We start from the raw sequence: 72089 nt of genomic DNA on the forward strand, positions 1-72089 counted from the left end.
AAGGGGCACCGTGGTCGTAGCCTCCTGCCAGGCTCAGGTGTCCTCTCCGTTGTGAGCTCCAGATTGCCTGGCAGGGTTAGGATCTGTCCTCAGTAGGGTTTTGGAGCAGCCTGGGGTTGGGAGGGAGGAAAAGTGGTTGTCCCGGAGGGCAGCCTCTTATCTGGCTGGCGTGTGTAGGACTAAGACCCAAGCATATGGCCTTGCCCATCTAGTCCAACACCCGTGTCCCGGGGTGTGAAGTCCCTGAGCCTTTTTGGGGAGCAGATGGCTGTGGTACCCCAGCATCTGAGATTCAGAGCTGTTTTGTAGATTTGCTGTGGAAAGAGGAGTGTGTGTGTGTGTGTGTGTGTCCCAGAGCATGAGGCTCTGAGAGGTCTCAGGGCTGTTGGGGTTTGCTTTGTGTTCTAGGGTTGAGGTCCTTGGTTGAGAGTCTGCACCTGTGGACATGAAGCCCTGGTGTGAGGTGCTGGAGCTGGTGTGGGAGGTCTGTCCCGTGGCATAAGATCTGCTCGGTGTTCTGTACCCGCAGGGCTGTAGGCTGCATCATGGGGGAGCTGTTGAATGGGTCCCCTCTCTTCCCGGGTGAGAACGACATTGAACAGCTTTGCTGCGTGCTTCGCATCTTGGGCACCCCCAGCCCTCAAGTCTGGCCGGTTTGTAGGGGCCCCTGGTGGGGAGGGTATGGGGCAGATTTGCTCCAGTCCACAACAGCAAGTAACTGCTCCCTGCCCTGCACCTTCTCTCTCATGACCCCAGCCTCCCTTGACCAACAAGGACCACTGTCCAGGCCCAGTGCCAGGGTTCCCCCCTCCTGTCCTGCCCACCTGGCATACACAGCATCTCAGCAAGCTGGGCCTGGGGCAGATGCCCGGGAGGGTCAGGGAGTGTGAGTGGATGATGGTGGGGCCGGGTGGATGAGAGAGCAGACAGCGAGGCACTGAGACCTGGTACTGCTGAGCAGTGAGGGCGGCGCGGGCTCTCAGGCGCTCCCTCTCTTTGGGTCTCAGGAGATCACGGAGCTGCCCGACTACAACAAGATCTCCTTCAAGGAGCAGGCACCTGTGCCCCTGGAGGAGGTGCTGCCGGATGCGTCTCCTCAGGCCTTGGACCTGCTGGGTCAGTTCCTGCTGTACCCGCCTCGCCAGCGCATCCCGGCCTCCCAGGTAGGCTGGAGGCCCTGGGCTGCTCCATCAGCTCCCTAATGACCTTTCTGCACTTGGTAGCCATGGTTCCCCAAGTCAGCACCCTTTAGAACCTATTGTACATGGGTATACCCAGGACAGGGGCCTCAGGCCAGTGTGCCTCTCATGAGCAGAGCCCGCTGGACACCCGCAGCAGGAGAGAGAGTGACCTGTTGGAGGGTGCATGCCTGTCCACAGGGAAGTGCACGTCTGGTGTGGGGGTCTCAGGCTGCCCTGAGCCTTGAGCCACGCGGCAGGCATAGCCGAGTCACTGAGGACTCTCCTCAGCAGCATTCACTCAGCTCTAGCGTGTGCCAGGCATCGTAACAGCAGCCCTGCATCTGGGGCTCCAGGCAGGCAGGAGTGTGGTGGTAGCCCCAGGTGCAGGGCGGGCCAAGGCAACCTGCCTGACAGGTGAGGTTTAAGCTTGAAAAGGGGTTTGCTGAAGCGGGAAATGGTGAGCAGCGGCCTAGAGGGTAAGGACCCCGAAAAGCTGGTTGTGACTAGAAGGCAGGGAAGGGTGGTGAGCACCGAGGAGCCCTTCCCAGAGGGTGTCAGGGCCTGGCTGTCAGGCAGACAGGTCCCTGCGGGCCTGCTGGCCTCTCATTGCCTCCGCTGCTGGCACCAGCAGCCCGTGCTTGTGCATACCCTGGGGGTCCCCACTTGTGGCAGCGCCTGTGGGCTTTGTTCGCCTCTCTGCTCAGTTGCCTCCCAGAATCTGCATCCGTCCTTGTCCCCTGTACTCTCTTCCACCTGGCAGAGGAGTGACCTTGACTGAGCAGAGCAAGTCACACCCCGTCCTCTGCCAGGCCCTGCTGTGGTTCCACCTCACTCACAGGGAAAGCCAGGGTCCCCCTCGTGACCCACAGGTGTTGCAGCCTCAGGCGCAGTCACCTCTAGACCTTGCCCACTCTTGTTCCCTGTGCTGATTCCTCTCCAGCCCCAGGATTGCTTCCATATCCTAGAACACACTAGGATGTTTCCCTGGGGTCCGTGGACATCTGTTCCTAGCCTGCAGCACTCTGATCAGGCCCTCCTGTGCCCCCTCTCCCCTGCCCTGGCTCACCTCGCAGGCCTTTGCTCACTCGCCTCATGGGAGGCCCTCACTGCTCAACAGCCTGCAGCCTCCCCAGCCCTTGTTCTCTGTTCCCATAGCACTGATCCTTTTCTGGTGTACCATGCATGTTACTTGATCTTATTTATTAACCCCCCCCCCCCCCCCCCCATCTATCCATGAGGCCGGGTTTTTGTCTGTCTTGCTCATTGCTGTGCCCAGGCTCTAGAATGGTGTTTAGACGTAGTAGTTAACTCAGAAAGGTTTGCTGCATCACCTGAATGCGTGGGTCAGCCCCTTGCCCTTGGCTTGAGGCTGTAGACAAGGCAATAATGGTTTTCTTCTGCTGTCCCTTCTTGCTTCCCCCAGGCCCTCCTGCATCAATACTTCTTCACAGCTCCCCTGCCTGCCCACCCATCTGAGCTGCCCATTCCCCAGCGCCCAGGAGGACCTGCCCCAAAGGCCCACCCAGGGCCTCCTCATGTCCACGAATTCCACGTGGACCAGCCTCTTGAGGAGTCACTGCTGAACCCAGAGCTGATCCGGCCCTTCATTCCAGAAGGGTAAGATGCTGGCCCAGGTCCTACTCACCTGCCTCCAAGGATCACGCAGGCTGTTTGTCCTCAGCTTCCTGCCAGACAGCCTTCCAAGGACTCTCGAAGCCACACTGGGCCACTCTCTTCATGTGCTGCTTCTTAGCCTTGTAAGGTTTGGTCTCAAAGAGGCACAGGCCATGCTCCCAGCCAAGGCGATGAGGATGTCCAGCTCAGCTGAGGAGACCCGTGGCCCCTGCTCTGTGGCCCTCACATCTGTGTGCTGCCGACTTCAGCAACACAAACAGCGAGCTGCACCTGCTGTCCAGGACCACCACACAGAGTGGTGACACCTGCCTGGGTGCAGGTCCCCAGGGCACTGCCTCCTGATCAAGAATCATCCAGGGAAAGAAAAGAGATGTCCTCATCCTGAAAACTCAAGTGGGACGAAGGTTGGGTTTGGCTTTGTTCTCAGGACATTAAACACCCTAGTTCAGTGTTTGGGATTTATTATGAAGGCCTTAAGTGGCTCTGGCTCTGTCTGTGTCTGCTCCTATCAAGGGAAATGGCATCGTTTAATGGCCCTTGTTTTCTGGGGGGTCACTGGGAAGTAACTGACCATAGTTACTTCTTCCCTGAGGGCTTCCTGTGGGCGGCACTTGTCTGAGTGTTTATTTGCACGTGAGGTGGACAGAAGTTCAAGCCCATGATGGGCAAGTGGGGGATGCAGCCACAGCCACCTGCATCTCCCTTGGGGTGAGGCTGAGCCAAATGCAGCTATGCAAATGAAGCAACTGGCATTCCTGGAATTTACTTACTCAGCAAATCCTAATACAATATGTGCTACCTCTGTTTTTTTCTTATTTCATAATTATTTATTTATTTTTTTTTTGGACAGGCAGAGTGGATAGTGAGAGAGAGAGACAGAGAGAAAGGTCTTCCTTTTTGCCGTTGGTTCACCCTCCAATGGCTGCTGTGGCCAGCGCATCACGCTGATCCGAAGCTAGGAGCCAGGTGCTTCTCCTGGTCTCCCATGCAGGTGCAGGGCCCAAGCACTTGGGCCATCCTCCACTGCCTTCCCGGGTCATAGCAGAGAGCTGGCCTGGAAGAGGGGCAACCGGGATAGAATCCGACGCCCTGACCGGGACTAGAACCTGGTGTGCTGGCGCCGCAAGGCAGAGGATTAGCCTGTTAAGCCACGGTGCCGGCCTCATAATTATTTGATAAGATGATTCTAAAAAAATAAATGGAGGGACTGGCACTGTAGTGTAGTAGGCTAAGCCTCCACCTGCAGTGCTGCCATCACATATGGATGCTGGTTCATGCCCTGGCTGTGTCTCTTCCAATCCAGCTCTGTTACAGCCTGGGAAAGCAGCAGAAGATGGCCCAAGTCCTTGGGCCCCTGCACCTGCATGGGAGACCCGGAAGAAGTTCCTGGCTCCTGGCCTCCAATGGGCACAGCTCTGGCCGTTGCAGCCATTTGAGGAGTGCACCAATGGATGGAAGACCTTTCTCTCTGTCTCTCCCTCTCCCTGTAACTCTACCTCTCAAAATAAATGAATAAAATCTTTTTTAAAAAATGGAAATGCAAAGAGCTAAGAGGAGGAAGCAGAGGAGGAGATGTGGGAAGGATTTACTAACCAGGTGTCAAAACTTAGTACAAGGTTATGTAATGACTAAGAAGGTGTGGATTAGTTCAGGGATAAAAGCAGACCAGAGAAATTTAATCTCAGCGAGTCTTTATTCTTAAAGTGTTTGTTTTATGCTTCACATCTGTCGACTCCTCTGTGAGCACTGGAGACGACTGACACTAGGGCAGCCACTGGCCTCAGCATTCAGCGGGAAGCTGTTGCTTTCAGGAGAGTCCAATGTCTTCACAGTCTGGCCTCTTCATCTCCCCGGCTATGTCTTCTGCAGACTGTAAGCTGTGGTGGGTAGAGATACCAGCCTGCTCAAGGCAGAGTCATGTCCAGAGTCAGTGCCAAGAATAGGAAAAGACCAGGGTGAGACCCAGGGTCAGTGCCGAGGTTAACAGACCCCAGGGAGGACAAGAGCCAGGCTTGGGTAAGAAGGACCCTGAGAGTCACCGTGAAGGTCAGGTGAGGATGGGGCTGAAGTGAGGAACAGAGGGCTAGGCTCAAGTTCAGGTGAGAGTGACAGCAAGACAGTGAGGGCCAATATAGGAGCCAGGGCCAGTTCTGTGGTCGAGGGAAAAGACCTGGGCCAGGTATTGGTATGGGTCAGGATTATGGGCAAGGCATGAGCAGAACCAAAGCTGAGCATAAAGGCTGATTGTAGGGAGATGGGTCATTGAGGGTTAGAACCAGGGCCAGGGCCAGGATGTGTTCAAGGCCACAGTGGAAGCCAGGGCCAGGGGAACGGCAGAGCGCGCTGAAGGCTGACTTACTGGTAGGAACAAGAAGGCTAAGAGGGCACATGTGGTAAGGTCAGGGCAAGACAGGGCAAGGCTGGGACCGCTGCTGTGGCACAGCGGGTTGAAACCCTGGCCTGAAGCGCCAGCATCCCATGTGGGTGCTGGTTTGAGACCTGGCTGCTCCACTTCTGATCCAGCTCTCTGCTGTGGTCTGGGAAAGTAGTAGAGGATGGCCCAAGTCCTTGGGCCCCTGCACCCATGTGGGGGACCCGGAGGAAGCTCCTGGCTCCTGGCTTCAGATTGGTGGCCAATTGGGGAGTGAAGCAGCGGATGGAAGATTCTCTCTCTGTCCTCTCTCTCTCTGTCCTCTCTCTCTTCTTCTCCCTCTCCTCTATGTAAGTCTGACTTTCAAATAAATAAATCTTTCAAAAAAAAAAAAAAAAAAAAAGACCGGGCAAGGCTGAAGAACAGGGTCAGGACGCATTCACTGGGGTGGGTGAGGTCCAGGGGAAAGGCTTCAAGCAAGATCTAGGTGAGGGCAGGTGCAAGTGCAGAGATGAACAGGGGTTGGGTTAGAGGGAGGGTCAGTGTCGGCATAGGGGGTGGGGAGCGGGGTGGGGCGGCAGAATAAGGCTGGGGTAGCGGTTTAAGCTGCGAGGCTGCGGCTCAGGCCAGGGGGCGGAAGCAGGCGCACGGCGGGGTGGGCGTGGCTTAGCCGAGCGGGGCGGAGCCGAGGCGCGTGCCGGCTAGGGCGCGGCGGCGAAACGGAAATGGAGCGGTGGCTGGGAACGGACGTACTGCGGCGCGTTTTCTCCTTCCTGGACGCCCGGGATCTGCTGTGTGCGGCGCAGGTGGACGAGGGGACGCGGTCTGCCCTGGGCGGGTCCAGGGCGTCCGCAGTTGCCCCGTCCGCCCGTGAGGTAGCGGCGTCGGTGACGCGCGGAGGCGCTCGTGGCCCGCAGGCGGTGAGCGCGCTGCCTCGGGAGTTCCAGAGAGTTCCTCGGACCAGACGGACTCCCCGCCTGAGGGTGGCCGAGGGATCCTGTACCTTCCCCTCTCACGCACTGTCCTGCCCCCCCCCCCCCACCTTGGCTTTCGCCGCTCTCCGGCGGTGGCGCCGGGGTGCGGTCTGAGGTGGTCCTCGGGGGTCGTCACAGCCCGCGCTCCTCCACGGCCTTGGCCGAGCTCCCAAGACACCTGCTGAGGGACTTGCCGCCCGGTCCGCACTCCAGCCTGTGTCCCAGGCGCTCAGCGTGGCTGTCCTAAGTGCCTGTATTAGGCAGGTGTTTTGTTTTGCCCTGTCGGGAGGAATTTTGTTTTGCGTCCCTCTGTCTAGCACAGTGTGTGTTTTACACGGGGCGCTGTGTGCTTGGACGCTTGGCGTCCCCTCAGTAAATATTTGCCGTGTAAATGGATTTCCCCAAAGAACTTAAAAATATTTTATTATACGCTCTTGCAAAAAGATGAATAAACAGCCCTCACATGAGTAATTTCTTTAAATGCATACAGTAAAGTACTAGATTTTCATTCCCATTTTTATTGATAAGGAATAGCACGGTGTTTTGCCTGAGGTCTGCCACGGGGTCGCACACAAAGCTGGAATGGGATCCCTGGCTGTTTTTTCTCAGCAGTGGGCTAGGGGCAAGTTAGGGAAGAATATATATATATATATTTTTTTTTTTGACAGGCAGAGTGGATAGAGAGAGAGACAGATCTTCCTTTTTGCCGTTGGTTCACCCTCCAATGGCCACTGCGGCCAGCTCATCTCGCTGATCCGAAGCCAGGAGCTTCTCCTGGTCTCCCATGCGGATGCAGGGCCCAAGGACTATGGGTCATCCTCCCACTGCCTTCCTGGGCCACAGCAGAGAGCTGGCCTGGAAGGGGGGCAAATGGGACAGAATCCGGCACCCTAACCGGGACTAGAACCCGGTGTGCCGGCGCCACAAGGCAGAGGATTAGCCTGTTAAGCCACAGCGCCGGCCATGTTAGGGAAGAATTTGAAAGGGAGATACCTCATACCCTTTGGTAGCACCAACTTTTCATGCTCATCGTTTCCTCCGAGGTTTCATGAGGTCAGTAACCCCTGTCTCTTAATTTCCTTGTGAAGGCAAGGGGCTAACAAAAGGATTCTCACAGGTGGTTAGCGTTTATTTTTCAAGGTATATTACATACTGTAATTCTCTATTAGAGAAACATGAGGGCATTTCACAAAGTTCCTGGAAAATTTGTATTATGAAAAACATTGCATGAATTTCAAACTTTTTCGCACCAAGATAAACTTTTTTGTATATTCTGATTTTTTTAAGAAAGGATTTATTTTATTTATTTGAAAGGTAGAGTTTCAGAGAATCTTCCACCCACTGGTTCACTCCCCAAATGGCCGCAACAGCCAGGGCTGTGCCAGGAGCCAGGAGCTTCTTCCAGGTTTCCCACATGGGTGCAGGTACCCAGGCACCTGGGCTGTCCTCCACTGCTTTCCCAGGCACATTATCAGGGAGCCGGATCGAAAGTGTTGTAACTGAGACTTGAACTGGCGTCCAAATGGGACACTGGCCTGCAGGCGGCAGCTCATCCCACTACGCCACAACACCGGCCCCTCAAAATAAACTTTTAATTCCTTTTTTTTCCCACTGACTTTTTAAAGTACCATCATGAGACAGTACTTGGGTTTTATTTAAAACATTTAAAAAATTATTATTTTTTTAAAGACTATTTATTTGGAAGGTAGAGTTACAGAGAGAGAGAGACAGAAGAAAGAGAGTTCCTCCATCTACTGGTTAACTCCCCAATTGGCCAGAACAACTGGGGCTGGACCAGTCCAAAGCCAGGAGCCAGGAGCTTTTTCAAGGTTTCTCATGTGGGTCAGAAGTCCAAGGACTTCACCCATCCTCTGCTGCTTTCCCAGGTGCATTGCAGGGAGCTGGATTGAAAGTGGAACAGTGGGGACTCGATCAATCATCACTAGCCCCTAAAAATTATTTTTAAAAAAAATTTAAAAATTATTTTAAAAAAATATCCAAAGGGCTGGTGTTGTGCCACAGCAGATTAAACAGCTGGCTGCAATACCAGTATCCCATGTGAGCTCCAGTTTGAGTCCCAGCTGCTGCATTTCTGTACAACTCCCTGCTGATGTGCCTGGGAAAGTAGCAGAAGATGGCCTGAGTATTTGGACCCATTGCCACCAATGCATGAGACCCAGATGGAGTTCCTGGTTCCTGGCTTGTTGTGGCCATTTGAGGAGTGAACCAGCAGATGGAAGATCGATCTGTCTGTAACTTCGTCTTTCAAATAGATCTTTAAATATATATGTATAGTATATGTGTGTGTGTGTATGGCCGCAACCGCCAGAGCTGGGCCAATTCAAAGCCAGGAGCCAGGAGCTTTGTCTGGGTCCCCCATGTGGGTTCAGGGGCCCAAGGACTTGGGCCATCTTCTAAACACACACACACACACACACATTCAAAAGGTAGAGTAGAGTGCAAGAGATCTTCCAGCTGCTGGTTCACTCCCTAAATGCCCATAACTCAGGGCTGGGCCAGGCCCAAGGCAGGGGCTAGGAACTCAGTCTGGGTCTCCCATGTGGGTGGCAGGGACCCATTTACTTGAGGCATCCTCTGCTGTCTCCCAGGCTACCTGCATTAGCAGGAAGCTAGGATCAGAAACAGAGCCAGGAATCAAACCCAGGTACTCTGATTTGGGATGCAGGTATCCCAAACACCATCTTAATGCCTGTGCCAAATGCCCACCCCTCAGTTGGCTTTTGAACCAAGAACTATAGAAAAGGGAAATGCATGGATCTTCTTACTTGGTTTTATTTTATAAAATATAAACTTTACATCCCTAGTTGTCCAAAAGACTTCTCAAGGGCTGAGAAACTCTGATGCAAGGCTTACCTCTCTGCTGTCATTTCCAGTGTTTCCTTCTCACTGCAGCCGGAGTGATCTTACTAAAACAGTTTGACCCTCCCCCTCCCTTGTTCAGAGTTCTCAAAGGGCTTGTCACTGCTTTGGTCATTTGCTTTTGGGAGTTAGTTTAAGCCCATCTCCAGCTCTTCTTTCCATTCTTCTCCAACCAGAAGCTTACGTTGTAATTATAGCAAATTGCTCACCCACCCTTTTTTTCTTTTTCTTTTTAAAAGGCAGATTTATTTATTTTATTTGAAAGGCCATTGTTAGAGAGAGAGAGAGAGTCTTCCATCCACTGGTTCACACCCCAAATGGCTGCAACGGCTGGAGTTGGGCCAATCCGAAGCCAGGAACCAGGAACTTCTTCCGGGTCTCCCATGCGGGTGCAGGGGCCCAAGGATTGGGCTGTCTTCTACTGCTTTCCCAGGCAATAGCAGAGAGCTGGATCAGAAGTGGAGCAGCAGGAGATTAGAACAGGCACCCATGTGGGATGCCGGCACTGCAGGCGGCAACTTTACCAGCTACACCACAGCACCAGCCCCTCGCCCACCTTTTTCATATGTAATTCTTTGCGAGTGTTCTCCCTCTCCCTGCAGTGCTTCAGCTGTTCTCTTAGACAAAACATCTCATCATTTGACATTTGATCAGTAATTTTTTCTAGACAAAACTTCATCCTGTGGCACTTGATCAATAATTTTTTTTTAATAGGAATTAAAAAAAAAGATTTATTTATTTATTTGAAAGTCAAAGTTACAGAGAGAGGAGAGGCAGAGAGAGGTCTTCCATCCGCTGGTTCACTCCCCAAATGGCAGCAACAGCCGGAGTTGTGCTGATCTGAAGCCAGGAGCCAGGAGCTTCTTCCAGGTCTCCCATGTGGGTGAAGGGGCCCAAGGACTTGGGCTATCTTCTACTGCTTTCCCAGGCCATTGCAGAGAGCTAGATTGGAAGTGGAGCAGCTGGGGCTCGAACTGGTGCCCATATGGGATGCCGGCACTGCAGGCAGCAGCTTTACCCGCTACACCACAGCACCAGCCCCTTGCCCACCTTTTCACAAGTAATTCCTTGCCTGAGTGTTCTCCCTCTCCCTGCAGAGCTTCAGCTGGCCCTTCATTCCCACTGAGTTGGTCATTCTTAGGTTTCTTACTCCTTGTTTGATTGTCCAGTGTGTGTCTAGTTTGCCATGGTGAGTTTTCCTGAGTTCAGTGGCCAGGTTGGGTTTAGTTCTTCATTCCCTCTGCTATACCTGTCTAGGTGCTAACAGCCTGTGGACTGAGCTCATGCTTTCTTCTCTCCTTCCTTGTTCTAGGTGTGGAATGAGGTTTCAAGGACCAAGGAACTGTGGAAGTGAGCAGAGGAGGAGCACAGACGGATCCACAAAGGAGAGATGGGTGCACCAGATAACTGGAAAGGTATCTTGAACACTCTGCATTTCTGGCTCTGTTAAGTATGAAAAGAAGTATTATCCTCTGCCTACCAGCAGGAAACTCCTCCCTGGTTAGAGATGTAAGACTTTACAGTATTGAAATATGAGACATTTTATTAATCAGTTGGGAGCTTGGATAGGAAAGGTTTCCAAACCCAAGGGCAGAACGGTGCAGGCTGATAGAAGATAAAGCAACAGAAATATGATGAAACTACTTTATTTTAATTCAGCCTTGATATAACAACGTAGCACATTAAGCATGTATGATATTAGAACTTACAAAAGTTGAAAATAAAATATTTTAATCACTAAGTTATTCAAATTTCTAACTCTTTCTCTTTTGGAAACTTTTTCAAAAAAATATTTATTTATTTGAAAGTCAGAGTTATAGAGACAGATCTTCCTTCTGCTGGTTTAACCCCTAAATGGCTACTATAGCCAGGGTTGGGCCAGGCTGAAGCCAGGAGCCAGGATCGTCATCCAGGTCTTCCATGTGGGTGATAGGAGCCCACACACTTGGGCCATCTTCTGCTGCTTTCCCAGGCCATTTTCCTGGGAGCAGCTGGGATTCAAACTGTCACCCACATGGGGTACTGATATCATAGGTATTGGCTTTACCTTCTATGCCACAGCACCAGCCCTGAGACCTAACTCTTTTGTATCAAGATATGACTATCTGAAACTGGAAAAAGAAGAAAAAGAAAAAAGAACTATAAGATCCCCATCTCTTGTTGAAAACAGTACAATCTTGCCTATCAACTAGGTGCTATATTTAATTTTTAATTTCAGTCACTCATGATGGAAAATACCTGTACCCATGTGAAAGTTTGTCACAACATAGATAATCCCTGTTTTTATTTTTAGGATGATTATGCTTTGAGAATTCTAGAGCACTGATCTTGCCATCTGTTTTTCAGTATCGTATAGCACTGTTCTGTTTGTTGCTTTTTATTCACTTTTTATTACTAATATTATTAATCAGAAAAACACTATTAATCTCTTTAGTCAGTTTTGAAGTAAAAGAACATTTATTGGAATTCAGTCTTTCCATAATTTGGGAAACATAGTCTACACCTAACATTCAATTCTGGAAATTGATTTTTCTGTAGATGTTAATAAGCATTTGTCTTGATACATTCTTTTCTCCAAAAAATTGTTTCAATAAGAAGAAGCAGAGTCATGAGTTGGTCTGTTTGGAGAAGCCCTTGTAGAGGAATATTTACATTTAAATGGATAGGATCTCAACCCCAGTCTTAATCTTATTTTTGCAGATGAGCTAGGAAGGAATTTTCTGTTATGGTGAAATGTGTATTTCTTTGAACAGTTAAAAATTTTTTTCTATAGTGCATGACCTAACCACATAATGTCACTGTTATCATGTTTTGTTCCTTGTGCAAATTGTTCAGCTGTCTGAAGGCTAAATCACAAATGGGTTTTCAGTAATTTTACTACTCCAGGTGTCCAGTGAACTTTTTTTTTTTTTTTAAGATTTATTTATTTATTTGAAAGTTAGAGAGAGAAGGAGAGGCAGAGAGAGAGTACGAGAGAGAGGTCTTCCATCCTCTGGTTCACTCCCCAATTGGCTGCAGTGGCTGGAGTTGGGCCAATCTGAAGCCAGGAACCAGGAGCTTCTTCCTGGTCTCCCATGCGAGTGCAGGGGCCCAAGGACTTGAGCCATCTTCTGCTGCTTTCCCAGGCAGTAACAGAGAGCTGGATCATAAATGGAGCAGCTGGGACTCGAACTGGTGCCTATATAGGATGCCGGCACTGCAGGTGGCAGCTTTACCCCCTACGCCACAGTGCTGGCCCTAATAACTTTCACCCCATGTGATTGTATCCTTGACCTGTGTCATTTATAAAAACACTGCATTTTTTTTGTTGTTGTTTCCTAACCATGACAACTGCATTCCAGTGGAATTATTACCTCTGGTCACATGAACATGTCATTTCCTGATGCCATGCCTGTCATAGATATCTAATTTGTCCATGAAAATTCATGGACAGGAAAATTCATGAAATTTCATGAAAATCCATGAAAATTCTCATGGACACAGCAAATAAACATGGCCAGCTGTGTCATGTACTTTTAATCTATTCTAAATAATTGTGATTAAAAATGCAACAAGTTACTTTAAGTACTTCATGACCTTTTAAATCCTGTCATTTCTTCCGCACACTAAGCATTGACTTTTTGGTTAGACATAACATTGCACCTAATTGCCCTTGTTTAAGGTACATAATTTTTGTTGTGTGCAATATGTTTTGTTATTAATTACTATCTGTGAGAAGTTTTGGTGCCTAGATATTTATTCACTTCATACTTCATTGTATTTCAGAGGCATTACACATATCTGCTTTATTCATATTCATACTTTAACCTTGTCAACATTCAACTTGATGGTTTTTTGTCAAATCGTTTGATTTTCTCATCTCTTTGGAATATTGGTCATAGTTTGTACAGTGGTCAGATGTGTAAAGGCTTTAAATATGTAGAAATACATTTCATTGCCACACACAAAAAAATGTGCCATCTCTCATTTTTCTTAAACCATACTATCTTTTTCTCCTCTAGCATTTATTTTTACACTGTTTAGATTGAAGTATAGATATAAGAAATAGTTCATGGAGCTGGCATTGTGGGTTAGCAGATTAAGCCACTGCCTGAGATTTTGACATCTCATGAGTGCTCGTTCGATTCCTGGCTGCTCCACTTCTGATCCAGCTCCCTGCTAATGTGCCTAGGAAAGCAACAGAAGATGGTCCAAGTACTTGGACCTTGATACCCAAGTAGGAGAACTGGATGGAGTTCCAGGCTCCTGGCTTTGGCCTGAGCCAGCCCTAGCTGTTGCAGCCATTTGGGGAGTGAACCAGTAGATGGAAGATCTCATTCTCTCTGTTTCTCTCTCTCTCTCTGTAATTCTGCCTTTCAAATAAATAAAAGTAAATCTTTTTTAAAAAAAAGAAAGAGCGCTGTGGCTCAGCGGGTTAACGCCCTGGCCTGAAGCGCCTGCATCCCATATGGGCACTGGTTCTAGTTCTGGCTGCCCCTCTTCCAATCCAGCTCTCTGCAATGGCCTGGGAAAACAGTGGAAGATGGCCCAAGTGCTTGGGCCCCTGCACCCGCATGGGAGATCCAGAAGAAGCTCCTGGCTCCTGGATTCGGATCAGCGCTGCCCCGGCCGTTTGCAGCCATCTGGGGAGTGAACCAGCGGATGGAAGACTTTTCTCTCTGTCTCTACCTCTCTCTATAACTCTGACTTTCAAATAAAATAAATCTTTAAAAAAAAAAAAAAAGAGTTGGGGCCTGCACTGTGGCATAGCCAGTAAAGCTGCTGCCTATAGCGCTGGCCTCCCATATGGGCTCAGGTCAAGACCCGCCAGCTCCACCTGATATAGCTCTCTGCTATGACCTGGGAAAGCAGTAGAAGATGGCCCAGGTGCTTGGGCCCCTGTACCTACTTGGGAGTCCTGGAGGAAGCTCCTGGCTCCTGGCTTCGGATCAGCCCAGCTCTGGCTGTTGCGGCCATCTAGGGAGTGAACTGGTAGATGGAGGACCTCTCTGACTCTGCCTCTCTGTAACTCTGCCTTTCAAATAAATAAATAAATCTTTAAAAAAAAGTTTGCTTTCTTTGGCATCAGCTGAAATCAGTTGTATGAAAGCAATGATATGAGGCAACTGACTATAAGCCTCCAAGTCTAGGTGATGGATGGGATGTGAAAACCATGGTGAACCATCCTGCTCCGATGGGTACAGCTCTATGGGGCTCTAGACATATTTTAACAGATGAGAGTTTGAATTCAGCATTGTTAGACCTCGTGCTTTTATCTGCCTTTTTAAATTAGATTATTTATTTACTTATTTGAAAGGCAGAGTGTCAGAGAAAGAGGGAGAGTCAGAGATACAGACTTTTTGTGTTGTACTTGTTCTCACCATGGGCTATGAATCAGTTATTTTCCATCTGATCTGATTTTTCTTCTCTTGAGCTACGACTGTTAGAGTGGAGTCAGAGGATGCTACATCAGCTCTGGCATATCATAAATGTTGAAAACGTCCATCTGTAAAGTCATCCTAACTCTTTACAGCCACATGTCCACTCAACTTCTTTAGCATTTTGAGCTACTTTTTTTCTTCTAGGATGTAGCAATCCTACCCTGAATTTTAGTTTTGCTTATCCTCTTAGCTACCAGCTGAGAGTGCCTTGAGAGAACAGCTACGTCTAATTAACTTTAGGGCCCATAGATAGGTTGGTGTTTAGTAAATTGTTTTTTTGTTTTTTTTTTTTTGACAGACAGTGAGAGAGAGAGAAAGGTCTTCCTTTTGCCATTGGTTCACCCCCCAAATGGCTGCTATGGCTGGCGTGCTGCAGCCGGTGTGCTGGGCCGATCCGAAGACAGGAGCCAGGTGCTTCCTCCTGGTCTCCCATGCGGGTGCAGGGCCCAAGCACTTGGGCCATCCTCCACTGCACTCCGGGCCACAGCAAAGAGCTGGCCTAGAAGAGGGGCAACCGGGACTAGAACCCAGGGTGCCGGTGCTGCAGGCGGAGGATTAGCCAAGTGAGCCACGGTGCTGGCCAGTAAATTGTTTACACTATGCATGAGCCAATATTTTATCCTCGACAACCATGTTGGGAAGGTGCTTTCAAAGAACTGACAGTAGTCACCAGAATTGAAGAACGTGAGCTCTTAGGAGTGGGGATTTAGCTCAGTGGTTAACAGGCTTCCCTCCCACACTGGAGTAACTGGGTAAGATTCCCAGCTGTGGCTCCTGACTCCAGCTTCCTACTAATGCAGATCCTGAGAAGGCTGAAATAATTAAATTCCTGCTACCCACTTGGGAAATCTGGATTGCATTCCTGTCTCCTGGCTTCAGCCCCAGCTGTCACAGGCCTTTGGGAAGTGAGCATTCTCTCTGCCTTTCAAATAAATAAAAATTTTAAAAGCAAATACAAATTCTCAGAAAAAAGTAGAGTAACAACCTCTGAAAATTTTCTCCTTGAAAATTGATCAAAATCAACTTTCTAATAAAAGATTTATCTCTTTACTTATTTGAAAGGAAGAGTTACAGAGAGAGGGAGAGGTGTTCTGTCTCCTGGTTCACTCCCCAAATGGCTGCAACAGTCAGGGCTGGGCCAGGCGAAACCAGGAGTCTGTAACTCTGTGTGTCCCATGTGAGTGGCAGGGGCCCAAACACCTGGGCCATCTTCTGCTGCTTTCTTAGGCATATTAGCAGGGAGCTGGATCAGACGTGCAACAGCCAAGACAAACTGGTACCCATGTGGGATGCTGGTGTTATAGACGGCAACTTAACCTTCTGAGCCACAATGCTGGCTGCAATTAACTGTTTCTGGACTCTAGAAATAACCAGAATCTTATAGCATTTTGGGAAGTACTTATTCAAGAAAAATGACTGATTCTCAGAATAGCTCTATTCCCATAATCCCCATCCAGCACTGTTAGCCTTGGATATCAATAGCTCATAATCACAGTGAAAATTGGAGCCTGGCAGTAACTGGAGGGTGAAAGAATGTGTTTAGAGATCCTTAAAAGCCTCACTCTCAGGGAATTATCCTTATTTGACCTGTCTGGAATTTCTTGGAAGACTCCATTTGCAAGATTCTCTTTATTTGACTTAAGTTCACTCAGTGTAAAAAAAAGAAAAAACAAAAAAACCAATTACTTTGGAAATTTGTCAAAACAAAGACTTCTGATTAAGTTTAGGGCTGCCTAATCTGATGGATAAGAGTTGGGCAGACAATAGAACAACCAAAAATTTTGAAAAACTGGGGAATGAGATCCCTTAAGGGCTTTTAAAGAGTAAATGCTGTCCCATCTATAGGGCTTGAGGGTTACATGCATGCCTAGGGTTGTGTGCAATCTCAGGGAAAATCTTTTTTTTTTTAAGATTTATTTTATTTATTTGAAAGACAGAGTTATGGAGAGAGGAGAGGCAGAGACAGAGAGAGAGGTCTTCCATCCGATGGTTCACTCCCCACGTGACTGCAACAGCTGGAGCTGCACCGATACGAAGCCAGGAACCAGGAGCTTCTTCCAGATCTCCCACGTGGGTGCAGGGGCCCAAGGACTTGGGCCATCTTCTACTGCTTTCCCAGGCCATAGCAGAGAGCTGGATGGGAAGAGGATCAGCCAGGACTAGAACCAGTGCCCAAATGGGATGCCGGCACTTTAGGCCAGGGCTTTAACTCGCTGTACCAGAGTGCCGGCCCCTCAGGGAATATCTAAGAAAGCCCCAGGTTCTTACATCCTGCTGTCGCTGAGGTTTTACATAAGCCGGCAGAGAAGGCTCAGGTGGAGGCCTCAACCACCCTGTACAACAGCTCCTTGACAAGGACTGGGAGACACGTTGGTTCCAGGTATTTAAGGAGCTCTGTCAGTCATTAGTAGGCACTAATCTTACTGAGCAGAGATTTCAGTGACAGTACATAAAACAGAGGGCACTTTTCAGATTTGGTACAGAAACAAAACAGAAAACAGTAAGAACAAGTGAGGGGTGATCTTATTTCCCAGAGTTGTCACATTCTATATTATTTAAAATGTTCTGTTTTCATCAAAAGTATGATACATGCAAAAAAAATTGAAGTGTGGTGAACACACAGAAAACACTGCAACCAATAGAATAGAACCTGCCCCAAGGAAGCCCAGGCACTGGACATATTAGAGTCTTTAAGGAAATATGACAATGTCTTAACCAATAGAGAATGTCAGTACAGAAAAAGAAATTATAAAAAAATGTATAGAAGCTTGAGCTGAAGATCATAAGAAATGAATTCAGTAGAGGGGCTTAATAGCAGGGAGAAGAAAGAATCTGTCAGTTTGGCAATAGCTAGGATTATCCAATCTGAGTAACAGATGAGTAAAATGAATAAAGAAATCTGAACAGGGGCCAGTGCTGTGGTGTAGTAGATTAAGCCTCCACCTGCGGTGCTGGCATCCCATATGGACACCCGTTTGTGTTCCTGCTGCTCCTCTTCCAATCCAGCTTTCTACTTATGGCCTAAGAAAGCACTGGAAGGTGGCCCAAGTGCTCCTGGCTCCTGGCTCCAGATCAGCTCAGCTCCAGCTGTTGCAGCCACTTGGGGAGTGAACCAACTCACAGAAGACCTTTCTTTCTGTCTCTCCCTCTGGCTGTAACTCTACAATTAAAAAAAAAAAAAAAGAAATCTGACAGTGCCTGGGGGACAGTGAGATACCACCAGACATGCCAACATTGCATAATAGAAGTCCCAGGTTTAGAGGTAAAGGGGAAAAAGAAGAAAGAATATTTGAAGAAATGGTAACTGAAAACTTTCCAAATTTGGTTAAAACAGTTCATTTATACAAGCTTCAATGGACTTCAGGCTAAAGTAAAATATATTTGAGTTCACACTAAGATATACTATATTCACCTGTCAGAAGCTCAAGACGGAGTATATTGAAAGCAGTAGAAGAAAGGCAACTCACAAACCAGGGGAGCCCCAAACAAATTAGTAACTCATTTCTCATCAAAAACCATGGCACCTGGAGGGCGATGAGATGACATTTTCAAGTTGCTGAAAGAAAGACTATCACTAAGAATTCTATATTCAGCAAAAACTATCCTTCAGTTTTTGTTGCTAGCAGACTTGCTCTGTGAGAAGTACGAAAGGAGTCTACAAGAAAGAACACTAGGTTGGGTGGGTATGTAGTGGTTAAGCTGCTGCGTGGGACACCCTTGTTCCATATTGGAATTCCATATTGATTCAGATCCTGGCTTCTCTACTTCCAATCCAGCTTCCTGTGAATGTGCCTGGGAAGGCAACAGATGATGGCCCAAGCACTTGAGTCTGTGCTATCCACATGAGAGAGCTGGATGGAGTTCCTGGCTTCAGCCTGGCCCATCTATGGCTGTTGGGGGCATTTGGAGAGTGAACCAGAGGACAAAAGTTCTCTCTGTCTGTATCTCCCTGTCTCTTTCACTCTGCCTTTCAAATAGGTAGGTAGGTAGGTAGGTAGGTAGATAGTTAGATGATAGATAGATAGATCGATCAATTAATCCAAGTGAATAAACAAAGATCACCAACAGAGATGGGTATTTGGCACAACAGTTAAGATGCTGCTTGGGTCAACTATATTGGAGTGATTCTGTCCAAATCCTGGCTCTGATTCTGATTCCAGCTTCCTGCCAGTGTGCATCTTGGAAGGCAAGATATTATGGGTCAAATAGTTGAGTCCTTGCCCCAATGTGGGAGCCCTGGATTGAGTTCTGGGTTGGTGGCTTCAGCCTGGCCTTGCCTTAGCTGTTGAGAGCATTTGGGAATGAAGTGGTAAATTGAAGATCTCTCTCTCTGTCTTGTGGTCTTCAAATAAAATAATAAATTCAAATAATTTTTAAAAGTCACCAATAAAGTTAGCTATATATGAACATATAAAAGTGTTAATATGCTTTTTGTTTCTTTTTTCTATCATTTAAAAGATAGCTGCATAAAGCAGTAAGTATAAGTTTCTATTGATTGATACACGATACAAAATGATGTAAGTTTTGACAGTAACACAAAGGAGACAGGGAGGAAATAGGGCTATGTACAAAGGTTTTATATACTATTGAAGTTAAGTTGGTATTAATCAAAACTAGATTTTTAAAAGATTTATTTATTTATTTAAAGTCAGAGTTGCACAGAGAGAGGAGAGGCAGAGAAAGAGAGAGAGAGAGAGAGAGAGAGAGAGAGAGAGAGAGAGAAAGAGGTCTTCCATCCGCTGGTTCACTCCCCAGGTGACCGCAACGGCCAAAGCTGTGCCGATCCAAAGCCAGGAGCCAGGAGCTTCCTCTGGGTCTCCCATTTGAGTAGGGTTCAAGGACTTGGGCCAACTTGTACTGCTTTCCTAGCAGAGAGCTGGATTGGAGGTAGAACTGCCAGGACCCGAACTGGTACTGATATGGGATGTAGGCGCTTCAGACCAGGGCGCTAACTCGTTGCACCACAGCGCCAGTCTCCAAAACTAGATTATTATAAACTAAGATTTAAGTTATAATCTCAAGGTGGGCATTTGTTGGTTCAGATGCCACTTAGGATGCCTGCATCCCCTGTTGGAGTGCCTGGGTTTGAGTTCCAGCTTTGCTCTTTATCCCAACTTCCTGGTAATGTGCACCCTGGAAAGCAGTAGATAGTGGCTCAAGTACTTGGACCCCTGCCACCAATGTAGAACATTGGAATTGCATTCCTACTTTCTGGCTGTGGCTGTTGCAGGAATCTGGAGAGCAAACCTGCAAAGGGGAGATCTCTGTCACTCTCTGCCTTTCAAATAAAGAAATAAATGAAAATTATTTTAAGAACTGTAGACAGAGACAGAGATTTTTCTTAAAAATTTTATAATTTCTGAAGTAATCACTAAAAAGTAACTGAAAAAATATGGTAGAAAAAATGCAAAAGGAATTAAAATAATATGCCAGAGAATATTTAACTCCACAAAGAAAGCAGTCAGGGGCTAGTGTTATGGTCCAGTGAGTTAAGCAGACATTTGTGATGCCAGGATTCCATATGGGAACGCCCATTCAAGTCCTGGCTGTTTCACTTCTGATCCAGCTTCCTGCTTATGTGCCTGGGAAGGCAAAAGAAGATGGCCCAAGTAGGAGACCTGGGTGGAGTTCAGGATTCTGGCTTTTGCCTGGCATTTGGAGAGTGAGTCAGCCAATAGAAGATTGATTTCTCTCTCTCTCAAATAAGGAAATAATGTTTTATTTATTTTAGAATGCAGTCATGGAGAAGGGAGGAAAGCCATAAGATCTAGAAAGTAAATAGCAAAATGACATACATATGGGGCTGGCGCTGTGACATAGCAGGTAAAGCCACTGCCTGTAGCGCCGGCATCCCATATGGTCAGTGGTTCAAGTCCTGGCTGCTCCACTTCTAATCCAGCTCCCTGCTAATGTACCTGGGAAAGCAGCAGAAGATGGCCCAAGTTCTTGGGCCTCTGTACCCATATGGGAGACCCGGAAGAAGTTCCAGGCTCCTGGCTTCAGATCAGCCCAGCTTTGGCCGTTGCAGTCAACTGGGGAGTGAACCAGCAGATGGAAGATCTCTCTCTTTCTGCCTCTACCTCTGCCTCTCTTTAACTCTGCCATTCAAATAAATAAATAAATCTTTAAAAAAAGTGACATACATATATCTTTATTATTGACAGCTACATTAAATTTATATGTATTATGTACTCTAATAAAAAGCTAGAGATTGGTAGAACAGATAAAATATATGATGTGTGTGGTCTACAAAAGACATAGTTTATATTAAAAGATGTAGATAGATTAAAAGTAAAAAAATGGGAACCGGTGCCCTGGCATAGCAGATAAAGCCACCAACTGCAGTGGCGACATCCCATATGGGTACCAGTTTAAGTTCCTGCTGCTCCACTTCCAATCCAGCTCTCTGCTATGGCCTGGAAAAGCAGTAGAAGATGGCCTAAGTCCTTGGGCCTCTGCACCTGTGTGGGAGATCCAGAAAAAGCTCTTGGCTCATGGTTTTGGATTGGTGCACCTCCAGCTATTGTGGCCATCTGGGGAGTAAACCAATGGATGGAAGACCTCTCTCTCTGCCTCTTTGTAACTCTGCCCTTCAAATAAATAAATAAGTCTTTTAAAAAAATAGAACAATGCAGGGCCGGCGCCGTGGCTTAACAGGCTAATCCTCTGCCTTGCGGCGCCAACACACCAGGTTCTAGTCCTGGTTGGGGTGCCGGATTCTATCCCGGTTGCCCCTCTTCCAGGCCAGCTCTCTGCTATGGCCCCGGAAGGCAGTGGAGGATGGCCCAAGTGCTTGGGCCCTGCACCCCATGGGAGACCAGGAGAAGCACCTGGCTCCTGGCTTCGGATCAGCACGATGAGCCAGCCGCAGCGGCCATTGGAGGGTGAACCAACGGCAAAAAGGAAGACCTTTCTCTCTGTCTCTCTCTCTCACTATCCACTCTGCCTGTCAAAAAACAAAAACAAAAACAAAAACAAAACAAAAAAAACAATGGAAAAAGATATACCATGCAAACAGTACCCAGGAGTACTGGAATGGCTTTACTAACACCAGATAGAATCGACTACAGGACAAAATGTGTTATTAGAGATAAAGAAGAATTTTTTTAAAAATGATTTATTCATTTATTTGAAAGGAGAGTTGCAGAGAGAGAGGGAGAGACAGAGAATCTTCCATCCTCTGGTTCATTTCCTAGATTGTCACAATGGCTGGAGTTGAGCCAGGCCAAAGCTTGGAGCTTCTTCCAGGTCTCCCACATAGGTGGTAGGGGTCCAAACACTTGGATCATCTTCTGCTGCTTTACCCAGTCCATTAGCAGAGAGTTGGATTTGATGTGGAGCAGCTAGGACTTGAACCAGCATTTATATGGGATGCTGGTATCACAGATGGTGGCTTTAACAACTATTACACAACATCGTCCCCATAACACATTAATGGGACACAGTTCTACAGCTCAACACAGATATACAGTGCTCAGATCCATCAATTAGTATTTCAAGTTCCTTATCTCTATGTTTGGAGCCTACCAGCTCTGCTCGTCTACTTCTTCATATAGTGGATTATACATATTTTGAACTACAGTTGCCCCACTGTCCAGGTTGCATAACTTTGGCTAAATTAATCAACTTCTTTCTGCTTCTGTGTCTTCATGTAGAATGGAAATGAGGTCCTGTTTCATAGGGTTGTTAAAAAGATTGGTTGGATATATAAAGAGCATTTCAAGTCTGACACTTAGTGAGCAGTCATTCAATATCATCTCATCAATTCCCCCATTTTACAGGAGAGGAAATTGAAGCCTTCATTGGTAAACTGAGTTGTTGTAGGTTTCACAACCAATAATTGGTAAAGTTAGGATTCAAAGCTAGGTCTGTTGGTTCCAAAAATCCATGACTGCTTTATCCTTCCTGGAATTGTGGGTGTTTTTTAGGCAGCTGTGTCTGAGACACTGATCATCCTACAAGGTCTCCAAGCTGGTCCTGGGCGCACAAACTTGGAAAGAGTATTATCTCTGCCGATCTGAGCTGGAGTTCCGAATGCAGTCTGGGAGACCGGGGAAGGACTTCATCTGCAGAGCACTTTCTGGGCATACAGGTGTGAGCAGGATAACGTAGCAGCTGTATCCATGCCTACTGCTCACTCCCCTGGCTGAGTCTCATGGGATCCGGCATGTCAATCACTTGGAAAATGCCAGTTGATGAATGCATATTTGCTATCCACATTGTCCCCTGCATGAGCACCTGTTTTGCTTCTGAGCCAGGAAGAGAGGAGTGGTTTTCCTGTCTGCCCCTTCACTACATTGAATGTTCAAATCCCAATCCTTCTGTGTATATATGTTGTCTTCCAGGATACATAGATAAACTGGTCTACATCTCATCCAGTGAGTACTGGTTTGATGGGAGGGAGAAGCCCATGGTCTGCACTGTGTCCTTGGACCATACTGTTCGTGCCTGGGATTTACTTGAGGTAAGCTGGCCCCCAGGAAGGAAGGTGAGAGTGAGACTGAGTCAGTCCTTACTGGGTCCTTCATCCCAGGTCTTTTGTCTTTATGAGCTCGTGTAATCAGCATGGAGAACTGAGGTGAGAGTGGGAGCTCCATATTTCAGATGAGAAATCTGAGCTTGCAAGAGGCTCACTTACCATGCCAGGTCATACTGGTAACTAGTGTGGCAGACCCATGTTTGAAACTCCAATATGAATGACTTCAGATGACATGCTCTTGGCTTTGTACTGCTTCAGGGAGGCGGATTTCACCAGCAGCACCTTGTGGGGGCTGTGTTGGCACGTGCTTGGGAGGACAGCTGTGGCGCTATTCCTTGTACCTTTGTTGTGAGCTGGTTGGGCTTTTTTTTTTTTCTGTTGGTTCACTCCCCAGATGGCCACCACGGCCGGTGCTGCACCAATCCGAAGCCAGGAGCCAGGAGCTTCCTTCTGGTCTCCCATGCGGGTGCAGGGGCCCAAGCACCTGGGCCATCCTCCACTGCCTTCCCGGGCCACAGCAGAGAGCTGGACTGGAAGAGGAGCAACTGGGACTAGAACCGGCACCCATATGGGATGCCGGCACTGCAGGCAGAGGATTAACCAAGTGGGCCATGGCACCTGCCCCAAGCTGGTTGGACTTTTATCTGAAACCTCTCCATCATGTAATGCCCCCCACTGGGGCTGGTGCTGGCCTATGGGGTGGTTTTTCCCAGATAATTACAGCTTGTAGTCACACCTCTCTGCAAACTAAGGGTTCGAATCTACATAACTTGATTAATATTTCCAACTTTGTTGGCGCTTATATGTACTTTTCATATCTATTATTACAACAGCCAAACTTTGGATTTTCTTTTAAAAGATTTATTTTGATTTTTTTTGAAACACAGAGATACAGAGAGAGAGAGAGAAAGAGAGAGAGAGAGAAAAAGAGAGAGAGAGAGAGAGAGAAAGAGAAAGGAAGGGAGGGAGGGAGATCTTTCATCCACTGGTTCATTCCTTAAGTGGCTGCAGTGTCTGGGGCTTTGCCAGGAAGAAGCCAGTAACCATGAGCTTCCTCCAGGTCTTCCACATGGGTGCAGGGGCCTAAGCATTTGAGCCATCCTATGCTGTCCTCCCGGGTGCATAGCAGGATGCTGGATCAGAAGTGGAGCAGCTGGGTCTCAAAGTAGTGCCCATATGGGAAGCTGGTTTCTCAGGTGGCAGCCCAACCTGCTACTCCACAACACCAGCCCCCAAATTTTGATCCAGCCCTCTCCTCTGATAACCCCTTACTTTTCCTGAAGTTAATGATTATCTTTCTTTTTTGAAAAACAGGCTCAGGGGCTGGAGTTGTAGTGAGGCATGTTAAGCTGCCACTTGCAACACCAGCATCCCATATGAGTGCTGGTTCAAGTCCCAGCTATACCACTGCCAGTCCAGTTCCTACTAATGTGTCTGGGAAAGAGGTAGAAGATGGCCCAGAATACTTGGGCCCCTGTAACCCACGTGGGAAACCAGATAGGGTTGCAGGCACCTGTCTGACCTGGCCGTTGCGACCATTTGGGGAGTGAACCAGCAGATAGAAGCTCGCTCTCTCTCTTCCTCTCTGTAACACTTTTATATAATAAAATCTTTTTTAAAATGTGCTCTGTTTTCTGTATACTTATAATGTTCCTGTACTTTAGACTGCTTGCCTGTATTGATTTGTGATATGTTTTCCCATGCTGTTTTGTCCTCTGATCCTGGAGAATTCTTGGTTGTAAGGTATCTCTGGCATTACTGTGTCTGGTGCCAGCAGAAGCATCATCTGATCCCAGCCACCATAGTCCTCATGGGTCATAGCCTGGGTTTCCCTCCCCTGGGAAGCATATAGGTTAAGGACAAGTAGCAGGAACTGCCTGGCATGCTCCAGCATTCTGCTTCCCTGGCTTTACTTTTACATTCTGAAACAGGAAGGGGAGTTGTGTTGCTTTTTGTTCACTGGTAAATACTCTATATTTCTCTGAGACTCATGTGCCATTAGCCCAGTCCCTAGTGCTAAGGTCTGTACTGGTGATTGTTACATTACTTGTTTAAGCAACAGAAATCAGCTTATGGGGAAGGGAGAAATTGACAGAGGAATACTAAGGTATCTTGATTGGAAAAAGATATAGAAATTATGATAAAAATAACCAAATGTGATAAAGAGATCATAATGACCACAAATTGGGAATACCTCTTCCCAGGCAGGCCTGGGGACTAGGGAGGAAGTCTTGGGCAGTGTCACTGGGCTCGCAACCTCTGTGTTTCCATTTTCAAAATCCCAGGAGAGAAAGGAATGGCGTCAGCTTGGGGTGGTTGTTTTCTTCTGGTCAAGGCTGGCTGTGGCTGTGTCTCAGGGCACATCCCAGAAAAGACAGAGGTGGCGTGAGCAGGGCAGCTGCTGTCTATGCAGCAGCAACTGTTTATTCACATCAACAAGCCAGAATTTACTTATAGATGTAAGTAAATTCCTGCCATGAGAACCAAGTGAGGTAATGCGTGTGACAGTTCTTTGCAGACAGAACAGGGCATAGCCCAGGCCCCTGTTGCATCTGCCCTCCCTGTTCAGCCTGCACCTGCCTCTCCCCCTCTAGTTGAGCTCAGGTAACCACTGGAAGTACTTCAGACACAGCATGATGAACAAATGCCACATTCACATGCTTAGCCACCCTGGTGGGTTTTGCCGAGTCTTCATGGGGTAACCCCAGCTAGGTTACTGCCCTTCATTGACCTAGGACTCTCCTCTTTCCTCTACTGTTCTCCTTATGGTGCTGTACAGAGGGGCCATATCCTTTTAACCTGTGTTGCCTTGAAGTGTGTATACTGTGGAACCTGGCACAGAGTAGGCACAGTAGATGTATGTGGGTTGAATGCACAAAACTATTATGTGTTTACAAAATGAATGGATCCCATGTCAGTCCTTATGCTAATTTTGTCACCAGGGCATGGAGATCTGGTCCAGCCCTCTGCAGCCTGCTGCTCTGGTGAATTTGGTGACCTACCCTCAGCTGCAGCTGGTTGTCACAGTGGACACACAGGGATTGATCAAAGCATGGAAAGCAGAGACGGGGCAGGAGTGGGCCTCCTTCTACCTACCAACCTACCCTTCTGCACTGGAAGCCTGTGGCCATCCAGAGGGCCGCTTCCCACTGGTGAGTGGCTCTCAGAAGTCCTTTCAGGGTCTTGCCTCCTCCCAGGCTGTGGACACCACCATGAGCTAGGTCCCTGTCCCAGGTGGACCATGCCTCTCTCCTACGCAGATTCCCTTAGGCTGTTCCTTGCCTACCATGAGGAGTGCAAACTCTTGTCCTCACTATTGGTTTCACACATGGCAGCAGCAAATCTCTGCAGATCTACTAGTGTAGCTCTCCCTTTCTTTCACAATGAACTCCAGCTCTGTGGGCTTCTAGGGTTTTTGTTCCCACTCCCCTGCCTTCCTTTTTCTAGGCCTTTGCTCACACTTTCTTCTACCTACATTTTCTTCCGACTGCTGTATTTTTTTGTTGTTGTTGACTTCTGATGCCAGTTATTTCTATTTAGATTCATCTTACAATCATTTTCATTCAAAGGGAAGCAACCTTAGATTCAAAAGTAATATTAGAAATCAAGTTAAAAAACAAGCAAACGAAAGTCTGTTTCAAAATCTTGCAATAGATTACAGGCTAGGTATGGGCTGTCTTTGAAATACACTAAGTTGAGGTCAACCCAACAGTATTTTCTAAAACTCTCTGGATGAGGAAGGCAGATGCATATCCTCTAACACATGTACAAAGAGCACTGTCTAATATTAACATAGAAAGGAAAGGTAAGTTTTAATCAGCAGAGTGGAAATTTGTTGAACAACATGTGGAACCCTGCACCTGGCACCCTCTCCAGTTCCTGCCTCACTGCCTCCCATGAGCCCTAGCTCTGACTCCTGCCAGGCTCCTGCTTCCTTGGCAGTTCCTCTGCTCCCTCCCAACCCTCACTGCCAAACACACATCCATTCTTCCTCTTAGCTCCCCGTACCTTCCGTACATTTAGTTTATTCTGCATGAGTATTCATTAGTCTCTGAGCGTCTCACCCTGACTGCTGCATCTTATCCTTCATCCCTGTTTTTCAAGTCCTTTCTAAGGCCCAACTCAGGAAAGCCTCTTCGACCAAATGCGATCCTTTGCCCAAGATGTTAAAGGCCTCCAGTTGCTGGGACATTTAGTTTAGAGATTGTTCTTCAACCCTGCAGAACATTTGACCGGGGAGAAAAGTAGTGATGGTGTTTATACCAGATAAAGGACATGGTTCTCAGATGGAAATAGATCACTCACGCATGGAGAAGGAGTATCAAAGGTGTGGGCACCTGGTATTCCCAAATAAAAAGGATAACAGATGTCCAGGAACAATATAATAGTTAAACAAATCTAATCCTATAAAGGAGAGGAACTTAACAAACAAGAGTATTAAATACATAATGAAATATTTATTTTCCTCCAAATTTGCTTTATGCAATTGAGTGAATGTAAATTAATGAACAGAAATTTAAGTAAGGTACATGTAACAGTGAAACAATCTGGTAATGCAATTCCTTTCCAATTTTTCTCAAATTCATCTTTCTTTTTAAAATATTTATTTATTTGAAAGAGTTACACAGAGAGAGAGGAGAGGCATAGAGAGAGGTCTTCCATCTGCTGGTTCACTCCCCAATTGGCCACAATGGCCGGAGCTGGGCAGATCTGAAGCCAGGAGCCAGGAACTTATTCTGGGTCTCCCATGTGGGTGCAGGGGCCCAAGGACTTGGGCCATCTTCCTGCTTCCCAGGCCATAGCAGAGATCTGGATCAGAAGTGGAGCAACTGGGACTTGAACTGGTACCCATATGGGATGTTGGCATTGTAGGTGGCAGCTTTACCTACTACACCACAGCACTGCCCCTCAAATTCATCTTTTAATCTTTCCATCATATGACTCATAAGGAAATTAACCAACATATTATGTGGATACCACAGGTAGATGTGAAATTTTAAAAGGTACTTATGACATATAAATTCCTCTAATGCATTAACAAGAACCTTCAAGATACTTGTGTTTTGGATGTAGGAAAATGTTAGAAACAATTATTCAGCTTAATACAAAGTAAGAATGCTTCTGATTGCTGTGTCAGGTTGAGACTGTTTCTCCTTTTTTTGCTAATGAATGATTTTTAACTGTAATATCACTGTGTGAACAAATATGTCTGTCACCTTTGAGTATGTAAGAAAAAACAAACACATGTTAAATGGACAAAACGTTGCCCTTGAATCTTTACCAGACTCTCTGTACATCTTAACACTTTGAAATCTTGGAAACTTATTTATTTATCTAAAAATTTTTTTATGTAGGGGCTGGCCCAGTGGCATAGTAGGCTAAGCCTCCACCTGTAGTCCTGGCATACCATATGGTCACCAGTTTGTGTCCTGGCTGCTCCTCTTCTGATCCAGCTTTCTGCTTATGGCCTGGGAAAGCAGTGGAAGATGGCCTAAGTGCTTGGGCCCCTGCACCTGCATGGGAGACCCAGAAGAAGCTCCTGGCTTCATATCGGTCCAGCTCCGGCTGTTGTGGCCATTTGGGGAGTGAAACAGCAGATGGAAGATCTCTCTCTGTAACTCTGACTGACAAAATAAGTAATTATTTAAAAAGATATATTTATTTCCCCCTTTGTCAGTTTATTTTTGGTATATGTATACTTTCTTTTAATCTTTCCTTGATTAAGTAGTGGCTTGTCCATTTTTAAAAAAGATTTATTTATTTATTTGAAAGTCAGAGTTACATAGAGAGAGGCAGAGAGGCAGAGAGAGAGAGAGAGAGAGAGAGAGAGGTCTTTCATCCACTGGTCACTCCCCAATTGGCTGCAATGGCTGGAGCTCTGCCATCCAAAGCCAGGAGCCAAGAGCTTCTTCTGGGTCTTCCACATGGGTGCAAAGGACTTGGGCCATCTTCCTCTTTTTTTTTTTTTTTTTGACAGGCAGAGTGGATAGTGAGAGAGAGAGACAGAGAGAAAGGTCTTCCTTTTTGCTGTTGGTTCACCCTCCAATGGCCGCTGCGGCCAGCGCATCTTGCTGATCTGAAGCCAGGAGCCAGGTGCTTCTCCTGGTCTCCCATGCGGGTGCAGGGCCCAAGCACTTGGGCCATCCTCCACTGCCTTCCCGGGCCATAGCAGAGAGCTGGCCTGGAAGAGGGGCAACTGGGATAGAATCCGGTGCCCCAACTGGGACTAGAACCTGGTGTGTCGGCGCCGCAAGGCGGAGGATTAGCCTGTTAAGCCACGGCGCCGGCCTCTTCTTTTTTTTTTTAGATTTTTATTTATTTATTTGACAAGTAGAGTTACAGACAGTGAAAGAGAGAGACATAGAGAAAGGTCTTCCCTCTGCTGGTTCACTCCCCAAATGGCCGCAATGGCCGGAGCTACGCTGATCCGAAGCCAGGAGCCAGGTGCCTCCTCCTGGTCTCCCATGCGGGTGCAGGGCCCCAAACACTTGGGCCATCTTCAACTGCTTTCCCAGGCCACAGCGGAGAGCTGGACTGGAAGAGGAGCAACTGGGACTAGAACCTGGCGTTGGGCCATCTTCTACTGCTTTCCCAGGCCATAGCAGAGAACGGGACTCGAACTGGCACTCACATGGGCTACTGGCACTGCAGGTGGCAGCCTTACCCACTACGCCACAGCATCGGCCCCCCACTTACTTAAAAATCTGCTTATTGATTTTTACTTTGTCCCATTTTACCTTATAGAATGTATTGAGATTTCCACACAAGTGGACCGTATATTCAGTTTTTGTGACTGTCTGATGTGCACGCGCAAGGAAGGTGTATTCTCTATTATTGGGGTACAGAGGTCCAAATGTATGTAGTCTTTATTAATTGTTTAATTCTTATTTATTTGCTTTTTGTCTACTTGACCTTAGACTGTGAGCAGAATTCTCATTATTTTTATTTCATAACAATAGTGAAAAATATTTAGATACTAATTTTATTGATGTATTCCACTAATTCTCCTTGTGTATGTTTTGTAAAGGTGATGTGGTGTTTCTTTGATTATAGGTGCTTGCAAATATTTCTTCATTGTGAATTATAGCCTTTTGAGTACATGGTAAAGTGACTATGGTTTCATTTCATGCTTGGGCTTGAATCCTGCTCTCTGCATTGTCAGGGTCTTACACTTTTTTTCTTTTTTCTTTTTAAGGTTTATTTATTTATTTGAAAGTCAGAGGTATACACAGAGAGAAGGAGAGGCAGAGAGAGAGAGAGAGGGAGAGAAAGAGAGAGAGGTCTTCCATCTACTGGTTCACTCCCCAATTGGCTGCAATGGCTGGAGCTGTTCCGATCCAAAGCCAGGATACTGGAACTTCTTCCAGGTCTCCCATGCGGATACAGGGGCCCAAGGACTTGGGCCATCTTCCACTGCTTTCCCAGGCCGTAGCAGACAGTTGGATCGGAAGTGGAACAGCCGGAACTTGAACCAGCGCCCATGTGGGACGCTAGCACTTGAGGCAGTGGCTTTACCTGCTGCGCCACAGTGCTGGCCCCTACACTTACTTTCTAATTGTACTTGCTTGGTGTGCCTTTACTTTTTCCTTCACAGTTGACCTTTGTTTTCAGTGGTCTCTTGAATATAGCACAGAGTTGTGGAGTGTGTCTTGTTAACCTGAAAATCTTTTATTTCAGTAAATAAGTTAAGTAATTTTTTTTAAGATTTTATTTGTTTATTTGAGAGGTAGAGTTACAGACAGTGAGAAGGAGAAAACAGAGAGAAATGTCTTCTGTCCATTGGCCACAGTGGCGGAGCTGTGCTGATCTGAAGCCAGGAGCCAGGTACTTTCTCCTGGTCTCCCATATGGGTGCAGGGGCCCAAGGACTTGGACCATCTTCCAATGCTTTCCCAGGCCGCAGCAAAGAGCTGGATTGGAAGAGGAGCAGCCAGCACTAGAACCAGTACCCATATGGGATGCTGGCGCTTCAGGCCAGGGCGTTAACCCGCTGCACCACAGCGCTGGCCCCTAACCTTGTGTTTTATTTTGTTAGGTTTACTGCATGATGTGGCTTGTTTACTGGCTTCCGTTCTCTGTATCTGGTAGCTTTGCTTTTTCACGTATAGGCTGGGGAAGGAAGAGGTAATAGCTTTGTTATTTAGGGAGCCTCTCATATTTTTATTGTAGTGGTTGCCTTTATCATAATACACTCTGTGGTTCCCTTAAACTAGTTTTTCCTTTTTATTAGGCTTGCACTAGTTTATGTTGTTGGCTTTAAATGGTGTTCTGTTACATCCATGGCAGTCAATAACTGTTCTGTGTTATGCTTCTCCCTTCTTGTGCCATTTAATGATGCTTTATTTCCTCTTTTTTGAGAACATGTAACATTTACATGCTGTTCTTACTTTTCCCTACCTCTGGTTTTAACTCTTCAGTCTACAGTTTAATGTACTTCGTACACTGCTTGTGGTGAAGTAGTCCCTGTCCTCTCTTGCTTTGAGGAAGCTTAACCTGGGGAAGGGCTCATGAATACAGTTCTTGGATTTTTTTAAAAAAGATTTATTTATTTGAAAGGCAGAGTTACAGAGAGCCAGAGAGAGAGAAAAAGAGAGAGAGAGATCTTCCATCTGCTGATTCATTCCCCAGATGGCTATGCCAGCTGAAGCTGGACTGTTCTGAAGCCAAGAGCCAGGAGCTTCTTCCAGGTCTCCCACATGGGTGCATCTTCTGATGCTTTCCCAGGTGCATTAGCAGGGAGCTGGATCAGAAATTGAGCAGCTGGGACTTGAACCAGCACCTGTATATGATGTCAGCACCAATGCAGGTGGTGGCTTTACCTGCTATGCCAGAGCACTGGCCCTGGTTCTTGTATGTTTAAAACTGCTTGTTTAAACGTTAGTCTGGCTGAGCATAAAGTCCATGCCTCACACTTCTCTTGAGTTTCATGGAAGCATCATTTCATTTTTTGTATTTTTATTGAAAAGTATAATGCCAACCTGACTCACTTTCTTTGTTAGATTTTTGGGCTTTTAAATTTAAGGCTTCAGGGACTTTTTTTTTTTTTTTTAACAAATTAAACTTCAGTGGTTTAATTACTTAGGTGACCATCTGAGTCACTTTTCCCAGGAACATGGTGAACCCTTTCAGTGCATAGATCCCAGGCTCCTTCCAGTTTTATTACATTATTTTAAAATATTAGTTGTGTAAAATATTCATTGTTCCTCTGTAGGAACTTCATTTCTGTGTTTACTGGATATTCATGGCCTATTTTCTCTGATTCTTTTTAGTTCCTTATTTCATTTTTGTTATCTGTTTTCATACTTATCTTTTTTAAAGACTTATTTATTTATTTGAAAGAGTTACAGAGAGAGAGGAGAGACAGACAGAGAGAACCATCCGCTTGTTCACTCCCCAAATGGCTGCCTTGTCTGGGACTGGGCCAAGCCAAAGCCAGGATCCCAGAGCTTCTTCTGGATTTCCCACATGGGTGCAGGGGTCCAAGCACTTGGGCCATCAACTGCTGCCTCCCTGGATGCATTAGTAGGAGGCTGGATTGGAAGTGGAGCAGCCAGACTTGAACTGGGTCTCTTAAGAGATATGGGTGTCAAAAGCAGTGGCTTGACCCTCTGGGTCACAATGCCCTCCTCCTTCATTATAAACATGCTCTAGCCAGTTTTTTTTTTTTAAGTTTTAAAGCTTTTATTCAGTGAGAGAAATGCATAGGAGAGTGAGGGCTCTATCTAAAAGAGAGAGGAATCTGGGTTCATACCAAGTATCAGGAGCCAGCCACGTGGAGGAGCATATAGGCGAGGAAGCATGGGGTGGGTGGCCTGAAGGCCATGCTCCCTGGAGGCTCAGGGCAGCATGGGCCCACAATGTCTAGCCAGTTTTAGTAAAGAAAAATTTTTATGATTTTCATTTCACCAGCTTGTTCTGGTAAGCTTCGAGTAGTATTGGAGTCATCAGGATCAATGGTAACCAGGGAGCATTATGCTAGTAATTGGGACATGCCGAGCCCAATTCAATATTATTGCCACTGAAGTGGTGGACACTAATTTTGGCCAACATGGTATGAGACTCCCCAGGCAGTCCCCAACTTTCAGGGATTTGAGTTGGGATTTTATGACTTCCTAATAGATTTAACCACCGTAAGTCTAGGAACATCTGGACTTAGAATGTTCAACTTTGAGTTTTTTAACTTCCCAATGGGTTTAGTGGAACCTTAGACCTATCTTTTTTTTTTTTTAATCTTTGACAGGCAGAGTGGACAGTGAGAGAGATAGAGACAGAGAGAAAGGTCTTCCTTTGCCATTGGTTCACCTTCCAATGGCCGCCGCAGCCGGCACACTGTGGCCGGCGCACCGCGCTGATCCGAAGGCAGGAGCCAGGTGTGCTTCTCTTGGTCTCCCATGTGGGTGCAGGGCCCAAGGACTTGGGCCATCCTCCACTGCCTTCCCTGGCCATAACAGAGAGCTGGCCTGGAAGAGGGGCAACCGGGACAGAATCCGGCGCCCCGACTGGGACTAGAACCCAGTGTGCCGGCACCACTAAGCGGAGGATTAGCCTATTGAGCCATGGCGCCTGCCCCTTAGACCTATCTTAAGTCCAGGTGCCTATGCATTTGTATTTCCTCAATGCTGGACAGTTGGTGTCAGCATGGAAAGTTTTGCTTTGTTTCTTCTGAGCATCCTTAGCATCTCCTTATACTCCAGCATGTGCTTTCCAGTTTTCACAACAACATAGAGCCAGACTTGCTCAACTGTAGTGAAAGCTTCTTTGTCTTTGTTGTGGTCACCATCTCCAAGCAGGGTGTCCTCCCAGCAAGAGCAGCACTAAGACAGCAGGGGGCGAGAGTGGATGACTATTGAGTTTCTGACTCAGAGTGTTATGTCATATCTGCAAGTGCTAATCTTATGTTATTTCATATGGTTGGTGGCTATAGATCTCTTCCTGGTCATTCTTTGAAGAAAGATTTTCATAAACTAAAGTGTTTCTCACTGTTTTTATTTGTGTGAATGTTACCTGCCATTTCTTGCACATTTAGAAATATTTGTATTTTCTTGGATGGTGATAACAGCCATTTCTAGGTAAGTTACAAAGAAAGAAAGTCCAAAATTGGTTCCTTGTGTGTCTTAGTAAAGAGTAGGTTTTTCTTTTTTAATTTCTTGTGTTAATTTTTTTTTTTTTTCGGACAGGCAGAGTTAGGCAGTGTGAGAGAGAGAGACAGAGAGAAAGAAAGGTCTTCCTTTTTCCGTTGGTTCACCCCCCTAGGTGGCTGCTACGGCCAGTGCTCTGCACTGATTTGAAGCCAGGAGCCAGGTGCTTCTCCTGGTCTTCCATGCAGGTGCAGGGCCCAAGGACCAGGGCCATCCCCCACTGTACTCCTGGGCCACAACAGAGAGCTGGACTGGAAGAGGAGCAACCGGGACAGAATCCAGTGCCCCAACCAGGACTAGAACCCTGGATGCCAGCGCCACAGGTGGAGGATTAGCCTAGTGAGCCGTGGCGCCAGCCATGTTAATCCTTTTTATTAATTAATTTTTTTTATTTGAGAGACAGATTTACAGACAGGGAGGGAAGGGTGGAAAGGTCTTCCATCTGCTGATTCACTACCCAAATGGCCACAGTGGCCGGAGCTGAGCCAATCCAAAGTTAGGAGCCAGGAGCTTCTTCGGGGTCTCCTACATGGGTGCAAGGGCCCAAGCATTTGAGCCATCTTCTTTTGCTTTCCAAGGCCATAGCAGAGAGCTGGATCAGAAGTGGAGTAGCTGGGGCCGGCGCTGTGGCTCACTTGGTTAATCCTCTGCCTGTGGTGCTGGCATCCCATATGGGCGCCAGGTTCTAGTCCCGGTTGTTCCTTTTCCAGTCCAGCTCTCTGCTGTGGCCCGGGAAGGCAGTGGAGGATGACCCAAGTGCTTGGGTGCCTGCACCCACGTGGGAGACCAAGAGGAAGTAGCGGCCATTTGGGGGGTGAACCAACGGAAGGAAGACCTTTCTCTCTGTCTCTCTCTCTCACTGTCTAACTCTGTCAAATTAAAAAAAAAAAAAAAGTGGAGTAGCCGGACTTGAACTGGTACCCGTATGGGATGCTGGCACTGCAGGTGGCAGTTTTACGCATAAAGCCACAGCACTGGCTCCTATTAACAAAATTTGTAAATAAATTTCCATCAGTGTAGTGGATGAAAAAGTCATAAGAAGATGTTCCCTAAAGCAGAAAGATTTCTAAGGAGTAAGTTAAATCCGAAGTATGACAGGAAGGACACAGAGCAGCCTGTAGTACAACCAGGGTGTTTGCACCAATGAATAGCAAGGGCACTAGGAGGTCATGCATACTGTTGCAGGGGTGGGGCTCAGGGCTTCTGCTCTGGAGACTTACATGTTGTTGAAATGTGTTCATTTTTTCCATGTATTTGAAGAAATACTCTAAGGCAGATCTAAAATTTACTAGCGGGTACCCTCCTGTGAATAGGCAGTAGCTCCCTCAACAGATATTTCAGGACTTGCTTGCTGCCCTCATGTTGGGGTGTCATTTGGTTCATTTTGTGTGTGTGTGTATGTGTGTGTTTTCCATTTCTTTTTTTTCTTATTTATTTAGGGAATACAGACGTCATACATTTCTTATATACACATTTAGGAACATAGTGATTCTTCCCACCCTCCTCCCTCCTCCTTCTCCCATTCCCATTCCTATTTTTTTACAAAGATCTATTTTCAGTTAACTTTATACTCATAAGACTAACTCAACACTAAGTAGAGAGTTCAACAAACAGTATGAAGAAAAAAAAAAAACCAAGCAAACAAAAAACATTGTTCCTCAACAGTCAAGACAAGGGCTGTTCAAAATTATAGCATAACAAAGTGTCAATTTCACTCCTATAGATTACCTTTTAGGTACTCTATTAGTTACCACAGATCAGAGAGAACATGTGGGTTTTGTCTTTTTGGGACAGGTTTATTTCACTAAGTATAATGGTTTCTAGTTATATCCATTTTGTTGCAAATGTCAGGATTTCTTTTTTTTTTTTTTTTTTTGACAGGCAGAGTGGATAGTGAGAGAGAGAGACAGAGAGAAAGGTCTTCCTTTTTGCCGTTGGTTCACCCTCCAATGGCCGCTGCGGCCGGTGCATCGCGCTGATCTGAAGCCAGGAGCCAGGTGCTTCTCCTGGTCTCCCATGCGGGTGCAGGGCCCAAGGACCTGGGCCATCCTACACTGCCTTCCTGGGCCATAGCAGAGAGCTGGCCTGGAAGAGGGGCAACTGGGATAGAATCCGGTGCCCCAACTGGGACTAGAACCCGGTGTGCCGGCGCCGCAAGGTGGAGGATTAGCCTGTTAAGCCATGGTGCCGGCCTCATTTTTTTTTTTTATCACTGTGTAGTATTCCATAGTGTATATATTCTATAATTTCTTTATCCAGTCATCAGTTGATGGACATCTGGGCTCATTCCATATCTTAGCTATTGTGAATTGAGCTGCAATGAACATGGGGGTACAGATAACTCTTTCATATGCTGATTTAATTTCCTTTAGGTAAATTCCCTGGAGTGGGATGGTTGAGTCAAATGGTAGGTGTATATTCAGCTATCAGAGGAGAAGGAAAGCAACAATTAACTCCACAAATGCCTAAAAATAAATACAGAAATTCAAGAAATAAGAATAAGGAATATGGCATTAACTGCCCCCCCCAAAGGAACATAACAACATTTTAATATTAGAATGTGAAGATAAAGAGATTGATGAAATGCTAGAAATGGAATTCAAAAAATTAATAATAAGAATACTCAAAAGCAATCAGAAACAAATACATGACATGAATAAAAATTTTTCCCATGAGTTTGAGATTTTTAAAAGAGAAATCAAAATGAAATAGTAGAAACCAAGAATTCAGTAGATCAAATAAAAAATGTGGTCAAAAGCTTTAACAATAGAACTGGTGAGGCAGAAGAAAGACTTTCTGAGCTAGAAGAGAAAAATCTTTGGAAATCTTTCAGACCAAAACAAACAAACAAACAAACAAACAAAACCAAAAAAAAAAGGAGAAATTAGAAAACTTAAAAACAGTGTTGGAGATTTATGGGATAATATCAACCCAACATACAGGTCTTAGGACCTCCTGAAGGCGTGGAAAGAGAGAATGTACTAGAAGGCCTATTTAGTGAAATAATTACAGAAAACTTCCCTAATTTAGAGAAAGAAAGGGACGTCCAAGTACAGGAAGCACATAGAACTCCTAACAGACATGACTGAAAAAGATCATCAATACGACACATTGTAGTCAAACTTTCAGTGGTAAAGCATAAAGAAGACTTTAAAATGTGTGGCTGGCACTATGGTGTGGTGGGCTAAGCCTCTGCCTACAGTGCTGGCATCCTAGCGCTGGTTTTGGTCCTGGTTTTGGTCCTCCACTTCTGATCCAGCTCTCTGCTATGGTCTGGGAAAACAGTAGAAGGTGGCCCAAGTGCTTGGACCCCTGCACCGGTGTGGAAAACTCAGAAGAAGCTCCTGGCTCCTGGTTTCAGATTGGCTCAGCTCCAGCCATATCGGCCATTTGGGGAGTGAACCAGCAGATGGAAGACCTTTCCATCCTTTCCTCTCTGTAAATCTGCCTTTCCCTCTGTGTGTCTGTAACTCTACTTCTCAAATAAATAATAACATCTTTTTTTTTTTTTTTTTTACTTTTTGACAGGCAGAGTGGACAGTGAGAGAGAGAGACAGAGAGAAAGGTCTTCCTTTGCCGTTGGTTCACCCTCCAATGGCCGCCGTGGTAGGCGCGCTGCGGCCGGCGCACCGCGCTGATCCGATGGCAGGAGCCAGGTGCTTCTCCTGGTCTCCCATGGGGTGCAGGGCCCAAGGACTTGGGCCATCCTCCACTGCTCTCCCTGGCCACAGCAGAGAGCTGGCCTGGAAGAGGGGCAACCGGGACAGGATCGGTGCCCCGACCGGGACTAGAACCCGGTGTGCCGGTGCCGCAAGGCGGAGGATTAGCCTAGTGAGCCGCGGCGCCGGCCAATAATAACATCTTTAAAATATGCATGTGAGAAACTCCAGATTACTTTCAGAGGATCTCCACCTAGACTCACATCTGGCTTCTCATCAGAAACCCTATAGGTCTGAAGAGAATAGCCATTCTTAAGAGATATAGTCCAAGTATTAAGAGAAGAAAACTGTCAACCCAGAATATTGCATCCTGCCATGTGGATGGCAGGGGCCCAAGTACTTGGGCCATCTTCCTCTGCTTTTCCAGGCATATTAGTGGGGAGTTTGATAAGAAGTGGAACAGCTGGGACTCATACCAGTACTCATATGGGGTACCAGTGTTGCAGGTAGTGGTTTATTCTGCACCACAACACTGGCCACTGTGTATTGTTTATTCATAACCTGCATTTTGTGAACTTTTCTAAGACTTCTTATATACATAGAATTCAGATTTTTGGCACCAAAATAAACTTATCTGTCAATTATATTTTTCCATGAAATTTTTGAGCCCCTCAGATACACAGTATATTATTATCTATAATCATTCAATTGTGCAGTAGGACACCAGTTCTTTCTCCTGTTACTTAGAGCCAGTTAACCAGGTTGGGTTGTTTCCTGTTGCAGGTGGCCTGTGCTGAAGGTAACCTCTATACTCTTGGTGCTGCCTCAGCTGCAACTGGTCTCCAAGGTGACTGCATTTCCCAACAGCCCCATAAAGCTCATGTACTCTTCTGACTGCAAGTGGGTGTATGTATCCACACAGAATTCACACCCGTACCCAAAGGTCAGTGCTTGCTTAGCTGTCTATCTGTGGATCCTGGCTTCATGGGAGGAGGACAAGGCTGTGAGATGTGGGTTCAAGGCAGCTTGACTCCACAGCCTGGCACGTGTGGCTTGGTTGAGTGCTGCTCACTGCAAGTCACATTCTGCCCCTTACCTGGGTCTGTTCCCCACAGCAGAGTGCACTCTTGGGACCTGGCTCATGGCCCACAGCCTGAACTGTTTGGTCAAGGTTCCATTTTGAACAGTTTGGGGCCATAGGGACATCCTGGTGGAAACACTCAGGAACTGCTTGACAGAGCTCCTGTGAGGGTGAGGGTGGGAATGGGCAGGTTGGGTGTGGAGATGATCCTGGTGACATGGAAGGTGCATCTGCTGATGTAGAAGGAAGCATTTGTGAGTGGGTGCCTCATCCCCTGTCTACCCGTGACTCAGAGTCCTGACCACTTGTAGGCAGAGACACCTAGTCAATGGCAGGAGATGAGGCACCTTTTGAGTTACAGGTCCTGAATGAGCTATTATAGCACAGTAGACAGCAGACTGCTGGCTGTGGTCTGTAAAGGAGGAGGACAGAGAGAGTAAGGACCTGCAGCTGAGGGGCTGAGCAGTCAAGGAAGAGCAGCCAGTGCAGAGAGGCCACAGGGAGTCCATCCTGGGGCCAAAAGGAGGGCCTTGGAGAGAGGAAGGACAAATGCAGGAAAACACTGGGGATAACAGCAGAACAGTGACCACACCTATTCAAAAGCGGAAATCTCATACTTGGTTCACCTCTGTACTGACTTCACTGGGGCCAACCTGGCCTTGTGTTTCCAGTGGAACCAGATGTGGGCTGGGATCAACCTCAGAAAACCACTGGTCCAGGCCTGATCTGGAAAGGATGTGCCAGGGGCCTAGGCTGCCCTGCAAGCCCAGTGAGGTGGGTGTGGGCATGAGAGATGGTGTTTCCATATGCTTTGAGTTTGGGAAACCAGTCCCTCAGCAGCCATGTGACCACGCAGGGTGTTCCCCCAGGTATTCTACACACCGTCTCTGCTGTTCCCATCTGAAGATGAGACTCCTGCCTCTACCACCTTCTCCATCCGGCTGAGTTTCCATGCCTGCTGGGCCCCTGATGAGGCATCCAGATTGATTGTTATGCACCGAAATGACAATGGCATGCAGCTGATTATCTCCACCTATGAGCTAAGGGCCAAGAAGTCCAGGGAAGAAGTGGACATTTTGGGTAAGAGCCCCTCTGCTGGCCCCAGCAGGTCTATGTGTCCTACCCTTACAGTATAACACTTGCAGCACAGGTTTCTCAGATTCCCTTTGGGGCATTCTCTTTTCCTCACAGTGAAATACTCAGATGATGGCATAGTGGCCCCTCAAAGGTGTTGTGATTTTATGCACTGGTCGAGTGGTTGAGCTCCTGGTGAGAGTTGGGCAGCCTGCATGGTCCTGGGATTCAGACGCTGTTAGCCTCCCTTCTCCTAGCTGATATTTCTGTTTCCATCCATTCTGACTTCTCTTTTCCTGACTATGTGTAAAAGGCTCTACTCTCAGCACGGAGTGCATACAGAGGTGAATAAAAGCCATAACTATTCCCCAAGGAGCTCTTGGTCCAGTAGGAAAAATAGAACTCCAGCCTTCTCCATTCTGTCCACTTTATTTCCCAAGCCCTATATTGCTCCAAAAGGCCTTCTTTATGGTCTTTAGCATGTTTTCTGTGGTATTATGTCCATTTGTTTTCATATCATTATTTGACCACAAATTTTATCCTGAGCTTCTTGGCAGCTGAGGAAAAAAAGGATAATAGGATGTGTACCATATATCCCTTGTCTGATATGAGAAAACACATGAAATCATCATAAGAGGACTTTTTTTTCCTGGTGAAAACGGCTGCTATTCAATGTAAAAGACATTTGTTCAACAGTAGTTTTTGGCAAATGTCATGTAGGTCTCATGTGGCCATTTCTTATATCACCCAGACATAGATGGAAAAGGGTAGAAGGGAGGGAGCCCCATTTCCTGAATAGTACAGGTTGAGTATCCATGATCCAAAGTGCTTGGGACCAGAAGTGTTTTGGATATTGGATTTATATTGGATTTTTTTTTCTGATTTTAGAACATATGCATATACATAATGAGTTATGTTGGTGTTAGGACCCGAGATTAAACAGAAAATGGATTTGTTTCATATATACTTTGTATTCAAGGCCCAGTAATTGTTTTATATAAGTGCTTTAAATAATTTTATGCATGAAACAAAATTTGTGTATGTTAAAACATCAGAGGTCAGGTGTGATATTTTCTACTTATGGCATCCTTTTGGCCTTCAGAAAGTTCCAGATTTTGGAGCATTTCTGATTTTGGATATTTTCATTTAATCTTTCCTGCTCCTTGTAACTAAGGCATCATCAGTATTTTAGAGCTGATTTGAGCTATCACCTGCTGCCTCTCAAGTTGTGCATTAGGAGGAAGCTGGGATCAGAAGTATAGCCAGGACTCAAGTGGATTATGGATATCTCAAGCAACTTCTTGACCACTGCACCAAATGCCCATCTTCTATACTTGTCCTTTAAGGACAGTTATATGCCTACCATAGGCAGCTATATCCTGTGTTACCAAGACTTGACACAGTCTTGCCCAAGTCATTCATTTAGCTCTTGAAATCGGTGAGTTGAGGGCACTGCTCTTCTGGTTCATCATAGCATGTTCTGAAATGCTGAACTCAAGTGTTAAGATGACCAGACTGAGGCCCTCCAGAGATGGCACTGAGGGCAGGAGAAGAAGACAAAAGAGAAGTAGTTGTTAGACATCTGTACAACATGGCAAAAAAATAAGAGCTGTTACATTCAGATGAAGGGAAATGTTAGGTAGGGATTATAGGGTTTTTTGCTGAAAACATGGTGAAGGGATTGAACATCACAAGAAATGTTGAGTTTACAGGCCTGCCTGAGGGACACAGGAGCAGTTCTTAGGGAAAAGGGCTGGTCATGTCCAGCCCCATCTTCCTTGGGAAATGTGTCAGCTCTGCCGTTAGGGTAGAGTCATACCTGCGTTGCTGCCTTTATACAAGAATATGTGCAGTGCTAGGAATTCCCTCCTTTGGGGAATGTGGCAGTCTTGTAAGGGTTGGGGGTGGGGGTGTCTTAATAGGAACACAGGAAGCTCTGGGACCACCCGTAAATCTTCCTCAAGGTGTCTGCTGAGTCTAGCAGCTGGTTCTGACCAGGACATGGTCTTTGAGGTGCAGTACTCCCTGCCTGGTCAGGAAGTACCTGGAGAGTGTGCCAGGCCCTTGCGTCTCTGATTTCTGAAGCTACTTCCCCTAGCAAAACTAATGACCTTAAAGTGAGCACAAAAAGGTAACATTATGAATATAGAAGAGTACATTAATTATCTTGCAATAATTAAGAAAAAAAAGGTAAAATTATGAATAATTTTATTCCAATAAATTTTTAATTTGGATGACCTGGATAAACTCCTATAAAATAATCTATAAGAAGGGTAGGAAACCTGAATAATTCTATAACCATTAAAATGAAATTGAACAGAGTTGAGAGTTTCCCCAGATATTAAGAGAAGATGTGTGAGTGGCAAATAAGCACCTGAAAAATGCTCAGTATCATTAGTCACTGGGGAAGTACAAAGTAAAGCCACAATTACTATTACAGCTAATTTTTAATCTTATTTTAAAATGTTTATTTACTTTTATCTACTTGACAGAGAGAGGGTGAAATATCTTCCATCTACTGGTACACTCCTCAGATGACCACCTCAGCCAGGTCTGTCCCAGGCTTTGAAGCCAGGAGCCAAGAATCTCATCCAGGTGGCAAGAACCCAAGTGCTTGGACCATCATCCATTGCTTTCCCAGGCACATTACCAGGGAGGTGAATCGGAAGCAGGACTCAAACCGGTACTCTGATATGGGATGCCAGTGTCAACAAACATCAGCGTAACCTGCTGTGCTATCGTGCCAGCCCCAGGTAAAAAAAAATAAAGATTCATTTATTTATTTATTTGAAAGGTGGAATTACAGAGAGGGAGAAGCAGAAGCAGAGAGAGAGAGAGAGAGAGAGAGAGAGAGAGAGAGAGAGAGAGAGAAGGTCTTCCATGTACTGTGGTTCACTCCCCAAATGGCCACGATGTCCAGGGCTAGGCCAGGCTGAAGCCAGGAGCCAAAGTTTCATCCAGGTCTCCCGTGTAGGTGCAGGGGCCCATGTACTTGGGCCATCTTCCACTGCTTTCCTAGGCACATTAGCAGGGAGCTGGATTGGAAATGGAGGGGCCAGGACTTGAGCCGTTAGGATGCTATAGGCAGTGGCTTAACCTATTAATGCTACAGTGCAGGCCTCAGCTCAGGTACAGTTTGAAAGGGAAAACACAATACTGGTAAAGATGTGGAGCAATTATAACTCTTACTTGGCTGATGGGAGTGCAGAACAGTATAACCACTTCAGAAAACTTTGGCCGTTTCTTATAAGTTAAATATACATTTACCATACAAACCAACAATTCCCTTCCTACTCATTTGCACATAAAAATATATGTACAATGCAAAAAAGTCTAGCTTACTTTTTGTGTGTTTGCTGCAGACATTTTAGGCTTCACACCTCTCTTCCCCTTTTGTCACACCTTTGGGTAAGCTGGCATCCTCAATCTCTTTTTATTTATTTATTTATTTTTTTTAACTTTTATTTAATGAATATAAATTTCCAGTATACAGCTTATGGATTACAATGGCTTCCCCTTCCCATAATTTCCCTCCCACCCGCAACCCTCCCCTCTCCCGCTCCCTCTCCCCTTCCATTCACATTAAGATTCATTTTCAATTCTCTTTATATACAGAAGATCAATTTAGTATACATTAAGTAAAGATTTCAACAGTTAGCACCCACATAGAAACACAAAGTGAAACATACTGTTTGAGTACTAGTTATAGCATTAAATCAAAATGTACAGCACATTAAGGACAGAGATTCCACATCAGGTGCAAGCGCACAGTGGCTCCTGTTGTTGACCCAACAAATTGACACTCTAGTTTATGGCACCAGTAACCACCCTAGGCTGTCGTCATGAGTTGCCAAGGCTATGGAAGCCTTCCAAGTTCCCCGACTCTGATCATATTTAGACAAGGTCATAAAAGACAGGGTGAGGATAGTAACCAATGATCCTAAGAGTGGCATTTACCAGGTTTGAACAATTATACAGCATTAAGTGGGGAAGAGGACCATCAGTACACACAGGTTGGGAATAGAGCCATTGGTGGTAGAGTAGAGGTTATGATTACAAAGGAATGAGGCCCAAGTGCACTAGACAGGGCACTAGGGGCCCTGGGCACTAGGGGCACAGGACTAGAACAAAGGACAGAGTCATTATTAGAGGAGCTAAGAAAGGTGCTGTCTAAGCTACAATTAAGTTTTCTGATTGAGAGGCAAATAGAACCTGATAGAAGGGGCTTGATAATAATCTGTTGGGCTTTAGGCCTTGTAAGTTAAGAGGCCCAGACCTATCTATCTCTTCACATGGGGTATATCCTAAGGGAGGTGTGAACCTCCTAGGGGAAGGCACTCTGTTGACTTTCATTACTTGGCTGGCCTGGGAGGAGAGCTGGCCAGGTAAAGGCAGGTGGCATCTCTAACAAGAAATTTGCAGTTCTGCCTGCAATGTTGCTGACCCTACTTGACCATCCCCTCAGCTGCAGTGGTCACTTTGGAAGTTGGGCTGAGTGAAGGGCTTTTCAGCTTAGAGCCAATAAGATCTGTGGCTCTGACCTGGGCATCCTTCGACTCCAGGGCAGGTCCATTTCCAGTGACCCAACTCTTGGCAGAGCTGCCAGGGCTCTTCACAAGCTGACTTCTGCTGAAGCCCAGACTTACCACATTGAAAGCCACTGCAGTGTACTGGCCTGTTGGGTCTCCTTGAGGGCAGATCACCGTACAGATCAGCCATTAATAGGCCTGCCACCCATTGCTTCTGATGCCTAGCTTTCTTTTCCTCCTGGTTTGTGTTAAAAGCAGACCAGAGGATGCAAGTCAAGGGAGTGCCCATGTCCCATCTCTAATCTTCGGTGGCCTGAACTACAAGTCTATAGTCACAGGCATGTTCTGTAGTAGTTTTTCTAAGGTAGACAATGCCCATGAGGAAAATTATATTCTCACTTAAAAACTTTCTTTCCCTTTGGTCTGAAAGGGAGGTTTTTTCTACTTACTGTATACTTCGCTGATGGCGAAGTGAATCTAGCTATGAGATTATAATTTAAGTTCTTATTTTGGCTATGCTATTACAGAAAAATGTTAGCCATCTCTTATAAGGTCTAAAGATTAAATTGTGCATCCTACAGATTCCTTCATAATAGAATTAGTTTCCTAGCTTGAAGAGAATAGAGAAATGAAAGAACAAGTTGGGCTTAGAATATAGAAATGAGGGAGCAAGTCCTAGATCACTTGCTGACAATAGCAATATTACATGAATACTTAGCAAACCGTTTCAACCCTTAGATAAGAACTTAATAAAACATTTACCAGAAGGTCCAATGCCTTCTATAAATTTTAAGAATCATGTATTTGAAAACACCTCTTAAATATCTAACATGGTGTAGTTTGTTTAACCAGTAAACTTAAGCACAACCATATAAAATGTTTTTAGTTTCTTTCTACCAACAAGTTTAAAACATATGATACACAGATTCAGGTCACACAAATTAAAATGTATCTTTGATTGATTTTAGCAGCTTAAATTTATGGACAATCTTATCTATAAGCCATTTAAAATAAAACTCTTAATAAAATTTCCCCATGTGGACATACAATATGTACGCACATATAACATAGCATAATAGACCAATATCAAAATCCAAAATATCTGGTTGAAATAAGATTTCTTAAAATCATGACATAACATAGACCAAATTTGATCATTGTTACAAGGTGATTATTCAAATCTTTGAAAATAAGCACATAGTTAAATAACCCATAGCTCTTAATAAAAATTCAGCTGTTTTTGAACAATTAGAATTTAACAGACATCAAGAGAACATAATAGATTACTTTAACACATTGCTTTAACAGAGCATCAGAGTTTAATTCTATGTCAAAGAGAAATTGAGCTTCCTGTGATCTTTTGCTGTGAGGTTTCCTTCCTTTACCTTCTTTCATATTGGTGACCATGTTTCTGTGTTTCTGTGTGTAACACATCTTTAAGCATCTTTTGCAGGGCAGGATGAGTGGCAACAAATTCTTTCAGTTTCTGTTTGCTATGAAAAGTCTTAATTTCACCTTCATTCACAAATGAGAGCTTTGCAGGATATAATATTCTGGGCTGGCAGTTTTTCTCTCTTGGTACCTGGGCTATGTCTCGCCATTCCCTTCTAGCTTGTAGGGTTTCTGATGAGAAGTCTGCTGTGAGTCTAATTGGAGATCCTCTGAGAGTAATCTGACGATTCTCTCTTGCACCTTTTAGAATCTTTTCTTTATGTTTCACTGTGGTGAGTTTGATTATGACGTGTCGTGGTGAGGATCTCTTTTGGTCATGTTTATTAGGGGTTCTATAAGCTTCCTGTACTAAGATGCCTCTGTCCTCCAAACCTGGGAAATTTTCTGCTAGTATCTCACTGAAAATGCCTTCTAATCCTTTCTCCCTCTCCATGCCTTCAGGAACTCCTAGAACCCGGATGTTAGATTTTTTAATAGTATCCTGTAGATTCCCGACAATATTTTTCAGATTTCTAATTTCCTCTTCTTTTCTTTGGTTTGCCTGTTTCCTTTCCTGTTCTCTGTCTTCTAAGTCTGATATTCTCTCTTCTGCTTCGCCCATTCTGTTTTTAAGGCTCTCTAATGTGTTTGTCATTTGATCTATTGAATTCTTCATTTCATTATGATTTCTTGTCACAATCACCATTTCTTGTTCCACTAGTTGTTTCATTTCATTTTGATTCCTCCTTAATATTTCACTTTCACGAGAGAGATTTTCGATCTTGTCCATTAAGGATTTCTGTAGTTCAAGAATTTGTTTTTGAGAACTTCTTAATGTTCTTATCAATTTTTTGAGATCTGCTTCTTGCATTTCTTCGATCTCATCATCTTCATAATCTTGAGTTGGGTGTCTTTTTCATTTGGGGGCGTCATAGTGTCTTCCTTGTTCTTCTTACCTCGGTTTTTGCGTTTGTTGTATGGCATGTTGGAGATATTTGGTTTCTTCACTGTGGTGTTTTTTTTTTCTTGTTATACTATGACTCTAGATTAAGTGGACTGTCTGCTTTTGGTGGAGCCTTAGAGGCTTGAGATGGGTGTGGACTGAGAGCTGTGTTTGGTTCCTCAGGGTTGAGGGTTGTGTCAAGATGAAACTCCCAGGTTAGGTGTGGTAAATGTCTCTTTCTTTTGTTGATTCAAAAGGGAAGTAATTCCACACAGCTGAATGTAATTGGAGGTAGTTAGCAGGCAAATGATATACCCACAGGAGCCAGAGATTGGGAGCTCTTTCCCAAGGACCACACAGGGAATCTCTGCTACCCTCGGTGTGGGCTCCAATTCTCCTGCAGTCTCCCACTGGGTTGCCAAGTTAGATGCTAATCTCCTGTTATTTCACCCCTCCCCCCAGAGTCAGGTTTTTCTGCTAGGCTCAGGGCCGGTGCAGACCTGAGGTCGCCCTGCTTATGACGTATGTCCAAAATGGCGCCTGCTCTTTGTCTTGCTCGCCCTTGAGGGGTGAGCGGAGAGAGAGAAACTCGTGTCCGTTTCAGTCACTTTTTTTTTTCCCTCTCTCTCTTCTAGTTAGCCTGGTGAACTTTTCCCCACGGAGTTTCAAGCCTCGTTCCCTCTAGCCTCCTCTTTCCGCTTGCCCGCTGGTGTCTCGGGCTATGGAGGTTCGGCTCACCTCGCGTTCCAGCGCTGGTGCGTTGAGTCTGCCGCTGGTGTCCCGAACTTGGGCTCCCACGCTCTCCACGCAGGTCCACTGTGAATCACTAGTTCCGGAAGAGTTTCCTCTGCTGTTTCATCCCCTACTCTTCCTTGACCCTGCAGTATCTCCACTTTTATTAACCTGTGTCTTGCCGAAGAATATCAATGTGCTCCCTTCCTATTTCGCCATCTTAATTTCTCTCGGCATCCTCAATCTCAACATCTAAACTTGGCAAATTTACTTCTACAGAGTGACCACAATATTCACATAAAGGCTTATGCATGAATGTGTATAGGAACTTTATGGATAATAGCCAGAAACTTGGAAAAACCCTAAGGTTCATCAACTGGTGAAAGAATAAACAAATTGTGATTTATATGCACAGTACACTACTACTCAGCAATTAATAGAAACATCCCAGTGAATAAAAAAAATCTCCTAAGTTTGTTAAGTGAATGAAACCCCATCATAAGGGCAACACACTGTAAATTCCCATTGAAAGGGCATTCTTTTTTTTTTCTTTTAAAGATTTTTTATTTATTTGAACAACAGAGTTACAGAGAGAGGAAGAGAGACAGAGAAGTCTTGTATCTGCTGGTTCACTCTCCAAATGGCTGCAATAGCTGGGACTGGGCCAGAACAAAGCCAGGAGCCAGGAGCTTCTTGAAGATCTCCTTTGGGCCATCTTCAATTGATTTCCCAGGTGCATTAGCAGGGATCTGTATTGGAAGTGGAGCAAAACATAGATAATCTAAAGGCCTTTTGAAATTGAGTCAATAATTAAGGTTCCAAAATAGAAAGTCTTGATGGATTCCCTGGTTAATTCTATCAAATATTTAAAGAAAATTATACATATTCTCTACAATCCATTACAGAAGATAGAAGCAGAAAAAAGACTTCTCGACTCACTCTATGAGGTTAACAATACCCAAGCACAAAACTGGGAATTCATTACTAAAGAAAACTGTAGACCAGCATCTCTCATGAAATAGATGCAGAAATCCTCAGCAAAAGATTGGCGAATGCATACCTTACAAATATGTTCTCCCGTTCTAGAGGTTGTCTCTTTACTCTGTTGTTTCCTTTGCTGTACAGATTTTTATTTTTATGAAACCTCGTTTATATTTGCTGTTAGTTTTTGTGGTTTTTGGAGTGAGAGCCCCCAAATCCTTTCCCATGCCAATTTTTTCCTTTAGTGACTTCATGGTTTCAAGTCTCACATTTAAGATAGTAATCCACTGTGAGCTGATTTTTGTGTATGTTGATAGATAGGGGTCTGATTTCATTGTTTGGTATGTGGATATCCAATTTTCCCAGCATTATTTATTGCAGACTGTTGTGGTTTTTTGGTTTTGTTTTTAAAGATTTATTTATTTATTTGAATGACAGAGTTACAGAGAGAGAGGGAGAGAGACACTGAGAGATCTTCCATGCGCTGGTTCACTGCCCAGATGGCCACAACAGCTAGAGATGAGCCAGGCCAAAGCCAGGAGCCAGGAGCTTTATCTGAATCTCCCATGTTGGTGGCAGGGGTCCAAACACTTGGTCCATCTCCTGGCTTTCCCAGGCTTCGATCAGGAAGCTGGATTGAAAGTGGAACAGCTGGGACATGAACTGGTACTCTTATGGGATGCTGGTGTTGCAGGCTGCGGCTTTACCTGCTGCACCACAAAGCTGGCCCTGAAGACTTTCCTTTCTACATTGTGTGTTCTTGGCACCCTGACAGAGATCAGTTGGTTGCAGATGAATGGGTTTCCTTGTAGGCTTTCTATTCTATTCTACTGTCAGTGTCTGTTTTTATGCCAACACCATGCTATTTTAATGACTGTAACTTTCTGGTATATTTTAAGCTCAGGTAATGTAATGCTCGTTGTTCTGTTCTTGTTAAGAGACTGCTTTGTCTATTCAGGGTCTTTGTGGTTCAATGCAATTTGTGTAGTGTTTTTTTTTCTTTCAATTCTATGAAAAATGGAATTGGTATTTTGATAAGGATTACCAAATCTGTAAACTCTTTTGGGTAGAACAAACATTTTAATGATTTTGATTCTTCTAATGCATGAATGTGGGATATCATTCCATTTATTTATGTTCACTTGAATTTATCTCATATTTTACAGCTTTCATTGTATGATGTTTCACCTCTTCAGTCAAATTTACTGAGATAGTTATTTGTAGCTAGTAGAAATAGGACTATCTCATGTCTTTCAGATGACTCATTACTGGTGTATAACAACTCTACTGACTTGTATGTTGACATTGTATCCTGCAGCTTTGCTAATTTGTTCATCAGTTCCAGTATTTTCTTAGTGGAAACTACGAGGTTTACTATACCTCAGATCAACATCTATAAACAGTAACAACTTGATTTCCTTCTCTCCAAGTTAGATGCCTTTTACTTCTTTCTCTTGCATAATTGTTGTGGTTATGACTTCCAGTACTGAAAAAATGTGGTGAAAGTGGTTATCCTTGTATTGGTCCAGATCTCAGAAAGCCTTTGGCTTTTCTTTGTTACGATGTTGAGATGTTTCTTCTGTACCTGTTTGTTCAGTTTTATCATGAAGGGATGCTGAATTTTGTCAAATGCCTTTTCTGCAAATATTGAGGTGATCACATGATTTTTGTCCTTCATTCTGTTGATGTGTATCATGTTATTGACTTGTATATATATCTATATATTTTCAACTATTATTTAGTTTTTGAAAGACAGTTACACAGAGAGATAGAGCCAGAGAGAGAGAGAGAGAGAGAGAGAGAGAGAGAGAAAGTCTTCCATCCACCAGTTCACTCCCCAAATTACTGGAATGGCCAGAACTGAGCTGATCCGAAGCCAGGAGCCAGGAGCTTCTTCCAGGTCTTCCACACAGGTATAGAGGCCCAAGGACTTGGGCCATCTTCCACTGCTTTCCCAGGACTCAGCAGAGAGCTGGATCAGAAGTGGAGCATCCAGAACTCAAACCGGAGCCCATATGGGATGCCGGTGCTGCAGAGCTTTAACCTGCTGAGCCACAGTGCTGGGCCTGGCTTGCGTATGTTAAACCATCCTTGCATCCCAGTATGAATCCCACTTGATCACGGTGAATAATCTTTTGGTTAGCTAGTATTTTGTTGAAGATTTTTGTATCTTTGTTCATCAAGGATATTGGCCTGTAGTTTTCTATTTTTGTGTCTGGTTTTCATATCAGGGTAGTACTTTAAATATTGGAGATGGGAAAAAATATTCTTGTTTCTGAATATTCATTGTTGTGTGTGTGTGTGTGTGTGTTTTATTTTTGACAGGCAGAGTGGACAGAGAGAGAGAGAGAAAGGTCTTCCTTTGCCGTTGGTTCACCCTCCAATATGCTGGTGCGGCCTGCGCGCTGCGGCCAGCACACCGTGCTGATCTGAAGGCAGGAGCCAGGTGCTTTTCCTGGTCTCCCATGGGGTGCAGGGCCCAAGGACTTGGGCCATCCTCCACTGCACTCCCTGGCCACAGCAGAGAGCTGGCCTGGAAGAGGGGCAACTGGGACAGTATCCGGCGCCCCAACCAGGACTAGAACCCAGTGTGCCGGCGCCGCAAGGCGGAGGATTAGCCAGTTGAGCCGCGGCGCCGGATAGTGTGTGTGTGTTTTAAGATTTATTTATTTATATATTGGAAAAGCAGAGTTATACACAGAGAGGTAAAGACAGAGAATCTTCCATCCGCTGGTTCACTCCCCAAATGGGCACAATGGCTGGAGCTGGGCTAATCTGAAGCCAGGAACCAGGAGCTTCTTTTGGGTCTCTCATGTGGGTGGCAGAGGCACATGGACATGTTCCATCTCCCAGGCTCTTTTCCAGGCACTTTAGCAGGGAGCTGGATTGGAAGTGGAGCAGCTGGGACTCTAGCCAGTGCACGTATGGTGTCATTGGTGACAACTTTATCCATTGCACCACAACAGTAGCCTCCATGTTTTGTGTTTTCGATGACACTTAAAATTACTAACAATTAATTTTAGCTCTGAAAGTACTACAACAAAGAATAAAGTTCAGATAGACATGTCATAAAGATTGTTACTCTTCTTTAGATGTATTTGTGTAAAAGTTGTTAGCTGTTCCATTTCATTTGTACATTGCTCTTATTATATTTGGAAATACACCCCATGCCTTTATGTCATTACTTTTTATTAAATTGTTCAGATATTCATATTCATCCTTAGATTGGATGGAGTTTTTTGGTTTATAATATTACATGGACATGGGAAGCACTTTTCGCATATAAACATTGGTATGTGAAATTGCATGAAATGTTTCCAAGGAAAAAGATTAGTAGTGTACATCTTTCCTTTTTCCTACTGTTTTCTGAATCATGACCATTCCATTCTCAAAGATTCTGAAGAAGGGAGTGATGGTGATAACACAGTTTCTTTTCTAGCTGAGCTTGAGAAAAAATTAAAAATAAGGGGTGAAAAAGATATTAATTTGAGAAGATTGTACTTTTTTCCCCTATTGCTGAGCAATATTAAAACTACTTGAAGTTATAACATTATCTTTTTAATAGCAGCAGTTATCCTGTCCTTTTAAATGTTGAGCTATGTATCTGAGATTTTCAGTGTCCATGCCATGATAGGAATTACTTTTCTGTACTTTTGCCCAAGCTTTTCCCCATTTTTTACCATGTTGCGTATTTTTCAGGAGCTATTTATATATTCTATTAATCCCTTTGTAACTTTCATGTTTTACTAAAATTATAGTATGGAATATTGATCACCTTCTACATTTTTGATAAAATATTCAATTTTAAGTTCTTTTCAAACAGAGCTAATTATTCATTGCTTATGATATCTTAAAATTCTATTTCACTTTACTCTTAAAAATCAAGGTGAAATTCGTATTACATGAAACTCATGTTAAATGAACTATTTCAAAGTGAACCGTTTAGAGGTATTTATGTATTCACAGTGTTGTGTAGTTACCACCTATACCTTGTTTCAAAACGTTGTTATCACCCCAAAAGAAAACTCTATACCTGCTGAGTAGTTACTTCCCATTCCACAGCCACATATCCCACTCCCCAGTTCTTGACAACCACCAATCTGCTTTCTGCCTCTATGGATTTACCCATTATTGTTATTTCAAATAAATGAAATTTATTGGTCTGTAAGAGGTCATTATATATGCAAGTTACAAATGCCTTTTCAGATATACTTACATAATTTCCAAAGAACTTTTATTGTGTGCATTTTCTTTTCACTTTTTTTAAATGTCTTTTGAAACCCAAAAACTTTTGCCATTTAATCCAGGATCATAAGACTTATATACCTATATTTTCTTTCTTTTCTTGCATTTATGCTTATGATCTCTTTTGAACTTTTGTATATGGTGTGAGGTCTTTTGCATGTGAATATTCAATTGTTCTGGCACTGCTTGAGATAAAATATCCTTTTTTAAAAAAAGATTTATTTATTTATTTGAAAGAGTTACACAGAGAGAGGAGTGGCAGAGAAAGAAAGAGAGAGAGGTCTTTCATCTGCTGGTTCACTCCCCAGATGGCCGCAATGGCCAGAGCTGTGTTGATCCGAAGCCAGGAGCCAGAAGCTTCTTCTGGGTCTGTCACTCGGGTGCAGGGGCCCAAGGACTTGGGCCATCTTCCACTGCTTTCCAGGCCATAGCAGAGAGCTAGATTGGAAGTGGAGCAGCTGGGACTAGAACCAGCACCCATATGGGATGTCGGTGCTTCAGGCCAGGGTGTTAACCAGCTGCGCCACAGTGCTGGTCCCAAAATTTCCTTTTCCCCATTGAATTTTCTTGGAATCCTTGCCAAAAACAAATTAATCATGGTTTTATTTCTGGATTCTCAGCTCCCTTCCCTTTATGTCTGTGTCTGTCCTTATGCACCACATCTTGACTACCAGCACTTTATAATGCATGTGTTTAATTTATTTACTTAAAAGGCTGAGGGAGGGAGGGACAGAGGAATTGGAGAGAGGGAGAGAGGGAGAGAGGGAGAGAGGGAGAGAGGGAGAGAGGGAGAGAGGGTGAGCAAGAATAGGAATCTTCAATCTGCTGGTTCACTCCCCAAATGGCTCAACAGCCTGGGCTTGGTAAAGCTGAAGCCAGGAACTTGGAACTCCATTTGGGTCTCCAAGTAAGTGGCAGGGGCCCAAGCACATAGGTCATCTCTCACTGTTTTCTCAGGTGCGCTATCAGGTAGCTGGATCAGAAGTTTGAATGAGAATTCATGGAATGCTATCATCACAGGCGGCTGCTTAACCCACTGGACCACAACACCAGCCCCTGTAGGATGTCTTGAAATGTGGCAGTACATATGCTCCAACTTTGTTGTTATTTTTCAAGAATATTTTGAGTTTCCTAAGTTTATATAAGGATCTTATGAATAGACTGTCAGTTTCTGTTAATAAAAAAAAAAAAAAAGGGCATCTGGGATTTAGATAGGGTTTGCACTGAATCTGTAGAGAATTTGTAGAGTATAACCACCTTAAAAATATTGAGTCCTCTAATCTGTAAACACAAGATGTCTTTCCATTTATTTAAGACTGCTTTAATTTTTTTCAACATGTTTTTCCCATTATACAATAGTCCCTCCTTATCTGTTGATTTCCACTGTTTGTTACTTGCTGTCAGTTGGAATCCTAAAACATTAAGTAGAAAATTTCAGAAACTCATATACTTTATATTTTTTAGATAACATTTTTTTTTTTTTGACAGAGTGGACAGTGAGAGAGAGAGACAGAGAGAAAGGTCTTCCTTTTCCGTTGGTTCACCCCCTAATGGCCACTGCAGCCAGTGCACTGTGGCTGGCGCACCACGCTGATCCGAAGCCAGGAGCCAGGTGCCTCTCCTGGTCTCCCATGCGAGTGCAGGTCCCAAGGACCTGGGCCATCCTCCACTGCACTCCCGGGCCACAGCAGAGAGCTGGACTGGAAGAAGAGCAACTGGGACAGAACCGGCGCCCCAACCGGGACTAGAACCCTGTGTGCTGTCGCTGCAGGCGGAGGATTAGCCTATTGGGCCGCGGCGCTGGCCTTAGATAACATATTTTTAATTTACATTTTAGTCAAAGACTTAGTGCTCCACCAAATAAAGAGTTCAACAAGTAAAAAGTAAAAGGACCATGGTTCAATAGAAATATAGGCAAGGGCTATAAACAATAATCACATTTAAATATGTCAATTCATACATTTTAAATAACTTTTATTATAATGTTATGATTACTGTATTTTATTAGCTGTCAATCTCTTACTATGCCTTATTTATAAACTTTATCATATATATGTATGTGTAAGGAGATACAGTATATATAGGGTCCACTACTACCTGGAGCTTCAGGAATCTGCAGAACATCTTGTACAAGTGTATTGGGGGTTCCTAAGACCATCTCCAGGTAGTGATTTGGGGGACTGATGATATAGTTGTACTCACAACTATTGACTTGTTATAGAAAAAGGAAACAAATCAAAATCAGTAAAAGGGAAATGATACATGTAGCAAAGTCCAGAGGAAACCGGGCAAAAACTCCTAAAATTGCTTTCCCAGTGGAGGGGACAGGAAATAGCCCCCTAGCAACAAACTGTGATCACATATGTGATATTCTATCATGGAATCTCATTAGACGTTTAGTTCTCAGTTTTAATTGGGAAAAGTCACGTAGATACCCTCTGATTATCATATAATCAAAACTCCAGATTCCAAGAAAGAACAGGTATTCATTATAAACTACGTGGTTTATATAGTCTAGGCAATAGTGGGTCATTTTTATCAGTATGAGAATGGTAAGAACAATTCCAGTTCTGAAATTCATCTTCCCAAGAGTCAGCCAAGGGCCAGCCTTGTGGGCAGATCTCTTTAAGAGTAAAAAAAATTTTTTTTAAAAATTTTTGACAGGCAGAGTGGACAGTGAGAGAGAGACAGAGAGAAAGGTCTTCCTTTGCCGTTGGTTCATCCTCCAATGGCCGCCGTGGTAGCGCGCTGTGGCCAGTGCACCGCGCTGATCCGATGGCAGGAGCCAGGTGCTTCTCCTGGTCTCCCATGGGATGCAGGGCCCAAGGACTTGGGCCATCCTCCACTGCACTTCCCTGGCCACAGCAGAGAGCTGGCCTGGAAGAGGGGCAACCGGGACAGGATCGGTGCCCCGACCGGGACTAGAACCCGGTGTGCCGGCGCTGCAAGGCAGAGGATTAGCCTAGTGAGCCGCGGCGCCGGCTAAAAAAATTTTTTTAAAAAAATATTTACTATTTATTTGAAAGGCAGAGTTACAGAGAAACAGAGCTGGGCTGATCTGAAGCTAGAAGCCAGGAGCTTCTTCTGGGTCTCCCACGTGGATGCAGGGGCCCAGGTACTTGGACCATCTTCTACTGCTTTCCCAGGCCATAGCAGAGAGCTGGATTGGAAGTGGAACAGCCAGGACTCGAACCAGGGGCCATATGGGATGCCAGCTACACCACAGCGCTGGCCCCAAAAATAGAAGCGTAGGCCCGCTAGGTTAACTTTTTTTCTGCATGAAAGTCTTAGGCTTTTTGTTTTGTGTTAAATTTGTTCCAGATACTGTTTTTTTTTTTTTTAAATATGCTACTATAAATGGAATTCATTTCTTTATCTTTGGGTTACTAACTGTGATTCCATAAAAACACAACAGATTTTTGTATTGATCTCGTATCTACTTTATTGAACTCATTTATTAGCTCCAGTAGCTTTCTATTTGTAAAATCATCAGTTTTTTAATATACAAAATTGTAATGTGCAAATAGGGTTATTTTTACTTCCTCGTTTCCAAACTTCAGGCCTTTTATTCATTTGCCTGATTGTTCCAGCTACAATATCCAGTACATGCTGAAGCGAAGTAGTAAGAGTGAACATACTTGTATATTGCAAGTTCCTGATCCTAAGTGGCAATTTTCACTCTTCCACCACTGAGTATAATGTTAGCTGTGAATCTCTCATAGATGTCCTTTATGAGGTTGAGAAAGTAGCAAACTCCAAGGAGATAAGGTGGTCAATTAGAAAAATGAGACAAACCAAAAAGTAATAATCAAGTTCTTATTTATTTACTGCTACAGGGTAAGAGGCAAAAATCACAGAGGTTCCAGCTTCTGTGCTGTTCCAGTGCTGTCCAGTTCCTGCTATGGATTAGCACGTACCGGGAGGAAGGCGTGGTGGGGGGAATATCTCAGTACCAAATATCACTGGAAAAAGGACACCTGTCTTTTAATAGACTCTGAGGACTGGGAGGAAGGTGAATGGAGGGGCTAAGTGTTAAACAAAAATATGACAATGGAGAAAACTGCCTTAGCCAAGTCCCCTCAATGAAGAGGTCTCAGGGGAGGTGCCTGAAAAGTGCTCTCTGAAAAGACCTCTGAATGGAAACATCTGGATTTTCCTTAACTACAGCTCCCCCCAGTGGCAGCAACTTGGGTTGTGCAGCAATTTTAGTGTGAACAGTGCAGCTTCCCCACTGAGGATTGTCAGGAAAAGTTTTTTATAATAGCTTATGGTTGAGATTAAAAGATCACACAGAATTGGGAGTAGGGCTCCTTAGGGTGTTCTTTTCTATACATAGTTTTGTGTGGTTTTAATCATGAAAGGGTGTTGGATTTTTTTTCCAAATATTTTCTCAGCATATATTGATGATTTTGCCCTTTAATATACCAATACAGTGTATCATGTGGACTGATTTTGAACATATGTTGAATTAACCTTATGTTCCTCTGCTTAGTCACACAGTCACGTGCAAAACCTCTTTTAAATGTTGTATGATTTGATTTGCTAGTATTCTGCTGAGTAATTTTGTGTCTCTTCATAAGAGATATTGGTCTCTAATTTTCCTTTAAAGTTTGCCTGGTTTTAGTATCAGGATAATAATGGCTTCACAGAATGAGTTGAGAAGCAACCCATCCTCCTCAATTTTATTTAAGGATGTGCGAAAGATTGGTGTTAATTTTTGAAATATTTGGTAGAAGTCACAAGTCAAACTTTATTGTCCTTGGCTTTTCTTTGTGGATAAGTTTTTTTTTTCTTTACCATGATAAAATATTTGTAACATAAAATCTGCCACTTTGTCACTTTTAATTACATAATTCAGTGGCATGAAATACATTCATACTGTTGTGTAACCATCATTGCTATATATGTCTAGAACTTACAAAACATCCCAAACTGAAACTCTGTACCCACTAAACAACTTCCCATTTCTCCTTTCCCTCCAGGCCCTAGTAACCACTACCCTACTTCCAAACTCTAAGAATTCGACTTCTCTGGATGACTCATGTAAGTAGAGTTATACATTTATACTTTTGTTTCTGTCTTACTCCACTTAGCAAATTTTCAAGGATTATCCATTTAGCAAGTTTCAAAATTTTACAGAAACTAAGGGAATAATGTCTCAAAAATAGAGTCTGCTTTTAGGGGTTAGAAACATGGAGTTGCCTAGGATAGAGGTTAGCCCACTGCTGGAGACACTCACTAGGCAGGCAGTGGATGTTGTAAGACCCATAGGCTTAGATAGAAAAAGGAAAGAAGGGTATAGTTTGGATTGAGAGTGGACTACTCCATAGTACTCTAGAGCAAGAGATGTTTCCCATATTGAATCAGTGATATGGGGTACCCTGAGATGAGGGGATGTCCTTATCCTTGGGGGCTCCCATGATAGGCAGTGGATCCAGGGAGGCAGACATGGCAGGCTGATGTCATTCTCCTAAACAGTTGGGGGAGATCCTCTGCAAACAACTAGCATGCCTCTGCTCTTGGGATAATCATGCTGTTATGGATGTCATTATTCTAGCCCCTCCCCCAGAGTGATATCCTAATCCTTGGGCTAAACATGGTTAAAGCATTACTTCCAAGAGACTAAAAGAAAGGAAGTTTAAACTCCTACCCATCCCCAGACTCTGAAGGATGAGATGCCATCCTGCTGAACCAGTGCTTCCTACCCCAAGAATGTGTTGGGGTTACTGCTTCTCACCAGGATGTTTGGACAAGAGGATCTTGGACAGCAGAGGGGGTGGAGGACCTGGTGGAGACTGCTGTCCTCTAGAGGAAAAGGCAGCACAATGTCCTCATGATAATGATTGAGATAATGCACCCTCTGCTTTCCCGATAACCACAAAAAAATTGCTGGAAAAGACAAGAGGGAAGGGGCAAGGAGATGTTTTTTCTAGTGTGGAGGGAGAGACACCTTCTCTTTCTTGTTCTAAGGCCCAGACTCTCCTTACAGATCTGGCCCAAGTATCGGATGGAAATCGGGTTCCCTGGCTGTATGGAGTGTCTCTTGTGGAGAACAGCCTCCACCTAACCCAGGTTGCCATAATATGCAATGAAAACAGCGTGCCTCTCTGAAGAATCTCATAAAGTTAGTGTGAAAGACGGAAGTAACCCACGGAAGAGGCTTTGGACCCTGGTTCACACAGACTGTGCTAGCATGGATTTTTATGGCTGGTAAGGCTGCCCATCCTACATTGTTACCACCAACCTGCCTCATAACATCCCAGGCAGATTGTCAGTGGAAACATTAGATGAGGCTAAAGATCAGCTGGGGGTGTTGGATTGAGTTGTCATTGTGGCAGAGGGTATATGTCATGATGACTTGGCAAGTCTGGAGGGGACTGAATTTAGGTATTGGGTCCACTTTGCTGTTTCTCAGGGAGGCTCTTAACAAATATAAGTCCTCTTGGGGCCGGCACTGTGGCGCAGTGGGTTCAAGCCTTGGCCTGAGGTGCCAGCATCCCATATGGGCGCCGGTTCTAGTCCTGGTTGCTCTTCTACCGATCCAGCTCTCTGCTATGTCCTGGGAAAGCAGTAGAAGATGGTACAAGTGCTTGGGCCCCTGCATCCACGTGGGAGACCTGGAAGAAGCTCCTGGCTCTGGGCTTTGGATCGGCGCAGCTCCAGCTGTTGCGGCCAATTGGGGAGTGAACCAGTGGATGGAAGACCTCTCTCTCTGTCTTTACCTCTCTCCAAATAAAAATTACCAACACTAGTAAGGCTGCCACTTCCCTTAGGCCAAGCAAACTTCCCCAAACCATATACCTACCTAAGTGTGAATCTGTATAAAGGACAGAGGGATTACAAGTTGGATGATCTCTGGGAAATAGATGGAACACTTAACAATACTTACTAGGGTCAGCATACAGTCTCCATCAGTGGCAGGTACCTCTTTGTATTTCATGGAGAGACCTGGTTGTCGTGGAAGCAGGATACTTCTGTAAGACAGTTAGCCTTTTACATTAATTGTAGTGTGGGTTCCAAAAAATAAACAGTGGCAGCTGGCTCTGTTGGACGCAGATGCTCAAATCTCCCAGGAAGCACTCATACTTTAAAGGGATACCTCAAGGAGGTAACAAGCTCAGAAGGAGGATAAATAAGGGAGTAGTTACCCACTCAATTACTAAAATTGGTCCAGTTTTGTTAAGAGATACTACTGGCTTGTTTCCATCGTTGAAGTCCGCAGGAGACCTCAGGAAACAAAGATAAAGTTTTTACACTGTTGGTGGGCACCACCCCAGTGGAACCAATTAGCTTTCCCTGACTTGGACCATATGGTAAATATGCCACAGTGCTACTAAGGCAGGGCACTGAAAGTAACAGCCTGTTAGAGCTGATGTGAGTTAGAAGGGTGCCATCTCACAAATCTCTTCTCTGGTGTGGCTGTGCTTAAGCCACTACTGGCTAGAGGTTGTTATAGACTCTCCAAAGTTACACAAGGCTGTTCTTATTAGAGCATCCCTGCCAGACACTGTCACCAAGTGAGTGACATTAAACACAAGGTGGGTAGATGGTATGGACTTACAGACTTAGTTAACATGTTCTGTTCAGTAAAAATTTTACAGGAAAATCAACCACAAATTTCTTTCATTGTTGAGAGTCAATAGCACCAATCACCTGTAGATGAGGTTGTCTATAGAGTACTTCAGTATCCCTGATATTTACATGTGGGCTTTGTGGACAGAACTTCAATGACAGTCCCACACTTCCACCAGAAACTCAGCTTTAGCATCACATCAGTGACCCCCTCCTCACAGGCCATGAGAGCCACCAGCAAGCCCCTCAGTGAGAAAGAATGGATAGATGCCTTGTATAAGGTACAAGGCTCCTCCCAGGCTTCTAAACTGTTGGGCTATTATATGCAGAATTCAGAGGAGTTAACCAGTCCCCTTCTGGTAAAATACAAGTTCCTGGCACCACAACCTTCCACACTGATAAATGAAGCTAGCATCTGAGTTTAGCATCACTCTATTCTTTCTTTGCTGCACCTGTTTATCCTATTTATCTGTAACTTTTACATTTTCAGTTATCAAAACTGAAGCCCTTACTGGGCAGAGCCAATTCACCCTATAAATCGAGATTTCCATTATGCCCTGGGTAAAGGGAAAATCTCCCTATGAAAAAGGGGGATCAGTTACAGAAACCATTAATAAATGGAACTGGCACTAGAGGATCAAGTTACATTCAGTCCTACTGCATTTACACATTTATGAGGAAATAGCCACATACTTTGCCATATGAGGTTAACTTGCCAAACAGCCCCCTCCACCCTGCCCCATACCTCTGCCTCTTGCTCAGTGGAGACAGCGGGATGGTCAGCACTCTTAAAACAAGAAAACCAATGCTCTTTCTTTACTGATTGAGAAACACAGGCCATAAGGGATGCAAAGAACAGCTGCAGCCTTTCAGCCATCTCAATACTCCAGTTGCCCTATGTGCAACTATGGTTGCACATAGCAATAGGGTGTGTCCTTGAAGGTTTCCTAAGGTTTATACCTTCACAGATTTTTTTGGTTGGTACCTAATGGCACCTACTTGGTTGGGTCTTAGATAAAATGAGAGCTGGAAAATAGAAGGTGAAAACATTTTGGGGTAAAAAGATGTGAGGAAACTCATCACATTGGCCCTCATTCTGCCCATCAGGGTGCACTGCCCATTGACTTACATTAGAGAAGACCTGAAAGAGGCACACTCCAAAACCCAAGCTGATGAAGCTAACCAGAGCCAGCAAACTTTTCAGAGGAGGCAGAGCTCCAGAGCTTTGGGATGAGCTACACCACCCCTTTTGCCAGTGGCCACAAGAGGAGAGGTCAGAGCGTTTGGGCATCATTGGATTACAAAGATGAATTGTTCACCACAGAGTCCATACAGCAGAAAGGCATCCACACAAGGTCAGTAGGGAGCGTTCTACCTGCAGGAACCCTAGACACTGCTCACTGCCTGGGAGGAGAAATTAACGAGAGAGAGCTGACAAGCTGACTTCAAATGACATAATTACAGTTTCTATGGACATGGAGTTCTGACAAGGAACCACCTTCTCTTGTCCACCATATAGAAAAGAGCCAGAGCCTGACTGCTTCCTCCTCGATTCTGATAAGACCCCAACATGGACCATGGACCCTGGAACCCTTTGAACCTGGGTCTGCTCAACCAGCCTAAGCTGAGAATATCCAGTGCCCACATGGGATTCCGGCGCCTCAGGCAGAGGATTAGCCAAGTGAGCCATGACGCTGGCTCCGACAGCTCTTAATATAAGAATTTCTGGCTGTGCTGCGGCTCAATAGGCTAATCCTCCACCTTGCGGCGCCGGCACACTGGGTTCTAGTCCCGGTCGGGACGCCGGATTCTGTCCCGGTTGCCCCTCTTCCAGGCCAGCTCTCTGCTATGGCCGGGGAGTGCAGTGGAGGATGGCCCAAGTGCTTGGGCCCTGCACCCCATGGGAGACCAGGAGAAGCACCTGGCTCCTGCCTTCGGATCAGCACGGTGTGCCGGCCGCAGCATGCCAGCCGCAGCGTGCTGGCCGTGGCAGTCATTGGAGGGTGAACCAACGGTAAAAGGAAGACCTTTCTCTCTGTCTCTCTCTCTCACTGTCCACTCTGCCTGTCAAAAAAAATAAAAAAATAAAAATAAAAATAAAAGAATTTCTACACCCAACTGCTTGCTGATAGCTGTTACAAGATTTGCTTGACCTACCAACACCACTCTTACTAAGAACTTGGGAACTCCACCCAGTGTTGTTACTCTTCTGGGATTTCTTTAAAAAAATCATCCAGTTTAGAAAAGATAGCAACAATAATAAAAAGGCCAGTAGTGAAGCCACTCTGGGGGAAATTTATGATGATCCACACTGTCATACCCAAAGGGACCACCCTTGAGGCTACTGAAATCATACGAACTTTCTGAAATGGCCTGCCCTGGAATAGAGGTGATGTAGCAGATAGGCTCGCAAATAAACAGAACCATGCTACACTGCAACAAACAGGGACAGAAACGGGCCAAATGTATAATACAATTGATGCCTATTTTTAATTTTTAGCTCATTTTCAAACACATTTCAGTGTGATTTGTATATAAAATTCCCCATTTCTCCCCACCCTCTTTCCTTCTCCCTCCCTTTTTTTTTAGTTTTTGAGGTGACATTTTAAAATTAGATTACAGTAAAAAGGTATAATACTTCAAATAAGAAGTTAAGTAAAAAGACTCAGTGGGAATGTAGACAATGGCTATAAACAATAATTTAATGGAAAAATGTCCATTTCACTTATATACAGTAAATTTTAAAGTAATCACAGGTCATTAAAACTATAGTACTACAACATTCTTACCAATTGATTTGACAAACATAAAATGAAGTTCTACAAAGCTATATTTGGAGCAATTGGTTCTCCACATATAAAGGGGAACATACCAGTATTTGTCTTTCTGGATCTGGCTTATTTTGCTCAACATTATTTCCTCCAGTTGCATCCATTTTGCTACAAATTATAGAATTTCATTCTTTTTTATAGCCATATAATATTCCATTGTGTATATATACCACATTTTCTTTATCCACTCATCTGATGATAGACATCTTTATTGGTTTCAAATTTTGGCTATTGTGAACAGTGTTGCTATGAACATGGTAGTACAGGTATCTAATACAATGTATTCAAGTGCTTTGGGTATATACCCAGTAGTGGGATTGCTGGATCATATGGCAGGTCTATTTCTAGTTTTTTAAGCAATCTCCACACTTTTCTGCAGTAGCTGCACTAATTTACATTCCCACCAATAGTGTATAAGTGTTCCCCTTTGTCCACATCCTCACCAGCATTTGTTACTCTGGATTTTAGCCATTCTGACAGGGTGAAGTGATATCTCATTGTGGTTTTGATTTGCATTTCCCTAATGGCTGGTGGTGTTGAGCATTTTTCATATATTTGTTGGCCATTTGTATTTCTCCTCCTCCCCCTCCCCTCCCCTCCCCCCTCCCTTCTTCTTCTTCTTCTTTCTCTCTCTCTCTCTCTCTTTTTTTTTTTTTAGCATACCTGCAGCTCCCTCATACCAGCCTACATTCAGAACTTATCTAAAACTTTCCCTTAAATTTTTTTTTAATTGAGGCTGGCATTGTGGCATAGCGGGCTTACAATGCTGGCATCCCATATGGGCTCCAGTTCGAGTCCCAGCTGATCCACTTCCAATACAGCTCCTTGCTAATGGCCTGGGAAAGGCAGCAGAGGATGGCCTAGGTACTTGGGACCCTGCTACCCACATGGGAGACCTGAGAGAAACTCTTGAGTCTGGCCAGATCTAGCCCCAGTTGTTGCAGCCATCTGGAGAGTGAACTAGCAAATGTAAGATCCTCTCTCTCTGTCTATCCCTCTTCCTCTGTAATTCTGACTTTCAAACAAATAAATATTTAAAAAATTATTAATATAAAGAACAGTTTTTATACATTCCATAGGTATAGTTCCAAGAAGACAACCACAGCTCTCTCACTCCCTTGCTCCCCCCCTAATCTCCCTCCCTCCCTCCCTCCCTTCTCCATCAATTTTTGCTAGGACATAATTTAATCCATTCTATATTCACAGGCTTACTTCACAACTAATCATAATATTCAACAAGTAAAAGGAAGGAAAGCCACAGTTCCAAGTATAAATAAGGGCTAAAAATGACTATTTCATTCCTATATATTTTTTGGTATTTCGTATTAGCTGCCACATATCAGAGAAAGCATATGATATTTGTCTTTTTGAGACTGGCTTATTTCACTAAGCATCATGGTTTCCAGTTACATCTATTTTGTTGCAAAAGACAGGGCCTCATTTTCTTTTATGGCTGAGGAGTATTCCATAGTGTATATATACCACAGTGTCTTTATCCAGTCATCAGTTGATGGACATCTGTGTTGATTCCATATCTTAGCTATTGTGAATTCAACGGCAATAAATATAGGGATACAAAAAAGTTTTTCTTCTTTTGAGAACTGTCTATTGAAGTCCTTTGCACATTTCTCGACTGGATTTGTTGTCTTTTTATTGTTTTTAAGTTGCTGATATATATTTGGGATTTTAGTCCTGTGGTTTTCAAATATTTTTTCTCATTGTTTTGCTTGTCTCTTCCCTCTATTGATCATTTGTTTTGCTGTGCAAAAGTTTCCAAGTTTGTATAGTCCCATCTTTTTAGTTTTCCTTTATTGTCTGTGCTTTGGGGGTCTTGTCCAAGAAGTCGTCCCCTACACCAATGTCTTATAGTATTTCCCTTACATTTTCTTCCAGTAACTTCATAGTCTTAGTTCTTAAACTTAGGTCTTTGATCCATCTTGAGTTGATTTTTGTATATGGTGAGAGGTATGAATCTAATTTCATTTTTATACATATACACATCCAATTTTGCCAGCACCATTTGTTGTGGAGATTATCTTTATTCTGCTGCATGGTCTGGGCATTTTGTCAAAAATCAGGTGGCTGTATGTATATAGATAATTTATGGGATCTCTGCTCTGTTCCATTGATATCTATCAGTTTTTATGCCAGTGCCAAGCTGTTTTAATTACCATAGCTTCATAGTATGTTTAAAATTAGGTATTGTGATGCTCTTAGCTTTGTTTTTCTTGCTCAGAATTGCTTCGGCTATTCAGGGTTTGTTGTGATTCCATATGAATTTTAAGATTTTTTTTCTAGCTTTATAAAGAATGCCATTGGTATTTTGATATAAATTGCATTGAATTTGCAGATTGCTTTAGGTAGTATAGAAATTTTAATGTTATTGATTCTTCTGATCCATTAGCAAGGAATATATTTTTATTTTTTTCTGTCTTTGATTTCTTTCATCAATTTTTCCTTCAATTTTTCACAGTTTTCATTATAGAGATCTTTCACTTTTTCAGTAAATTTATTCCTAAGTATTTGATTTGTTTTTTGGCTATTGTGAATGGGATTGCTTCCTAAAATTTTTTTTGGTGATTTCTTTCAATGAGCTCATCATTGGCATACAAAAAAGTTAACTGTTTTTTGTTTATTTTGTATTTTATTCTATTTTTCCCCAGAAACCATTTATTTAAGGAATACAAACTTCATGCATTTCATAATACAACTTTTGGAATATAGTGAATTGTCCCACTGTACCCACCCTCCCATCCACTGCTCTTCCTTGTCACCCTCCTATTCTCATTCTCATTTTTTACTAAGATTTATTTTCAGTTAACTTTATACAGATACAATTAACTCTATTCTAAATAAAGAGTTCAACAAATTGTAGGAAAAAAAAAGCTATTCATCAGTAGTTGAGACAAGGGCTGTTCAAAGTCATTGCATCTCAAAGTGTCAATCTCACTTCTATAGATTACCTTTTAGATACTATATTAGTTATCACAGATCAGGGAGAACATACAGTATATATGCTTCTGGGATTTGCTTATTTCACTAAGTATGATGTTTTCCAGTTTCATCCATTTTGTTACAAATGACAGGATTTCATTTTTTTTTACTGCTGTGTAGTATTCCATGGTGTACATGTCATAATTTCTTTATCCAGTCTTCAACTGATGGGCATTTGGGTTGATTCCATATCTTAACTATTGTGAATTGCACTGCAATAATCATGGGGGTACAGAACTCTTTCATATACTGATTTTACTTCCCTTGGGTAAATTCCTAAGAGTGGGATGTCTGGGTCATATGGTAGGTCTATATTCAGATTTCTGAGGTATCTCCATATTTTCTTCCACAGTGGCTGAACCAATTTATATTCCCACCATCAAGGGGTTAGGGTACATTTCCCCTCACATCCTCATCAGCATTTGTTGTTTGTTGATTTCTATATGAAAGCCATTCTAACTGGGGTGAGGTGAATCTCATTGTGGTTTTGATTTGGATTTCCCTGATGGCTAGTGGTCCTGGGCATTTTTCATGTGTCTGTTGGCCATTTGGATTTCCTCTTTTGGAAAATGCCTGCTTAAGTCCTTTCCCCATTTCCGCACTGGGTTGTTTCTTTTGTTGTTGTGGAGTTTCTTGATCTCTTTATATATTCTGGTCATTAATCCTTTATCAGTTGCATAGTTTGCAAAGAATTTCCCCCATTCTCTTGGTTGAGTTTTAACTTTCCTGAGTGTTTCATTCGCAATGCATAAGCTTGTCAATTTGGTATAATACCATTTGTTAATTTTGGCTTTGATTGCCTTTGCATTTGGGGTATTTTCCAAGAAATCTTTGCCTATGCCAGTGTCTTGCAGGGTTTCTCCAATGTTCTCTAATAATTTGATGGTATCAGGTCATAGATTTAGGTCTTTAATGCATTTTGAGTGGATTTTCATGTAATGTGTAAGGTGTCTTGCTTCATACTTTTGCAAGTGGATATCAAGTTTTCCCAGTAACATTTGTTGAAAAGGCTGTCCTTGCTCCAGGGATTGATTTTAGCTCCTTTGTGAAAGATAAGTTGTTTGTAGATCTGTGAGTTGATTTCTGGCATTTCTATTCCATTCCATTGGTCTATCCATCTGTTTTTGTACCAGTACCAGGCTCTTTTGATTATAACTCCCCTGTAGTATGTCTTTTTTTTTAAAAAAAGATTTATTTATTTGAAAGTCACAGTTACACAGAGAGAGATGGAGAGAGAGAGATGGAGAGAGAGAGAGATGGAGAGAGAGAGAGATGGAGAGAGAGAGAGAGAGAGAGAGAGAGAGAGAGAGGTCTTCCATCCACTGGTTTACTCCCCAGTTGGCCGCAACAGCCAAAGCTATGCTGATCTGAAGCCAGGAGCCAGGAGCTTCTTCTGTGTCTTGCCATGCAGTTGCAGGGGCTCAAGGACTTGGCCATCTTCCACTGCTTTCCCAGGCCATAGCAGAGAGCTGGATTGGAATTGGAGCAGCTGGAACTCGAACCAGTGCCCATATGGGATGCCGGCACTGCAGGCAACAGTTTTACCCACTACACCACAGCACTGGCCCCATGTAGTATGTCTTAAAATCTGGTATTTTGATGCTTCTGGCTATGCTTTTGTTGTATATTTAGCTATTCATGGTCTCCTGTGTTTCCATATGAATTTTGGTATTATTTTTTTGTATCTGAAAAGAATGTCCTTGGTATTTTGATTGGTATCACATTGAATCTGTAGATTGCTTTTGGTAGTATGGACATTTTGATGATACAGATTCTTCTAATCCATGAACATGAAAGATTTTTCTATTTTTTGTGTCTTCTATTTCTTTCTTTAATGTTTTGTAATTCTCATTGTAGAGATCTTTGACATCCTTGGTTAAATTTATCCTCAGGTATTTGATTTTTTTTTGTAGCTATTGTGAATGAGATAGATCTTAGAAGTTATTGCTCAGCTGTGGATTTTCTGTGTATATGAAGGCTGTTGATTTTTGTGTGTTGATTATATATCTTGCAAATTTACCAAACTCTTTTAAGAGTTCCAATAGTCTCTTGGTGGAGTTTTTTGGATCCTCTGTATATAGAATCATGTCATCTGCAGATGGGGATAGTTTGACTTCTGTGATGTCTCTTGTTACATTTCCTTTTTCATCTTGAATTTTATTGATTTGGGTCTTCTCTCTTTTTTGGTGTGTTGGGCCAATGGTATGTCAATTTTGTTTTATGTTTTAAAAATCCAGCCTTTTGTTTTGCTAATCTTTTGTATTTTTTGTTTCGATTTTGTTGATTTCTTCTCTAATTTTAATTATTTCTTTTCTCTTACTAGGTTTGGGTTTGGTTTACTGTTGTTTTAACTAGGTACTTGAAATGCTTTGGTAGCTCATTTATTTGGTGCCTTTCCAATTTCTCAATGGAGGCACAAATTGCTATAAACTTCCATCTTAACACTGCTTTTGCTGTATCCCATAAGTTTTGATATATTGTGTTATTGTCTTCATTCATTTCTAGATTTTTTTTGATTCCTTCAATGATCCACTGTTCATTCAGGAGCATATTGTTCAGTATCTATGTGTTTGCATATGTTCTAGAGATTCTTGAGTTGCTGATTTCCAGTTTCATTGCATTGTGGTCCAAGAAGATACATGGTATGGTTTTGATTTTTTTAAATTTTCTGAGACTTGCTTTATGTCCTAGCCTGTGGTCTATCCTAGAGAAAGTTCCATGCACTGGTGAAAAGAATGTATATTTGTTTTCTGCATCTGTAGGATGAAAAGTTTTGTAGATGTCCATTAGGTCTATTTGGTCTATAGTGTTGATTAACTCTGATGTTTCCTTGCTGATTTTCTGTCTGGTTGATCTGTCCATTGCTGAAAGTGGAGTATTGAAGTCCCCTATTACTATTTTATTGGAGTCTATGTCTTCCTTTAGAGCCATTAACATTTCTTTCAAATAGCCAGGTGACCGTAATTTGGTGCATATATATTTACAATAGTCACATCTTCCTATTGAGTTGATCCCTTAATCATTACATAGTGCCCTTCTTCATATCTTTTAACAGTTTTTGTGTTAAAGTCTGTTTTGTCTCATAAGGATGGCTATACCTGCCCTTTTTTTGCTTTCCATTAGCATAGAATGTCTTTCTCCAATCTTTCACTGTCAGTTTGTGTGCATCTTTGTTGGTGTTTCTTGTTGGAAGCAAATAAATAGGTTTTGTTTTTTTAATCCATTCAGCCAGATTGTGTCTTTTTTTTTAAATTTTTTTTTGACAGGCAGAGTGGACAGTGAGAGAGAGAGAGAGAGAAAGGTCTTCCTTTTTGCCATTCGTTCACCCTCCAATGGCCGCCATGGTTGGCACGCTGCAGCCGGCACACCGCGCTGATCCGATGGCAGGAGCCAGGTGCTTCTCCTGGTCTCCCATGGGGTGCAGAGCCCAAGCACTTGGGCCATCCTCCACTGCACTCCCTGGCCACAGCAGAGAGCTGGCTTGGAAGAGGGGCAACTGGGACAGGATCGGTGCCCTGACCGGGACTAGAACCCGGTGTGCCGGCACCACAAGGTGGAGGATTAGCCTATTGAGCCGTGGTGCTGGCTCAGATTTTGTCTTTTTAACTGGAGAGTTGACACCATTTACATTTACATTCAAGGTTACTATTGGTAAGTAATGACTTAACTCCGCCATTTTTCTATAAATATTCCTATTGCATACTGTGGATTTCCTTTGTACTTTCACCTATTCTCCTCAGAGACCAATGCCTGGGCGCTAGCCCCAGTGTGCATAATTTATATCTGCACTGCCATAAGAACCACACAAAAGATCTGTGCAGTCCTCACTGTGAACACAGATCCTGCAGCAGTGACTTCACCAGGGATCCAGGGAGCTCTGAATATGTGGAGCTGTCTGTAGTGACTGCCCAAAGTCCCAGTCACACCCTGTGCTCTCCTACACAGCCACAGTCTTTTCACAATCCTGGCAGACAAGGCTCTTACAATCATGAGCTCCTAGCCCCTTGTCTATTCTCCCAGCCAGTCTCAGGGGTTTCCTCTGCTAGTTGCTGGGCATGCAGACATAAACTGGCGCAGCTGTTATGTATGTCCAAAATTGCACCTGCCCTCTCTCGGCTAGTTACAGGATGCCAGTACCAGGTGGCCGGGGAGAGAGAAACAAGCCCCTTTTATTTCCCTCTAGGTTGGCAGGTACACTGTCCCCAACTAGGCTCCAAATCAGACTCACACCAGCTTTACTACCAGTGGCTTGGACTGCTGCAATCTGGCCCCAACTCACTCCAAGGCTGGTGGGGTCATGTGTTGTGTGCATCCACACCCTCCATGTAGGTCCTCAGTTTCCCTCTAATATGCATGTAGTTTTCTCTGCCATTTTCTCCATAATTCTTCCCTGAGATTGTACTCTCTCCACTTTTTAAATTTTTTTAATTTTAATTTTTTTTTTATTTTTGACAGGCAGAGTGGACAGTGAGAGAGACAGAGAGACAGAGAGAAAGGTCTTCCTTTTGCTGTTGGTTCACTCTCCAATGGCCACTGCGGCCGGTGTGCTGCAGCCGGCGCACCGCGCTGATCCGAAGGCAGGAGCCAGGTGCTTCTCCTGGTCTCTCATGGGGTGCAGGACCCAAGCACTTGGGCCATCCTCCACTGCACTCCCGGGCCACGGCAGAGAGCAGGCCTGGAAGAGGGACAGGATCTGGTGCCCCGACCAGGACTAGAACCCGGTGTGCCGGTGCTGCATACCGGAGGATTAGCCTATTGAGCCGCGGTGCCAGCCACTCTCTCCACTTTTTAAAAACTGTCTTGCCCAGTTCGGAACACCAGCGGCAGACTCAACACACCAGCACTGGAACGCGAGGTGAGCCGAACCTCAATAGCCCGAGACAGCAGTGGAAAAGCAGAAAGAGGAGACTAGAGGGAACGAGGCTTGAAACTCCGTGGGGAAAAGTTCACCAAGCTAACTAGAAGATAGAGAGGAAAAAAAAAAGTGACCAATACGGACACGAGTTTCTCTCCGCTCACCTTTCAAAGGCGAGCAAGACAAAGAGCAGGCACCATTTTGGACATACGTCATAAGCAGGGCGACCTCAGGTCTGCACCGGCCCTGAGCCTAGCAGAAAAACCTGACTCTGGGGGGAGGGGTGAAATAACAGGAGATTAGCATCTAACTTGGCAACCCAGTGGGAGACTGCAGGAGAATTGGAGCCCACACCAAGGGCAGCAGAGATTCCCTGTGTGGTCCTTGGGAAAGAGCTTCTGATCTCTGGATCCTGTGGGTATATCATTCTCCTGCTAACTACCTCCAATTCCATTCAGCTGTGTGGAATTAATTCCCTTTTGAATAAAAAAAAAAGAATGAAAGAAAGAGAGATTTACCACACCTAACCTGGGAGTGTCATCTTTGACACACCCTCACCCCTGAGGAACCAAATACAGCTCTCAGTCCACACTCATCTCAAGCCTCTAAGGCTCCACCAAAAGCAGACAGTCCACTTAACCTAGAGCCATAGTATAACAAGAAAAAACACCACAGTGAAGAAACCAAGTATCTCCAACATGCCAAACAACAAACGCAAAAACCGAGGTAACAAGAACAAGGAAGACACTATGACACCCCCAAATGAAAAAGACACCCCAATTCAAGATTATGAAGATGATGAGATAGAAGAAATGCAAGAAGCGGATCTCAAAAAATTGATAAGAACATTAAGAAGTTCTCAAAAACAAATTCTTGAACTACAGAAATCCTTAATGGACAAGATAGAAAATCTCTCTTGTGAAAGTGAAATCTTAAGGAGGAATCAAAATGAAATGAAACAACTAGTAGAACAAGAAACTGTGATAGTGACGAGAAATCATAATGAAATGAAGAATTCAATAGATCAAATGACAAACACATTAGAGAGCCTTAAAAACAGAATGGGCGAAGCAGAAGAGAGAATA

At 44.3% G+C, this 72089-nt stretch overlaps 1 protein-coding gene and 1 pseudogene across 5 annotated transcripts in view; both read left to right on the forward strand.

The window, feature by feature from the left end:
• Positions 1-3595, forward strand: part of CDK20 (cyclin dependent kinase 20) — a 7115-nt gene extending 3520 nt beyond the window's left edge. For 3 of the 5 annotated variants that reach the window (XM_062208606.1, XM_062208609.1, XM_062208611.1), the window contains 3 exons: positions 530-653; positions 1008-1163; positions 2605-3594. In XM_062208606.1, the coding sequence (XP_062064590.1) occupies positions 530-653; positions 1008-1163; positions 2605-2802 (478 nt within the window). In that variant the 3' untranslated portion in view covers positions 2803-3594. Of the gene's footprint in view, positions 1-529; positions 654-1007; positions 1164-2604 lie in introns of all 5 variants that reach the window. The other 2 variants (XM_062208610.1, XM_062208607.1) reach the window with 2 other exon arrangements.
• A 15378-nt stretch (positions 3596-18973) lies between these two features.
• LOC133771083 (F-box/WD repeat-containing protein 12-like) lies at positions 18974-58859 on the forward strand (annotated as a pseudogene).
• Positions 58860-72089: the final 13230 nt, after the last annotated feature.

The sequence above is a fragment of the Lepus europaeus genome, chromosome 12 (genome assembly GCF_033115175.1).
Source record: "Lepus europaeus isolate LE1 chromosome 12, mLepTim1.pri, whole genome shotgun sequence".
Classification (NCBI taxonomy): domain Eukaryota; kingdom Metazoa; phylum Chordata; class Mammalia; order Lagomorpha; family Leporidae; genus Lepus; species Lepus europaeus.